Genomic DNA, 72089 nt, shown 5'->3' with positions numbered 1-72089 from the left:
TTTCTTAGATGAAATCTGTGTTTTTATGCTATGCATGCTATTTTCATTTGTGGTTTATACATTCATCTTCTAACTTCCTAAATTTTGTTTCCAGAATAGTAAAGTCATAATGATGTTTTAATCTTCAAAACAAACTTCTTATGTAATTATTTCCAAGGGAAATTTTCTCATTTCCTTATTCTTTTGCAATTTTGGCAATCCTATGTTTTGTTGTTTTCATAATATATGATCATGATGTTATTTATTTAATGAATCGCACTTCCAGAAAGTTTAGGAAACAATCTTAAGAAATGAAGAGGCAAAACAATTTATAAAAACACTTTTAAATACAAATAATTGCCCATTCTTCCATCCCCCACCCAAGAAAACAGACCAAAGCTAAAATATTGAATGATTCTCAGTGTTACATGAATGATTTTAAGTACTTGCATATTGATCATATCATGAGATTATTATGCCAGGAACAGAAAAATAAATGATCTAGCATTACAAAAGAAAGTAAACAGATTAGATGAAGAATTTGGTGTTAGAAGTTGGATTTGATTCGACTTTATCTCTTCTACTAAACCTATCACTGTGGCTTATATGCATAGATTAATTTTAAATGTACCGGAAGAAAGAGAAGTTGCCAGACAAGCAGTCTCCGGGAGGCTAAATAGAGAGGACCATGAATGCAGCACCCACCATGCCCTTGGACTGTGGAGGTGGACTGATTCAGGAATCTAATGTCATGTTCACACATCTTCATTCTTCTCCGCTCTGAGCCAGAGTCATTACATTGGAAGAGATGAGTATGGGGAAATAGGGATAGCAGTTGTGAGGAAGAAGTTCCTAAACCAGTTTGGGGCAGAGCAGGGTTGCCCTCCTTATTTGAGCATGGTTATTTCTCAGGATGGAGCAGTGCCTAAGTTTAGGCTCCTCCAAAATGCAGAGTTTGAGTCATGAGCCTGCCATGCAGGTAATTTATTTGGGGACATGTTACCAATGCAGAGGACTTGAAAGCTGGGAAGAACAAACTAGGAAAAGAGGACATGGGTAACTGGAGTTCAATTCTAGTGGAGACCCTGTGAGAAATGGTGTAGAACTTCCACTCAAAACATGCAAAAGGGGGAAACATTTATCCATTGACCCCAGTTCCTCTTGTGAAAGGGATGTTTCCTGGCAGCAACAGAGAAACACTGGGCCAGAAAGTGAAAGATACCTGATTCAGCTGAGGCCAGGAGTTTCCAGGTGACATCTGCAGGCAGCTAGTGTTGTAGCAGTGACTGGAGAACAGGTGGCCTAGGAGATATAAGCACCGAGATTTGACTGTCTGCCAGTTTTATAAGGTTCCATAATGATTACAGGGCAAATGGAATTTGGCCACCAAAGCTTCCATTTTTAAAGATTCTTCCATTTCTTTAAGAATTGTTGCTTGAATAAGTTTAAACACTGCATAAAATCCTGGCATTCAACTCTTGAAAAGAAAATAGCTTGGAGAAACACTTGTTCTAACAAGACAATTTATTTTTTGTAGTCAACAGCATTATAAGCTTTGGCTTATGAAGATCTCATTGATACAAGCGACATGTTAGGGAAAAACACCACCACCACCACCAACAACAACAAATCCTCTCCTTTATACTTCATTTACAAAAACAAGTGATTCTGATGAGATTTTCCTCAGGAGTCAAGTTCTGCATAACCTGCAAATGTCCACTGCCTCTTGACATGTTTCATTCGCGTTATTCTCTTGGCGCTCTCCTTGTGTTGGGTCTGGAGACCATGATAGCAAACACTTTCTGATTTTCTTCAGTTATAAGAACTAGATGAGAGATCTGGAAAACATAATGCTGAAGGCAAAGTATTTAACGCTATGAAGCATGATGAACTGCCCAAACTGCGGCAACAGATATTTTGAATTTTCATATTTGAGCAAATATGTACTAAATCAAAATTCAATTTCCTGTCTAGAAAGCTAGCAGGTAAAACATGCACATGCCCTGATTTCATTTTGGTGGTATTCTAAATGGATTTAGAAAAATAAACTTAGAAAAAAATGAACTTAATTGGAACAATTTTCAATTTACAAACATTGCAAAGATAATACAGTGTCTGTGTGCCTTTCATCCTGTTTCCCTGAAAGTGAACATTTTACAACACCGTGGAACGTCTGTTAAAGCTAATAAACCACCAATGTCACGTTACTTTTAACTAAACTCCAGACTAAGGTGGGTTTCACCAGTTTTTCCATTAATATCCTCTTTCTGTCCCAGGATCCTATCCAAACTACCACACTGCAATGAGTTGTCACATCTCCAGTTTCCTCTGGACTGTGATGGTTTTTCAGTCTTTTATTGTTTTCATGACCTTGACAGTTTTGAAGAGTACTGATTAGCTTTAAGATTCTTCAGTATGAGTTTGAAGAATGTTTTTTATCATAACTAGATTTGGGTGATGAATTTTTGGAAGTGGTACCAAAGAGGCATCCTGGTTATGCCATTTTTATGACATCATATCAAGCGGGTACATGATATCCATATGACATCACACTGAAGACGTTTGTCTTCATCATTTTTTTAAAGAAGTAGTTTGTCAGCTTTCTCCATGGAAAAGTGCCTATTTTATTCTTCAGAATTGGGCACCTTAAGGAAAGATAATGAGCTACATCAATGCCACAGGAGAGAGTTACACTGTTAGTGAAACAAAACTACAAAGATATATTATCATTTTGATATATTTTCATTTTAAAATATGTAAATTTAAGCTATTCAACTAGGTCAAGAACAAATACATTTTTAAAAATCCTTCCTCCCCTTAAAGTACTAATTATATATCACAGTGCATTTTTACCATAGTTTAATGGTTAAGAGCCATTTTCTCTGGGTTTGATTTCCAGCCTCAAGGATGTATGAAGTTAAGCAAGTGACTTAACCTCTCTGTACCTCAGTTCCTTTGTTTGTAACCGTTAAGTCCCATAAAGATAACAATTAATATCTACTTCACAGTATTGTTTGGAAGATTGAATGAGTCAATATTTGTAAAACGCTTAGAAGAGCATAAAATCAATTCTCTGCCCCTTGTCTCTGGTGCAGAGGTTTATTAACTTGCCCATAGCATGAAGTTATTAAATAAAAAAGCAGCATGTTCCACATTTACCCAGAATCTTGTAAGCTCTTGTCATTTACCTTATGTTTGCTAAAGAAAAACAAGCAAATTTTTAAAGACCCCCCCCCCCATCTATGCGTATCTCCCGGTAAAGTACAGATGTGTCTTCCTTTCTGAAAGACTTCCTAAAGTAAAAACATTTAACTTTTTTATTTTTTATAAATTCCCAATTGAACTTTATTTTTCATTTATAAGTTTATTACAGCTCAAAACTGCAGAAGACATTTGGGACACTATTTTGTCCTCCACTGGGTCAATGTTTTTTCTGTATCTATCCTTTCTTTCAAGGAATTTAAGTAGTCAGGAAGATGTGAGAAAGGAAATCACTGAAAAAGAATGGAGCATATATATTACCTATAGTGTCTATTTTAAAGTAACAGGACATTCTAGCACACCTTTCTATCCATTGTCCAAGATTATTGTAATGACATCACAGATACCTGTGAGCACCAGTAACTACAAGACCATTTTGGAAACTGGGATTGTGGTGTTTATATGAACATTCTTCTTTCTAGGATGTGCTTTGATTTCTTAAGGACTCACACTGCTTTATATCAGTTAGAGACAGGGACAGTTGGGTGGCAGTAAGGGATACAGAAAATTTCAAATGTGAAAAACACTGGGGAGTAAAACTTGCCATTAGATTCTTCTTTTTCCTTTACAGAATTCATAGCAGGCTGAGTTTTTGTTCAGGCAGTGTCGGGAAAGAAATAGCCTTTTAAAAATGGAAATAGTCCACTTTATTTATTTAACAACCATTAATAAGGCACTTAATCCATGTTGTCTCTTACAAATGTTAACTCATTTCTCATAACCACTTTGTGCTAGGCACAGAGAGGCTTAATAACTTGCAAGTGATACTCTGCAACTACATACAGGCAGCACAGTTGCACGCTCTGTGTTTAGTTAGGGGCAAGGACTCTTATCCCTTGAACTGGGCTGTGTAGAGCCCTGTGCTTCAGGCAGATGCCATTCCTTTCTCCTCTCCTCCATCCTACTCCATGTGTCACAGAGGTCTGAGACCAACTTGTAGAATCACACTTAAACCCTCTAAAACCTAATGATGAATCAAAATACATTATCTAAAACTGCAGAAAAAGGGACAAAGGTGTCAGGTTAAAAAACTGAAATTCCAGACGAGAAAAAAAAGTGCCCTGTTAATGTTTCCAGAGAAAGATGCCCCAATGCTGAATACCAGAAAGTTCTATAGTAAATGGAATGTGATTTTATGTGTGATCTGGTGTTTAAATGTCATCAGCAGGCAGCTGTTTGCTCCTTCAGTGGGAATGGTGTTTGCACACCACGTACCTAGTGTCATTCGCAAAGACAGAACCAGAAACATTGAGCACATGAGCCTGCTGGACCCAGCCCCTCCACAGCTTCAGAGTGACAGCCAGTGTCATATTTCTAGATCAAATCTGAATCCCTCCTACAGGGAGAAGATCTCCAGCAGATTTAAGAAGTTCCAACATTTCAGAGGGAGGAAGGAAGTTATGCAGGATACAAAAGAAGAGGTCATGTTATACAGCCCTGGCTTCCATTGACACTAACACTGAATTCAACTTTTGACACTGATAATCTGTTGCCACCAAATGGAAAACGTAAACAAGATATTCTAAGTGTGATTACAGAATATGCAAAACAAAGAGCAAGCAGAACATTCTTCTCTGGAATCCGAGACGATGGCTGTACTTTCACAGAGAGCATGATGTTAGATGTACATGAAATACACTAAACCGAAAATGAGAGAGGCAGAGACTGGGAGGTTAACATAGAGGATAGACTATATAGAGAGAGGATAGCTGAGGGAAAACTCGCCTATCTCCGGGTCCCCAGCAAATCTGATAACTAAGGAGACAAAGCTCTCTTCCGCTAAAGAAGTCTTGCCTTTCCTGTCCTGGTTCTCACGGGTCCCCCCAGCTCTTTCCTCTAACCCTACCCCATACGCGGGGGGTCATCGGGGACCTAAGGTCCCCCCTCACAGGCTGTATCTTCAGCAAGGTGGACTCACCCCCCCTCCAGGAATTTGGGGCAGAAAATGAATATCCCAAAGTCCCAGAGTCCACGGGAATTACTCTGGAGGGCGAGGCGCAGGCGTCACCAGTGGACTCCCCCTACCTGTACCCGACTCCACCCCGGGGGCGGGGCCGTCGCCTTCCTTCGGGACTCGGGATCGAGCTGGAGCTCCGGGAATTTCCCTGGCCCGGCCGCTCCGGGCTTTCCAGTCTCAACCATGCATAAAAAGGGTTCGCCGATCTTGGGGAGCCACACAGCTCGGGTCGCAGGCACCTCCCCGCCAGCTGTCCCGCTTCTCGCACAGCTTCCCGACCCGTCTGCTGAGCCCCATGGCCCACGCCGCGCTCTCCGCAGCCCCCAGCAATCCCCGGATCCTGCGGGTGGCGCTGCTGCTCCTGCTTCTGGTGGCCGCCGGCCGGCGCGCAGCAGGTGGGTCCCGACGCCCTAGGGTCCCCGGGCCGGACGCAACTGGGGTGGGCGCCCCGCGCCGACAGCCTCGCTCAATCAGCGAGTCTCTTCTTCCCTAGGAGCGTCCGTGGTCACTGAACTGCGCTGCCAGTGCTTGCAGACACTGCAGGGAATTCACCTCAAGAACATCCAAAGTGTGAATGTGAAGTCCCCAGGACCCCACTGCGCCCAAACCGAAGTCATGTAAGTCCCGCCCCGCGCTGCCGCTGCCACCGCTGGGGTCCCCGACTCTCCCGCTACCCCAACCCTGTCCCCAGCCCGACCTCCTGCCTCACGGAATTCCCTTCTCGCTGCAGAGCCACACTCAAGAATGGGCAAAAAGCTTGTCTCAACCCCGCATCCCCCATGGTTCAGAAAATCATCGAAAAGATACTGAACAAGTGAGTTGTAATTTCCATATACACAGGCGACTGGAGCTGTTGCTCAGAAATACTGGCATCTGCCCCCTAAAAATAAAATCAGGGAACCCCAAGAGTTAGCTGAAGGACTAGAAATTGTGATTATTATTTTCACAATTGAAGTTGCCATTAAGGTTATTAATCTGATGTGGTGCCAGAGGATATTTCAGTATTTCAATGTCCTCCATTTCCAGGCCTAACCCCTGGGAGGGTAAATGTGCGTTTCTAGAATACTAAGTAGATTTGACTAACAATGCCAAAATGCCCCTTACCTGTTTTGGGACGTTTACCTCAGTCCCTAATGGGCTTCAGACCTGAAAAATGCAATGTCTGGTTTGGGCACTTCGAGTCTGTAAGCCTTCTTGGTGAAGAGCAGAAACTTTGCAGTGACACCTTCAGTGAGTTCAAGGCTAGGATCTCTGTCAACATTATTTAATCTCTTTGAGCTTTAGCAAAATAGGGTAGATAATGGTAGTTATTTCATAGGGTTGTGTGCAGCTTAAGGGAGATCATGAATGGAAATTTCTAACCCAATGTGACAATCAGTGACCAATATGTTTGGGCTTTTTCAAACCGAGAATCTAGTTGAGTTCACAGCCACCTCTTTCTTGAAAAAAAAAAAAATAGCATTCAGGAGTGCAAGTTTTCTGCTATAGAGGGCAGTGGGTACAGACAGACCTTCCCTGAGTGGAGGGCTGGGTGAGAGTCTGCATGGGGACATCCCTTAAAGCAACTTCAGCCACCAGAGTGACAGAAGAGTGGCCTTCCTTAGCACCTGCAGCAGTAACCCTTTTCTCATCACAGGGGGAGCACCAACTGACAGGAGAGAAGTAAGAAGCTTATCAGTGTATCATTGACACTTCCTGCAGAGTGGTCCCTGCCCTCACCAGAGCTGAAAATGAAAAAGAGAACAGCAGCTTTCTAGGGATACCTGGAAAGGACTTAATGTGTTTGACTATTTCTTATGAGGGTTCTACTTATTTATGTATTTATTTATTTTTGAAAGCTTGTATTTTAATATTTTACATGTTGTTATTTAAAGATGTGAGTGTGTTTCATCAAATATAGCTCAGTCCTGCTTATTTAATTGGAATATGATGGGTTTTAAAGGTGTCATTAAACTAATATTTAGTGGGAGACCATAATGTGTCAGCCACCTTGTTAAATGTTAGGGTGGGGAATTGGAGGGTGAGGGGATTGAAATGCAAGCAATTAGTGGATCACTGTTAGAGTAAGGGAATGTATGTACACATCTTTTTTTTATACTTATTTTTTTAAAAAAAGAATGTCAGTTGTTATTTATTGAATTATCTCACATTATGTGTTCAACATTTTTATGCTGAAGTTTCCCTTAGACATTTTATGTCTTGCTTGTAGGGCATAATGTCTTGTTTAATATCCATTCTGCAGTGTTTCTCTTTCCCTTGGAAAAGAGAAGTTACCATTACTGTTACATTTGTACAAATGACATGATAATAAAAATTTTATGAAAAAAAGTGCTTATGTGGTTTTTCAAAAAATTCTTCTTGACCTTTAGTTCTTCCCAGGCGCCCAAGGTGTTATACAGTTAGGCTGCAGGTTCTATCTAAATCTGTGCCTGCTTCTAGCTGGCACTTCCCTTATATTTCTCTTATTCAAAATGGACTATCTGATGCTTTTAGAAAGTACAAACTACTCCCAACCACTTTGATAATTCTAATTTTGTATAACATATAGCTGTTTTTCACACTGACCAATTTGTTATTCAAAATTAGTTCTTTACAAACTTTTGAATGTTATTGATATTTTAACATGGATGTCTGCTAGATCTGCTAGATGCTTTTGGTAAGCGGTTTTTCAAACACTTACTCAATTCTTTCCCATTTAATGAGGTTGGGAGCAAAAGGTAGAAAAGTTGGTTCTGCCTTAGAACTAAAAAAAATTGTGATATTAAAAAACAGTGACCTATTGAGATACTGTAATGTAAATATATGACAAAAATAGCACAAAAGACAGGTTGGGAGATAAATGGGTTTAGACTATAACATAACTCTTCAATTGTTAGAGAAAGTATTAAAAAAATTGCAGCAAGAACAAATATTGTAATTTGTAAGGTAACAACTAAAAGGAAAATGCAAAATTTTGGACTTAATGTGAAAAAGATATAAAATGGTGTAATAGAAAATACCTACCTAATACAAAAGAAGACAGAAATGAAGGAATAAACCAACACATGGGTCAAGGGCAGAAGAGACACATCTTTACAGAAGAATTGCTAATAATATGAGTATAGTCTCTTCCTTCCTGAAAGTGAAGCTTAATTCCCCTCTCCAGGTGCATGTAGCTTAGTGACTGGCTTCCAAAGAAAAGACTAAGAAAAAGGAAAAAAAAATTACGGTGGAGAAATTTGGCAAAAAATCTTAACCAAGTGATCAAGGTTATTGTCACCAATTATGGCATGTGAATATTACGCACCCCCTGATATAATGTGATGGAGGGACACTTCCACTCCATTTATATTCTTCCAGAAAATGCACAACCTTTGTATAATCACAACAAGGACATCATAAAAATCTGAACTGATGGACGTTTTACAAAACTCCTCATAAGTACTCTTCAACGCTGTCAAGGTCATGAAAAACAAGACAAAATCAATAAATTGTCACAGATTAAAGGAGACAAAAGTGATATGGGGACTAAATACAATGTGGTATGTTGAATTGGATACTGAAATAGAAAAAAGGACATTATTGGAAAATTGATGAAATCTGAATAAAGACAAGAGTTTAGTTAACAGCAATGTACCAATGTTAATTTCTTAGTTTTGTCAAATGTACTACTAGTATGTAAGATGTCAACATTAGGGGACACTGAGCTAAAGGTCAGATATAGAAACTCTCTGTGCCCACACAAATTTTTTGAGTCTAAAATTATTCCAAATTTAAAAGTTTATTTTTCAAAAGATAGGACAAATATAATAGCAGATAGTAGACTTAGATACAACTATATTAAGAATTATAGTAAATTTAAACAGAATAAACACTCCAATTAAAAGTCAAAGATTATCAGACTACATAAATATGACATGTTTATGCTTCTTAAAAGTGACACACTTTAAATTATATCTGGATAGGAGGAACAAATTCTAGTGTTTTATACCACTGTAGGATGACTATAGTTAAAAGTAATAAATAGTTTCAAACAGCTAGAAGGATATCAAATGTTCCCACACAAATAAATGATAAATATTTGAAATGATGGATATGCTAATTACCCTGATCTGATCACTATACATTATATATAGAAACATTACTATGTACCCCATCAATATGTACAGTAATTACGTGTCAATTATAAAAATACAATAAAAGTAAAAACAAATTGGGCACCAGGTTGCTTGAAATTAAAAGAATTAATAGTGTTATATCATATACAAATGGGCTGACATGGATATATTAATACATTGAAACCTGACCTGGATATATTAATATATTTATTACTTAATAACTATTAATATGCTATTCATATAAATTATAAGCATATTTATTAAAAATTGATATACTAATGAAGGCCGAATTAATATATTATGCCTTAAGGAAAGAAATAGTCTTGGAGATAAAAAAGACTGTTAAAAATAAAAAGAGGTTAACTCAACAAGAGACAAAACATTCCTAGGCTTTTATGAACTTAGAAACACATTATCAAACTACATAAACTATTTGTGAGGCTGAGGTGGGAGAATCAATGGAGCCCATGAGTTTGAAGCTGCAGTGAGCTATGATCATGCCACCGCACTGCAGCCTGGGTAACAGAGCAAAACCTTGTCTCTAAAAGAAAAAAAAAATTCACACACACACGTAAAGCAAAATGAAGAGATCAAAAAAGAGCAATAGACAGATATGTAATCATAGTTACGGATTCTAACAAACTCTTTCAACACTTAATATGTAAAGCAGCACAAATTTAGTAGCAGTATAGAAGCGTTACGCAACATAATCAACCAACTTGGTTTGACTCACATATATTGGCAATTTACCCAGCAATTGCATAAATCACATTTGTCTTTCCAAAGAGAACATAGATGAGTCATAAAGAATGTATCAATACATTTCAAAATGTTAAAACATTACAGAAGACATTTTCTGATCATCAAAGTTTTTTAGGATAATTTGTAACTGTCCTAGTTGAACTATGTATTCATACACTGTGTGTGATATGTTTGCTGTGGTTTATAACTCATCTCAACTTCCTACATTGTACTTCCATAATACCAGAGTCATCATGATGACCAATATAATCATCTAGTATGATAAAAATGTTTCCATAGAGATGTTTCTTTATTTCCTGTGTTTTTTCTGACATATTCTTTTGTAATTTTGGCATTCCTATATTTCTTGGATTACATGATATGAGCATAATGTAATTTAATTACTCAATACTTTCCACAAAAGTTTAAACAACAATCTTAAGAAAAGGCAAATATAAAGCTTATACTAAAAGCTAATTTTAAAAAGTTTTGGAATGATGTTCACATCTATATATTAGATGGTGCTTGGTGTTATTTCCAATAAACTTAAATAATTATAGTTTGTTGCAATCAACAGGATGTCTTTACTGCAGAATTAGAAGACTAGCAATGTTGCAGAAGGAATTGTGCAAGTTAAGAATCAAAGAAGAATTTCATGTTTGAAGTTTTGGCTTTATCCACTATCTTTTACAAATCTGATCACAATCCCTTTTGTGTTGTATGCAACTAGTAAATGTCTTTTGAATTTAATATCCACCATTCCTCATTTTCTACACATACATCGAACTGTAGGTTACTCTTGCCTTCCCACTCTCCCTATGGTAGATAGTCAATAAAGGAATGTGTCCACAAGGGACATGGAAACACCATGAGACACACGTAAAAGCTGTGCAGTTATGGTAACATCCAAACTGACAGACAAGCAGGATCCTACAGGCACATGGCCTCCCATGTGGAATGCTGATCTCCCCTCCTGCCTCATTTGCTCTCCTCTCCCTGCCCACAGGATGAACTCCATCTTCCTGAGTCACTTGCTGCTTCTAGGACTTCCATGGACTTTCCAATTTTCATGCCTTTGATTACTTGGTTGTCTCCTACTGGAGCGTTTTCCATTCCTCAGTGTTGTCCCATCTACTTGGAAAACTCTCCATCCTTTAAAACTCACATAAGTAACCATTTCTTGTAGGAAAACCTCTGTAACACCTCTCACAAACCCACTCATTAACCCATAAGAGTTGTATGAGATACACATCCTTGCTCCTAATACTTTGTGCATGGTTTGTCATGGTATTTACCAGGCCCTTCTAAAATCTTCTATTTGTGCATTCATCTCCTGTATTGCGTTGAGAGTTAAAAGGTAGCAGATTCTGTATTAATTGTCTTTGTATCTATGCACCTAATTTCATTCCTATGTTACAATGCTGGGAAAATGATCAATAAAAATGCTGAATCAAATGAAGAGAGGAATTAAATTCAAGTTGAAATGCCCTTCTGGTTAGAAAGATAACTCAAGCAGTCAGTACAGACAGTTTAAAAAACCAACTCAAATTGGCTTACTGAAAATGGGAATTATTTCATTTCCTTATGAAATATATTGGTGTTTTGTAAATATTGACACATTCATCATAACAACCCTTTGAAATAGAGAGTAGCATTTACTTTATTTGACTGCTGTGTAGATGAGATAAACCTGGATCCTAGAGTCCAAAAATTCTCTTCAATAACCAGTCTCACTGCAGGTCTAACTGCCTTTCTCTATGCTGGCTTTACTTTATGCAAAGCACTGGCAAAGCTCCAAGCTATAACCCAGCAGGAAGCAAGGGACAATTTTTCCAGCCATTTCCTGCCAAAGTGGTCTCAGGGGATTTTTCTGACTTGGCCAGGCTTATTAGATCACTTGTCCACCTCTGAGTTATCAGGGTGGCTCAGGGTTGAAAGGAATGGCCAATACTACTTTGGGATGTCAGCTCACTTCTGGAGCTTTAGGGTAGAGTCAACCTATATGAACCACCCAGACTGGAAGGAAGGGGAGATGGTTTCCAAAGGAAATCCAGGATTCTGTTATCAGAAGGTAGAAGGGACTCAAATCAGGCAGAGAGGACTAATGTACTAAAGACTGGGCCAAGTGGATGACATTTTCACTTGATGAAATGTTCTGGAATGACCAAGTGGATGCATCCGGAGATTTAATGCCACCTTCAGACATCTGCATTATAGTAGTAGTAATGGCAACAAAATAGAGTTGAGCCCAGCTCCCCAAGGCACAGCTCCCCAAAGCAAGTTCCCCAAGGCACAGTTCCCCAAGGCACAGTTCTAAGGCACAGTTCCCCAAGGCAAGCATGGTTAGAGCAACACTACATTGCCTGCCCGTTCCTGCTGTTTCATTTGTACTTGGGATACAGAAGCAACTCTGGATTTTAAAGGCATATTAGATACTGCCAATCAAAGCTGCAGGATACAGTAAATATGTCAGTTCAAAATGGAATTTAGAAACCAATACTTTTATTTTAGCAATGACTCTACTCATTTAAAACTGTAGTTTCCATAAGTTTAATGTTTGGGCATACAGAGTTGCCATTCAGCTCATAAGATGAGTATTTGGCTGGGGGAGGCACTCATTAAAACAAGAAAGGACTGGATTATGTTGGTAGGACATCACTGCTTTCTTAATGTTCTGAAAAATAAATATAGGGCTATTATAAATTGAATTATGAGAACAGATATATTAAAGGTGGGAAAAATCTTTTTTTATACTTCATTACATAAGCAGCTAATATTTATTATGAAAGTCTTGGGCATAGCTATAGGTCATTCTACAAAGCAGATTCTTGAAACATTTTATCCCTTTGGCTACTACTGTAAATTTTTGGAAGGTCTATTTATCCTAAGTATTTGCTTATGCTGATATTTTGGTTTGATCTGGAAGTCATTATAGCAAATATTTTCTTTTTTTAAGTTATAAGGAGAGTAAAGTCCTGGACAGCTTCCTATTAATGCTAAAGGCAAAGTATTTTATTTATTAAAACATGATAAAGTGTCCAAACTGGGTCAGCAGAAAACTATAATCCTTATCTCAGCAACTAAGAGCCAACTAAGATGCCTATTTCCACTTCTTGCAAGCTCCTAAGGTACAGTATTAATTTCCACTGACATGATTTTGGAGGTGAAATACATTGACTTGGAATAGTGGACGGATAGATAAATAGATGTAGATTTCATTAACTTTAAGTATATCATGTTAGTGGCACAACAATTCTTGCCATTAGTGAAATAAAACACTGGAAACTTGAGCAATTTCCTATTTTTTAGGAAAGATAAAGTTGAGCTATTTAACCATAAGAATAACAAACCTTGAAAAAAATGCTCACCTATCTCAGAAAAATTGTTTTAATTGTGTGGTGGTTAAAGCCATACTGCGTGGAGCTCAAATTCTGAAATATTTACTGTGAAACAGACAAATTGCATAAATTCCCTGCCCGTTCATTTCCTTGTAACTGTAATATGGGGAAAAACCTGGTAACCACTTCCTTGGGTGTTTGAAAGGATTAAATGCATTTTATATATACGTTAAGGACTTTGAACATTGCCTGTTACATCAAAGAGTTATTTATCATAACTATGTTCACTCATCATCTTGTAAATACATAAAATGTGTCAGTTATACGTTGAACAGAATGTTGAAGAAAGAAGCAAATATCTGTTAAAGCTTTTTTCTTGGACTAACCTTAAAAGAACTTAAATAATCTCTTAATCTTTTCTACACTTAGTAATTTTTCTCCATTAAGTAGGCATGCAGGTGTACATCCATAATTAGAAAATTGAAGCCATATTTTTTATGTTAAAGGAATTGCTGTTGTATTTCTGAGCCACTGATTATTTCAAGAAAATAAAGTATTTCCAACTGAGAATCTCAGAAAAAAGAAAGAAGTTCTCAATTACCAATGAGTTAGTAATATATTTTATAAACTTGAGATTGTCTTTCATTTCTTACTTCCTTTTTAAAACAAATTAATTTTCCTTCAAATTTCTGTGTTTTTTTTTTGCCACAAATTTCTGTGTTTTTTTTTTTTTACTGATGATCAATAGGGGAAAAACAAAATGTAAATTCAGAAATTTGGTCATTTATAAATCTTTTGTCATAATCAAGATGAGGCATCTTTTATTCACATTTTGCAGTTAAAATTGCTAAAACTGGAATCAGAAAATAATCCAGTAATTATACTAGACACCAAAAAATTAATTCTGTTTCCTTTTAAGAAAAAAAAAAGCTAAAACAAAAATTTTGTATTACAGGGTTTTGTTTAGCCAAAGTTCATTTTCATGTACAATAATTTTTTCCCCAGGTCAGTCAGCTTAGGTAATACGGAAAAGTAAATTCTATCATATTTATAAAAATTGTGTGTAGTATTTAATATGTATTGGTGTTTTACCTCTTTGGCACCGATAAAAATCAAAGGCAATAACAGATTATACGTCATCTACCAGTAACTAGTGAGATGGAAATTCCCACCCTGGAGCAGAATACAGACAGACTTTTTTGTTGTTGCACTTTACTTAATTGGTTTGTAGATACTGTATTGTTTACAATTGAGGATTTGTGGCAACTCGGTATTGAACAAGTCTATGGGCACCATTTTTACCACAATGTGTGTTCATTTTGTGTCTCTGTGTCACATTTTGGTAACTTGCAACATTTAAAACTTTTTCATTATTATTATATCCGTTATGATAATCTGTGATCAGTAATCCTTGGTGTTACTGTTGTAATTATTTTCGGGCTTCACTAACTGCACCCAAATAAGACAGTTAATTGATAAATGTCATGGCTATTCAAACTGCTGCAATGACTGGCCCTTCACCATCTCTACATCTCCTTTGGCCTCTCTATTCCCTGAGACACAGCAATATTAAAATTGGGCCAATTAATAACCCTGTAAGGGCTTCCAAATTGTTCAAGGAAAAGACAGTGTTGCATATCTCTCACCTGAAACCAAAAGCTAGAAATGATTAAACTTAATGACGAAGGCATATCAAAAACCAGGATAGGCCAAAAGCTAGGCTCCTTGTGCAAGAATCAGGGAAACACAACAGCATCAAAGGAACAAAATAGAAAAACAAGTAATTGGTTCTAAAATATGGAGATCTATAAATTGTCTAACAAAGAATTCAAAATAACCATCTTATGCTAGCTCAATGAGTTCCAATAAAACACAGACAGACAACTAAAAATAATCAGGAAAGCAATATTTGAACAAAATTAGAAGCTCAACAAGGAGAAAGAACCCCCCACAAAGAGCCAAACAGAAACTCTGGAGCTGAAGTATGACTAAAGTGAAAAGTCTCATAGAGAGTTTCAATAGCAGACTGTATAAAGCAGAAGAAAGAATCGATTAACTCAAAAACAGATCATTTGAAATTACCCAGCCAAAAGAACAATAAACAAACAAACAAATATAAATAAATAAGAAGAAAGACTATGGGACTTATGGGCGCTATCCAGCAGACCAGAACATTCTAAAACACACACACACACAGAGTTTTAACAAGTTTAAAAATATTGAAATACTATTAAGTCTATTTTCTGACCATAGTGGAATGAAACTAGAAATCAGTAACGTGAAGAAGATTTACAAAATTCACAAGTATGTAAAAATTAAGCAACAAATCCTTGAGCAACAAATGGGTAAAAGAATGAACAAGAAGGAAAATAAAAATATCTTGAAGTAAATAAAAATGGAAACAGAACATGCCAAAACTTATAATATGCAGCAAAAGCAAATCTAAGATGATAATTTTTAATGCAAACACCTGCATTAAGAGAAAGCAAAGATCTCAAAAAACAATCTAAAGTTACACTTCAAGAAATTAGTAAAAGAAAACAAAGCTAAAATTAGACAAATGAAGTAGCAAAGATTAGAGCAGAAATAAATGAAACGAAGACTAGAAAATAGTCATGTAGTTTTATTAATAGACAAGACCAATAAAACTAAGAGTTGGTGTTTTGAGAAGGTAAACTAAATTGACAAATTTTTAGCTAGACTAAGAAAAATGAGAGAGTACTCAAATAAATAAAATTATAAATAGAGACATTACAACTGATACCACAAAAACATACAGAATCATAAGGGACTGCTATGAACAATTACACACCAAAAATGGAATAACCTAGAAAAAAATGGATGAATTCCAAGAAACATACAAAGACTAAATTATAAAGAAATAGATAATCTGAATAGGCCAATAACAACTAAAAAGTTTGAATCACTAATCATAAATCTCTCAACAAAGAGAAGCCCAGAACCAGATGCCTTCACTGGTGAATTCTACCAACGTTTAAAAAAGAGTAATGCTAATCCTTCCCAAAACTCTGCAAAAAATTGAAGAGGATAAAATAATTCTCAAATTGTTTTATGAGGCCAGCATTACTCGGATACCAAAGCAAAAAAGAACACTATAAGAAAAAAAATTCAGGCCAATATTTCTAATAAACATAAATGCAAAAAATCTCAATAAAATATTAGCAAACTGAACTCATCAACACAGTAAAATAATCATACATTATGATCAAACTGGATTTTTCCCTAAAATGCAAGGATAGTTCTACACATGAAAATCAATAAACGTGATTCTCCACATTAATAGAATGAAAGACAAAAATTATATGATCATCTTAATGGATGCAGAAAAAGAATTTCAGAAAATTCAATATTCTTTCATGACAAAAACTCTCAAATTGGCCAGCCACGATGGCTCACACCTATAATCCCAGCATTTTGGGAGGCCAAGGCAGGCGGATCACAAGGTCAGGAGTTCGGGACCAGCCTGATCAACATGGTGAAACCCTGTCTCTACTAAACAAAAATTAGCTGGGCATGGTGGCATGCACCTGTAATCCCAGCTACTCAGGAGGCTGAGGCAGGAGAATCACTTGAACCCGGGAGGTGGAGGTTGCAGTGAGCCGAGATCACACCATTGCACTCCATCCTAGGTGACAGTGAGACTCTGTCTAAAAAACAAACAAACAAACAAACAAACACTCTCAAATTAGGTGTAGAAGAAATGTTCCACATCATAAAAGCCAGGTATGACAAGCCCACAGGCAACATATTCCCAGCAGTAAAAAGCTGAAAGCTTTTGCTCTAAGATGAGGATGAAAACAAGAATGCCCACTCTTGCTACTACTATTCAACATAGTTACTTAAAACCCAGAGCAAGTAGGCAAGAAAAGGAAATAAAATGCATCTAAAGCAGAAAAGATGTTATTTATCTCTGTTTGCAGATGCTGTGATCTTATATAAAGACACCCCTAAATACTCCACCAAAAAACTGTTAGAACTAATACACGAATTTAATGTAGTTGCAAGTTACAAAATCAATATACAAAAGCAGTTGCATTTCAATACACTAACAACAAAATACGGAAAGAATAGTGTCAAAAATAATAATATACTTAGGAATAAAACCAGGGAGGTGAAAGATCTCTACCATAAATATTATAAAACAGTGATAAAAGAAATTGAAGAAGACATTAATAAATGAAAATCTATCCCCATAGATTAGAAGAATTAATGTTAAAATATCTGTACCACTTAAAATGATCTACAGACTCAATGAAATCTCTACCAAAATTCCAATGGCATTTGTCAAAGAAGTGGGAAAAACAATTCTAAAATTCATGTATCTTAGTCGATTTGAGCTGTTTTAACAAACCATAAGCTGGATGGCTCATAAATAATAGAAGTGTATTTCTCACAGTTCTGGAGTCTGGGAAGTCCATGATCAATGCACTGATAGATTCAATGTCTTTCTGAGGGCCTGCTCTCTGGCTTAGATGGTGTCTTTTCACTGAGTTCTCACACGGTGGATGGGGCAAGGCAGCTTTCTAGGGCCTCTTTTATGAGGACATTAATCCAGCTCATGGGGGCTCCAACACTCATGACCTAATCACATTATAAAGGCCCTATTTCCCAAAACTATGACACTGGTGATTAGGGTTCAATATTTAGGGAGATACAAATATTCAACATATAGCAATATGAAACCACAAAAGACCCCAAATAGCCAAAACAGTCTTGAACAGGAACAACACTGGAGGCATCACACTTCCTGGTTTGAAATTATACTACAAAGTTATAGTAACTAAAGCAATATGGTACTGACATTAAAATAGACACAGAGATTAATGAAACAGAATAAAGAACCCAGAAATAAACTCAAACATATAAAGTTAACTAATTTTTGACAAGGGTGCCATAAACACAAAATAGGGAATGAATAACCTCTTCAGTAGATTGTGTTGGAAAAACTGGATATCCACATGCAAAAGAAGGAAATAAGACACTTCTCTTACACCATATACGAAAATAAACTCAAAATGGATTAAATGCTTAAATGTAAGGCCATAAAACCACAAAACCCCTAAAAGAAACCAGGGACAAAGCTATTTTCATTGGACTTGGCAACAAATTTTTAGATATATCAAAAGACATACAAATGACCAAAAGGTGTATGGAAAGTTGTTCAACATCACAAATCATCAGGGAAATGAAAATCAAAACCACAATGAGATATCACCTCATGCCTGTTAGGACGGCTATAATTTAAAATACGAAAGAAAGTAAGTGTTGGTGAGGATTTGGAGAAAAGAGAACCCTGGCAAATTTTTGAAATGAATGAAAATTGGTACAGCCATTATGGAAAACAGTATGGAATTTCCTCAAAATACTAAAAATTGAACTACCATATGACCCAATAGTTGCACTCTGGGACTTATTCTAAGAAATTTAAAATTGCATCCTGATATATATATATAAAGTGAAATATTATTCAGCCTTTAAAAAGAGGAAATCCTGCTATTTGCAACAATGCAGATAGACATACAGGATATTATAGGAAATGAAGTAAGTCAGACACAGAAAGACAAATATTGTATGGTCACACTTAACATGTGGAACCTAAAATAGTCAAAACCATAGAAGCAGAGAGTAGAATTTTGGTTGCCAGGTCCTTGGAGGAGAGGTAAAGGAGGAGACAATCAAAGCATACAAAGTTTTAAGTTCTGGAGATCTACTATATAACCTAGTGCCTGTTGCTAATAATACTGTATTGTATACTTAAAATTTCTTAAGAGCATAGATCTTTGTTAAGTGTTGTTACTCCCACCCCCCACCCCCCCAAAATGATAACAATAAAAAGGGGGCTGGAGGAAATTTTGGGAGATGATAGTGATGTTTATGGCCCTGGTGGTATGTTGGTTTTACGTGTCTATACTTATTCCCAGACTCACTGAGTTGTACACTTAAATATGTATAGCTGTTCACATGTCAAAATTATCTCAATAAAGTGGTTTAAATAAACAAAAATTGGTCACAAAAGTGATGCAATATAATTTTATTAATAAGAACAATGATACTGATATATCTGAGAATAAGGCTGAAAAATGGTTAAGACACAAGGCAGTGCAATTGAAGTTTCAACACACTCTACACAAGCAGCCTAGGGACCCTCATGGCATAGGCAATGTGAATTTTCTATTAGCAGATTGTTGCAAATTCAGCTCTTTTCCCCCTCAGCTTCCTCATTTAAGGAATGAGGAATCTCATTGGGCTTAAAATTCTTCTGTGGAGATAACTGTCCTTGATTCTCTATTGCACACTTTGATTAAAATGCCAAATACAGTGGCTCTATCACCCAGACAGACATAAAATTTTGCAGTAAGGTATTCATGACTGAGGTTGGGTCTTTTTCTGAGAAAAAATAAAATTTGGTATGAGGAAATGCTAGAAGGGAAATGGACACATTTGGAAAAGTTAGGTAGGTGAAGAGGAAAATTCCCCTCGCTCAGAGATTAATCATGGACCAGCCCTGCCTATTGACTTCTGTGGCCACTGCTCTTGGTTTCACTATAATACCCAGGGTTTCACCCCTAAAAGCACATGGCCAGTTAACTATGACCTATCTAGTATTGGAATAAAAATGATCAGCATTTCAAAGGCAAACAGACTTCACACATTTCTTGGCCTGGGTGGAGCAAGAAATTAGGCAGATAGAATAAACAGGTGTGGCTTTGCATTGTGTTTTATATTAACTGAACCCACAGGAAATAAGTTCCTTAAGGAATAATGCCTTTCTTTATAGTAATTCTCAGAATAGCGTTCTGGAAAATATTACTCTTGGAGAAGTTATTTCATTTTCTCTTTATGAGCTCAAAAGGAGTATACAATTAGTATTTCTAAGAGTTCATCTCTGGTGCTTTTGCCTATTTCACCTCTTTCACACATTCAACTGCCATTAAAACAGATAATTTTGTTTTTATAGGAACATCGAAAGAAGAGGAGATCTGGGGTAATCCCTAGAAAATTTTATGTACTGTTTATTAATCTGTGCTTTTAAAGGGAACACCAAACAGTATATTTTCTTTCAAGTTAATACTGTCTTGTTACATGATTAAGATGGCAAAATGACCATGAGAAACCAAGGTATATAAGGCATGAGACATAATAGGAAAAGATCTTCATGTTCCAGGATGTCAGACTTGCTATAGAAATTCCCATTTTTGTGTGCTCCCTTACTTATTTTTCCCTTTACAATATTGTACTGCTTAAAAACACAGGGTTTAATTTTGTTTTATTTTAAGTTCCAGGATAGATATGCAGAACGTGCAGGCTTGTTACATAGGTATAGGTGTGCCATGGTGGTTTGCTGCACCTATCAACTCATCATCTAGGTTTTAAGCCCCACATGCATTAGTTATTTGTCCTAATGCTCTTCCTCCCCTTTCCCCCAACTCCCCGACAGGCCCCACTGTGTGCTGTTCCCCTCCCAAAACACAGAATTTTTAAACAAAATTAACAAAAATCATGTTTCCACAATTTGAAAGCCAAATTTATTTCTGTGAGGATTATCAATATGATAAACAGAAGAGTCAGCTTTGCATTTACCATATTTTCAAAGAGGCAGTAAATATCTTTCTTAGAATTTCCCTACCCAAAGTCAATTTAATCTAACATCAGATATGGCTGTGGCCCTCATAGATCTTTTAAGCCTTTAAGAATGTATTGTGGCCGGGCACGGTGGCTCACACCTGTAATTACAGCACTTTGGGAGGCCAAGATGGGTGGATCACGAGGTCAAGAAATCAAGACCATCCTGGTCAACATGGTGAAGCCCTGCCTCTACTAAAAAAATACAAAAAAAAAAAAAATTAGTTGAGTGTGGTGGCGTGTGCCTGTAATCCCAGGTACTTGGGAGGCTGAGGCAGGAAAATCGCTTGAACCAGGGAGTCTGAGGTTGCAGTGGGCTGAGATCGTGCCACTGCACTCCAGCCTGGCGACAGAGCGAGACTCCACCTCAAAAAAAAAAAAAATGTATTGTAAGGATGGAGGTATGAAAGTAAATTTTGCAACGGAAATGTGGTGATGGTTATCATAACTGCCACCACAACAATAAAGAGTTGTGTATCTGCTGTTGAATCCATAGAAGTTCTGGGGGAAATTCCCAGCCTCACAAGGAAGTTAGCCAAGGCTTCAACAGGAACGGAAAGCGTAGAAAGTACCAAGACAGGATATGGATACTGCCACACATAGAGTGAGAACATAACTCCTTTTTCAACTAGAAAGAAACAGGTGCCAGTTTCTAAGCTATTAAATTATGACATACAAAGAATAGATTGATGTTATCTGTGGACGCAATAATAGGTGTCCTGGTCATGGAACTTAAAAATTACTGGGACTTCCATCTCTCTCCCTGGCCTTGAATATTTTCTTCCATTCACCTATTATTAGTTAATCACACTTTTATTTTAGAAGCCCCTGGGAAATAGATGACAAAGATGACAAATTAAGGGGTATATGTCATGAATGTAAGCTTAAAGCCTTTGCAAGGCCCCCCCACCCCCCACCCTGGCCCCCAGTAATGGGCCATCTCAATTGGCTAGGCATACACTTTTAGAGTCAATTTCCTAAGAGGACTCTGCTTCCAGTCTTCCAGCAGCTGGCCCATTGCTAAGTTGTATTTTCAATTTGGTTAGGCCAAATACGTGGTCATGGAGAACTGATTACTTCCTCCTCAACTTACCCTGCCCTGTGGCACACAAGTGTCTTCATTCCTGGAATATTTCTGCTGTGCTGAAATAGTCCTTCCTTATCTTCCTCATTTCAACAAGGCATTTGGATGTCATTTGTTAATTTATAGGGTTAAGAAAAAAAAATTCTTAAATTTGGAAATAAGGTACTGCATACTTTATAGAGCCATACTAAAGTATTATCTAACACGCCCACATAAATTAAATCTCTCTCTAGGGGGTATAACTCTGTTTGATTTTCTATTTATTACTGATCATGTCCAGCCTCTGTAAAGTTAGATGTTGTTATAGAGGACTGATCATTACAAATCGTTTTCATCCACTAGTGATTCAAATTACTTCTGTGCCATAGAAAAGATAACTTCAAAGGTTACAATTTTATTATCCTGTAGGATGTGAATCAGTTTTTATCTAGCTTTGCAATTTTGTTCCGGCATTCTTTTATCCACTGATTATTATCTCTATATATCTTATATATACATGCTCACACATACACACAGACACATCTCCTCTCTTCCTTTGAACCAGCTTTCATCATCCCTCTAGTCTCCTCATTAGTGGGTTGATTAAATCTTTGACACTTTCTCACTATATATCAGAATCATGATTTTAACTTTTTTTAAAAAAACAGCATATTTGATAATAACAAGAATCTATAACTTGAGTTACTTATCCTTTCTGGGGATTTAACATCTCTCTCCTCTTACTATTCTTTAGGACTTTCTCTCTACTATCTGAGGCTAAATTCCATCCCTGTTCCCAGAAATATCATTTGATTCCATGTTCAAGGCAACTACATTTTATTTATAATAAAATCTAAAATAATATACAATTCCCAAGAAAACAGGTGTAAGTTAGGAACTGAATGGGAGATCCTATTTTAACACTGAAGAAATCAAGGTCTCATCACAGTTAAAAGTATCACCCAATATATAGCCTAATGCTCACTTACAAAGAAATTACAGTATACTTGGAGTGGCAGGCTACGCACAAAACTTTCAGTAAAATCAGATAATAAAAACACAGTATGGGAAGCAGCATTTACACAGCTATACCAATATCCTAAATGGATGCAGGAACATAATTTAAGAAAGGCATAGCATATGAGAAGGTATTGTTACTATTGTCTTTGATGCACTTTCCTTCTGGTGGCCATACCTTGTTTTCCCTCTAAGGAAAAACCTTGTCTTCCACTCTCAGTCTACGTGCTTTCTGAAAAGTTGAGTTTAGTCCAGGCACGTGACTTGGGTCTAGCCAATCAGACTATCACATTCCCCTGATCACAGTGATTGACTCAGGGATAGATTGGGAGCCTATTGGAAAAAAGAAGCATTTCACCGGTAAATTCACTAGAATGAATTCAAGACAATATGGGGACTGAAGTCACATCCTGCAGCTACGTGGAACCTGAGAATGGAAGCAGCACTAGAGGCAGAGCCAAGAAAACAGGATTTGATGACTGACGATGCTTGGGTCCTAGTTAAATAGCTAATTAGCTTATTAGCTATTTAACTGACAATTACGGTTTTATAATTTGTTCAGCTTTATATGAGAAACTGTAAAACTGCAATAGTCAATTAAATAGCTAATTAATTACCTTTTCTCATTAGACTGGTATTAGGTTAGGGTTCTGACATTTGAAACAGAAAACTAATGACTGATGGAGTAAAAGAGCCTGGAAACTGTGATTAAAAGAGCTTCATAGGGGAGAAAAGTATCCTCAAGGAGAGATAAGGTGCCAATTTGTTAGTTCTGACATAATTTCTAAATTTCCCATACATTTTCAGAAGAAAAAAAAATAAGGCTCTTTCTACCATGGTTCTCAGGAAAGCTTGGACTTCTTTTTTTTTTTTTTTTTTTTTTTTTTTTCTGTGGGCAATAAAATCTCAATTATATATTTTTTTATTTTTTTATTTTATTTTTATTTATTTTTCTTTTCTTTTTATTATTATTATTATACTTTAGGTTTTATGGTACATGTGCGCAATGTGCAGGTAAGTTACATATGTATACATGTGCCATGCTGGTGCACACGTATGTTTATTGCGGCATTATTCACAATAGCAAAGACTTGGAACCAACCCAAATGTCCAACAATGATAGACTGGATTAAGAAAATGTGGCACATATACACCATGGAATACTATGCAGCCATAAAAAATGATGAGTTCACGTCCTTTGTAGGGACATGGATGAAATTGGAAATCATCATTCTCAGCAAACTATCGCAAGAACAAAAAACCAAACACCGCATATTCTCACTCATAGGTGGGAATTGAACAATGAGAACACATGGACACAGGAAGGGGAACATCACACTCTGGGGACTGTTGTGGGGTGGGGGGAGGGGGGAGGGATAGCATTGGGAGATATACCTAATGCTAGATGACGAGTTGGTGGAAAGCTTGGACTTCTAAAGCTCTTTTCAAGAAATAATCCAGTTTAGAATAATATCAGACTTCCTGAGCTTAGCATTTCACTTAAAACTTATAAATAAAAGCATTTGTTTATTTAACAGAATTATTAAAAGTGAATAAACATCATGGAAAACATCACTGTGTTCAAATACAATGTTGGCAAGCCTACAGAATTTTCATGGCAAAGTTAGGTGTGGTCATGCTACAAAATGTGACATTACAAAATTACCTTGCTCCAAATGTCAATTCCCGTACCTGTCTTCTTTCTTTCCTCCTTTCCTCAAAAAAATGCTTTGAGTGCTTAAATGACAGCCAGCAATTTAATCAGAAACAATGAATAAAATGAAAAGCAAGCAGACACACTCCTCTGCCCTCATGGGGCTTCCAGTCTAATGAGAGAGTCAGACAATAACTAATAATCCCTCTCTCTCTCTCTCTCTCTCTGTGTCTCTCAATATTACACTGTAAAAGTATTACAAGTTGGGTATGTTGTCCTACTAGCACACAGAGAAACAAAAGTTTATGAGATAATACTTATCCTTATTAGCTGTAACCCACTCACATTTTCTATTCCATTCTATTTCCCTTTTTAAAAAATTCTGCTCATAACTCTCTAAATCTATTTCATAACCTACTTCCATGGTGGTATTTGACTCACCCAGAAAAGTCAGAGAATACTCCTCTAAAGAAGCGATGATTGAGTTAAGGTAAAAAATGACTGAGAGTTAATTCGATGAAAGAAGGAACAGCTAAACAGAGGATACAGCAAGTGCAAAACTTGGGCACAGGAGGAAGTAGATGTGTAGTTGAGACTGAAGAAAGGCCAGTTTGCGGCAGCAGTGCCTACAGCAAGGAGGAGCCTGGTGCCTGATGAGAATGAGAGACAGGATGGCCAAAGCCAGGCACGGTCTGGCAAGACATGTTAAGAATAGTTGTCTGAAAACAACAAGATAACATTGAAGATTATGTGTGTTAATTGTGCCAAAAAAATAGGTGTAAAAATAGTTGCAGACAGAAAAGTTAGAAGGCTACTGAATTCATCCAGGAAAGGGAAAACTATACCCTGGGTTTCAGTATATGGCTGTGGTTATGAAAAGAACTGCATTCTCAACATTAAAAATTAATTCCTAGTATAACCCAATAGAATGACTTATAATACCAATTACCCAGTACATGTCAGTCTCTACAAAATCAATCACCTAAAGAGGCTGATTTAAATTGATTCCTGGGCCCTGATCTTGAAGATTTTGATACAATGGGTCTGTGGTGGAGCTCTGGTATATGTATGTATTTTAAAGCTCCATGGGGATTCTGACATGCAAAAGGAATAGGAAACTATTAGGAGGATGATTTCCTTTCTTTTTACTATATTCATTTCCCCTAGTGACCTAACCCAATTCTTCTTAAATACTATCCATGTGATAGTGACTCTCATGTTTATATAATGTAAGCCCAAACCTCTCTGCTGAATTACACATTCCTATATCCAACTGTTTATATCTTTAATTGGATAATCTAATAGAAATGTCTAACACTAACATGTCCAAAATAAACTTTAAATTCCCAGCCATTTCTCATCTAATCTTCTTTCCCTTGAGTTTCCCTATCTTAGTGATGGCAAATTCATGCTTCCACTTAGGCTAATCTCAGAGTCATTCTTACTAAAGCATGTATGTTGTGCTTCACACCCAATTCACCAGTAAGTCCTGTCAGCTATACCATTCAAAGACACCCCTAACTGTAAAACTTCTCACCAGCCCTATGGTTTCACTCTAGACTGAGGCAACATCATCTTGCAACTGAATTGTTTTAACAGTCCTCTGCTCTCTCTCTTTTTTTTTTTCTCTTTTTGAGACAGTCTCTGTCACCCAGGCTGGAGTGCAGTGATGCGATCTCGGCCCACTGCAACCTTCGCCACCCAGGTTCAAGTGATTCTCATGCCTCAGCCTCCTGAGTAGCTGGGACTACAGGCATGCGCCACCACACCCGGCTAATTTTTGTATTTTTAGTAGATGTGGGGTTTCGCCATGTTGCTAGGCTGGTGTCGAGCTCCTGACCTCAGGCGATCAGCCCGCCTCAGTCTCCAAAAATGATGGAATTACAGGTGTGCACCACCACACTCGGGCTACTCTGTCCTCTCTTTATCTTTCTCTGCTTTCCTTTATTCTATTTTTTCACACAGCATATGAAAAACTTTCAAAGAGAAAGAAAAATCTTTTTACTCTTTTGTTAAAAATCCCCCAAGTGTCATTTTAAGTCACTTAAAGAAAACCGAAAGTTCTCATCACACCCTGTAAGGCACAAACCCTCCAATATTACAGTCTCTGACTACTTGTTAATACCGCTCAGCCATATTGCTAGTTAAATATACCAAGCGAACTCCTACCTTGGAATATTTGAACCTGTTTTTCTCTATGCCTGGAATTTTTTTCCAGAGCTGCATAATTTTTCCCTTACTTCTTTCAGGGTTTTGCTCAAATATCATTATGTTAGAGTCTTTCTCAGATCACTCTATATAAAATACATATGTAAACATATATACATCCACACACACAATCTTTTTTTTCTTATTCGTCAATTGTCTGCCCTAATAAAATAATTACTCATCGAGAGAAAATCTTTGATTGGCTTATAGCTATATATTCAGTGTCTTTAGTGTTGGTAGGTATTAGTAGAAACTCAAAAAAAATATTGAGTAATGAATGAATGGTATATAAAGAAAGGAGATGGTGGATGAGCTTGGCACAGAGAACTAGATGGGTGGCAGGATGCTGGAAAGTGCACAGTGGCTTCTCTGACATGTCTGCTTGTCATTGGAAAAAGATCAAATTCCCAACCCTCTTCTTGGTAGGTGAAGCTGTGGACATGCAAAGTCGACCTTAGGAGAAGCAATGAAGAAGAGCAGGCAGTGGTTACCTGTATGGGCTCTGCTGTCAGATGGCCTGGTTTTGAATTCCACCTCCATCAATTTCCTGTGTGACTTCAGCCAAGTCACTCAACCTCTCTTAAACTCTATAATCTTATCCAGAAAAATGGGCAAAAATAGTTGTTGGGAGGATTAGGTAAAGGTAATTCAGAAAACACACTTGGAACAAAGTAGTTGTCATGAAATATTAGTCGTTATTATATATGATAAGGTGCAGTGGGCTAGTGTAGAATTATGAAAGAAAAAGAAAAAAAAGAGATTTAGAAAACTCAAGACATTGAGCTTATTCTGCCACAAATGTTTAGATAAGGAAGATCTTTCTTGTCTGTTAAAATACTTATTTAGAGTAAGGGGTAAGTAGAATACCAATAATCATAATCTTTCTAGTGTTGACCTAGCTAGACCTTTATATTTCATGAACAGAGGTAAGATTAATCAGATGAAATGCCAAATGAAAAGAGGAAGACAGTTGAGTAAAACAAAAAGTGTGATTTAGCAGAGGATTTAGTGCGTCAAGTTATACCACATCCTGTTAGTCTTTTATGCCATTATCCAGTGTTGTGTGTCCCAGCAGCATAATAATGGTTAAGAACAAGTTTACTCAACATCAGCAATGATTGCCAGAGGGAAGTAACTCACTTTAGTCAACATGGCCATCAAATGACAAAGAAAGGCACAAGTGAGAAATCTCTTTACAACCCTGGCATTTGGAGACACAACAGATGAATTATAGCATTTTGTAGATATTGAATTATATTTTTACATTCACTCACAATACTTGGAGTGAAGAGATCAAAAATTCTGTTAGAACAAATTGTAATGCATTTTCTCTCTTGTTTCTATTTTTCCCCACCTCTCCAATATACTTACATACTTTTAATAGGTTGGTAAATCTCCTGAATATTAGCTCACATCCAATCATACTATTTAGAGAGCTTCTATGATTCATAAACATGCCTGAATGGATTTGGAGCGAATTCACAATTTCAGTATTTACCAAAATGTTAAATACTATGATTTGTATCCCAGGTATCCACAGAGCTAAAGTAGCCAGATTAGTAAAACTTCTCTGAGAAATGGCTGATCTCCGTCATGGAAATGCATAATTGGGCATTAATATTGTTTTTACTGGAGATCTCATATTTGGCACTTTAACACCTCATACTGCAAATCAACAGGCAGCTCATTCTTACCTCTGTCATTAAGTATCAGGGGTTTTCCATAAGACTCAATGTTAGATGCACTGACCAGTAACAAATGAATCTTTAAGTCAGACACTGAAGCAGATCAGTATCATGGTTAAATATGAAGCAAACATTTCACCGTAAAATTCAAGGTTTACATCATATCTGATATGGGACTCTAGGGAAAGATTTTGCTCAGAAAGAGAAAAGAAGGGTGGAGCGAACACCTTGGAAAGGCTCCCTCTAAGTATGTTCATCCACAGAGAAAAAGGCCTAACCCCACTTCCTGTTATGGATGTCAACTGTGGTGTAAACCAAAGAACTATCAAGCAATCAGCTAGGGCTCTAGCAGGATGAGGTCTCGCCCCAGACTTGCAGCTGAGTGGATTCACTTCCCGGATAGGTCTTTTGGTGATAAAAAGAGGAGAAAGAATGAAATGAATGAGGTTTCTTTGAGAATAAATGAGGAGGACAAGCCTCTGGGGCTGTTTAATCCTAAACACAAGGGAGTGTTGACCTAGACACTGAGGCAAGGAATGGTGATGAAAGGGCAGGATGGAGGCAAGGACGAAACACACTACTGCAGCAGGTGATCTCCAGGTGGTGCAATCCTGGGTTCTGATGAATCAGACATAACTGGGGGAACTTGGTTTCAACCACCTGGAAACTAAGGCATTAGAAAACAGTGAGAATATAAATTGATGTGTCATTTCTAGGAAATAACTGACTTTTTAACTTAATAACATCTCACATACCAAATGTCCACCTAGCTTCTTACAGTCTTTAAAATGTGCTAGGTTTAAGATTTTGTGTATTTTGGGCTCATATGATATATTAGGCACAGAGGAGGAGAGAAGAGCCAAACATATCTCCATCTCAGACATCACTATTCCCAGATAGAATCAGTGGTGGCAATCCTTCCCATGACTGTCAAATGTGAACTAAGGGGTTTTACAAACTAAGAAGACTAAAGGGTCCATATTGGTCCCTCCTGTATCAGCTGGTCTTGACAATACCTCTTAGAGATATGGGACAACTGTTACATCACCTTTCTTCCTGCACAGAGCACTCAGATGAATGCATAATTTTTGAAAGAAAGTAAGGCCTAGAAGATTTTGTGGGAACTGTCCAAGGTGGCAAAGGAGGAAGATACCTTGGAATTAATCTGTAAGACAGCACCTATTGTTACCAATTTTAAAAACAAACCAAAAAGAGGAATTTTATCTAAAAAGCTCTAGCCTTTTCTTAGCATTCCAGGAAGACGTCTCTGAAGGTTGGCCTGTAGCTGTGGAACTGGTGATCGGATAGGTCTCAATGTTCATGATAAAATCCTTGATGTATCAAAAACTAAGCTGTCATTGAAGGACTACATCCTTCTGGGAGGAGGATAAATCATCCTGGAGAAATGGAGCAGAAAGGTTGAAAGAAAAGGAGATTGATGAAAATCTGTTGACAAGATCTTACTAGGTCATTCACTGCTGTGTAAAGCTTTTTATTTGGTCTTGGTTAGCTCTTTCTTCTGTTCCCTCCTGCAATGACTTGAACCTTTCCTAGTCTGATCTCTTCAGGTATTGCCTCTTCCCATCCCTCTCCCTCTCCTTCTCTATCTCCTTTTTTCTCTCTCTTTCTCACTCTCTGGTAGAAACTTTCTCAATTCATGTTTTGCTGTCTTCAGACTCTTCATTTGCACCTGGCTTTCTCTATTTTCATTTTGTTCATTCAAATACATACTCAATTTCTATTTACTGAGAACCTTCATTGTGCTAACTGATCAAGATACATGATGAACAGGGCAGTACAAGAACTCCTCCTGGAAGTCTCCTCATATTTTAGTGAGAGAGGTAAAAATAAAACAAGCAAAGATATAACGTATGTTTCTCCCCTGCCACTTTGGTGGAGACTGTGGTGGATTCTAAGAAAGAGGCAGAGTAACTTCATGACTTGATCAAAACGGAACTTGGCTGGGAATGCTTACCTTAGAACAATGGTCACTGAGAAGGTGACATTGTAAGCTGACACTGGAGGATAAAAACGACACAAGCCTGAAAGAGCCTAGAAAGGTGGGTTCCAGGCAGAACGCACAGGAGGGTAAAAGTCAGAAGCAGGAAAGAGTGTGCTGTGTTTTCATAACTAAGAGTAGCTGCTGATGGCTGAATCTTAGAAAAGAGAAACATGGCACGAGTGAGGTCAGAGAGGTTTGCAGGGACCAGGTCATACAGAAATTTTCGGGCCAACATGAAGCATTTATGTCTTATTTATTTTCAATAGAAAGCCATTTTAATCATTCCCCAAACTCACATCAATTAGCAGTCACTCCCTATTCTCCCCTTGCCAAGGTCCTGGAAAAAGCTAATTTTTCAGTCCCATTGCTTGCCTATTCTGAACATTTTACATAAAGGAAATCATTCAAGACATAGTTTTTTTTTACTTAGCATAATGTCTAATTTCTTTTACTTAGCATAATGTCTAGTTTCTTTTACTTAGCACAATGTTTTCCCTACGCATAATAAAATAAGTAAAGGTTCTTCCATATTGTAGCATAAATCAGTACTTTTTTATGCTAGATAATATTCCATTACATGAATATAACACAGCTTGTTTACCCATTCATCAGTTGATGAACATTTAGGCTGTTTCTACTCTGGGGTTATTGCAAATAATGCTACTATGAGCATTCGTAAGCAAGTTTTTTTGTGGACATATATTTGCAATTCTCTTGGTTATATACCAAAGAGTGAGATTGTGGGATCATATAGAAACTCTATGTTTAACATTTTAAAGGACTGTTAACTGTTTTCCAAAACTGTTGCATTATTTATATTTTCACCAGCAATGTATGAGGGTTCCAATTTCTCCACATCCTTGAAACACTTCATATCATCTGGCCTTCTGATCATAGCCATCCTTGTAGGCATATATTTCATTGTGATTTTGATTTGTATTTGCCTAAGCACAATGAATAATACATTAGTTAATATTGATGTAACAGATTCATAATCCAGGAAGGGAATTTAAAACTAGTATGGGCCCAAGTTTGATTGACTGGTTGATTCATTGATAGGCCCCAAAGAGCAGAAGACAGCAAATGCAGATGTTAGATTGCCCATTGAATACAAAAGGAAAATATTTAATCACATCTTGTAAAATATGTTGTCAACACCGGAATCAAAGTTGATGGATGATTAGAGTCAGCTATTGTAATTTGGGGGCAGACTTATGTAACAGGAATGTAACAGGATAATATTTTGAAATACTACCTAATGTGTTTTCCTCCTCAGTATCCACAGCAGCAGAGTCAGCATGTTCTACTCAACTTGTCACTCCTACAGTGCCACATGGTGCCTAACCTAAAACCTATTAATCATCCCTATTGATTTAAATGAGCACTATGTGTCACCTTTGCTGAGAAATTATATGCTTTCTTCTTATTGCCACCATTAATGCTGAGCAGCATTCAGCATTTTACCCATTGAGTATTGAGAAGTAATTGTGACTACATATTCATCTAAATTTTGTCAGCTTTCTTCCAAAGTATAACCTGTGGACAACATCTTTTTCAAAGCCCCGTGTATATGCAGGCATACCACAAAGACATTGCAGGTTCAGTTCCAGACAACTGCAGTAAAATGATTATTGCAATAAAGGCTGTCATCCAAATGTTTGGGTTTCTGAGTGCGTATAAATGTTACATTTACACTATGCTGTAGTCTCATAAGTGTGTAGTAGCATTCTATGGAAAACAATGTACATACCTTTATTTATTTTTTTAAGAAAGACCAGGTCTCACTGTGTTTCCCATGATGGAGTGCAGTGGCTATTCACAGGCATGATCTCACTACTAATCAGCATGGGAGTTTCAACCTGCTCTGTTTCTGACCTGGGTCAGTTCACCCCTCCTTAGGCAACCTGGTGGTCCCCTACTCCCAGGAGGTGACCATATTGATGCCAAACTTAGTGTGGATGCCCAATTGGCATAGTGCACTACAGCCCAGAACTCCTGGACTCAAGTGATCTTCCTTCCTCAGCCTACTGAGTAGCTGGGACTATGGGAACGTGCTATCAGGCCAAACACATATCTTAATTTAAAAATACTTTATTGCTAAAAAAAAAATGTAAAGGATCATCTGAGATTCTCAGAGTCACAATCTTTTTGCTGGTTAGGGGGTCTTACCTGGGTGTTGATGGTTGCTGATGGAGCAGGGAGGTGGTTTAGGTGGCTGCGGCAATTTCTTGAAATAAGATGATGAAGTGCCACATTTATTGACTTCTTTTCATAAAAATTTTTTCTGTAGCATGTCATACTGTTTGATAGCATTTTACTTACAGTGGAGCTTCTTTCAAAATTGGAGTCAACACTCTCAAACCCTGCCACTGCTTTATCAACTCAGTCATGTAATATTCTAAATCATTTGTTGTCATTTTATCAATTTTCACAGCATCTCCACTAGGGGTAGATTCCACTCAAGAAACCACTTTCTTTACTCGTCTGTGAGAAGCAACTCCTCATTCGTTCAACTTTTATCATGAGATTTCAGGATTAAGTCACATATTCAGGTTCCACTTCTAATTCGAGTTCTCTTGCTGTTTCTACCACATCTGCAGTTACTTCCTCCAGTGAAATCTTGAAACTTTCAAAGTCATCCATGAGGGATGGAATCAACTTCCTTCATACTATTCCTGTTAATGTTGATTTTGACCTCTTCCCATGAATCACAAATGCTCTATGGCATCTAGATTGTGAATCTTCTCCAAACGGATTTTAACTTACTTTGTTCACATCTATCAGAGGATCACCATGGCAGCTATAGCCTTGCAATATGTATTTTTTATGTAAGACTTGAAAGTTGAAATTACTACTTAATCCATGGACTGCAGAATGAATATTGTGTTAGCAGGCATGAAAACAATATTAATCTTCTTGTATATCTCCATCAAAACTCTTCAGTGACTAGTTGCATTGCCACTTAGCAATAATATTTTGAAAGAAAACATGCTTTTTCTGGCAGTAGATCTCAATAGTGGGCTTAAAATATTCAGTAATCTATGCTGTAAACAGATATGCTGTTGCCCAGGCTTCATTATTCCATTTATAGAACACAAGCAGAGTAGATTTAGCATTCTTTTTAAGGTCCTTAGGATTTTCTAACTGGCGAGCATTGGCTTTAGCTTAAAGTCACCAGCTGCATTAGTCCTAATAAAAGAATTAGCCTAGTTTTGAAACTTTGAAGCCAGGCATAGATTCTCTTTAGCTATGAAAGTCCTAGACGACATCTTCTTCCAATAGAAGGCTTTTTTGTCTATATTGAAATGTGTTGTTTAGTGTAACCATGTTTATCAATTATCGTAGATTTTCTTGATAACTTATTGCAGCTTCTACATCAGCACTTGCTGTTTCACCTTGGACTTTTATGTTATGGAGAAGGCTTCTTTCCCTAAACCTCATAAACCATCCTCTACCTTCCAACTTTTCTTCTTTAGCTTCATCTCAGCCTTCACTGAATCAACTCTTCAAAGAGAATTAGTCTGGTTCTGGATTAGGCTTTGGTAAGAGAATACTGTGACTGATTTGATCTATCCAGACCACTAAAACTTTCTCGGTACCAGCCATAAGCCTGTTTTACTTTCTTATCACTTGTGTATTCACTGGAATAGTGCTTCTGGTTGCTTCCAGAACTTTATTTATTTATTTATTATTTTGCATTCACAACTTGGTTAACTCTTTGGTGCAAGAGACATAGCTTCTGACCTCTCTCAGCCTCAAACTTTCAATTTAACATAAGAGACATGTGACCCTTCCTCTCATTCGAACACTTTGAGGCCATTGTAGGGTTATTAATTGGCCTAATTTCAATATTATTATATCTCAGAGAATAGGGAGGCCTAAAGAGAAGGAGGCAGATAAAAGAATGACCAGTCAGTGGAGCATTCAAAACATACACACATTCATCGATTAAGTTCACCCTTGTTTATGAACACAGTTTGTGGCATCTCAAAACATTTACAATGTAACAACAATGACCACTGGTCACAGAGAACCACAACAGAAATAATTGCAATAAAAAATTTTGAAATACTGCAAGATTTACCAAAACGTGACACAGAGACAAAGTGAGCAAATGCTGTTGGAAAAATGTTCTCAATAAACTTGCTCAATGCAGGGTTGCCACAAACCTTCAACATGTACAAAACGCAACGTCTGTGAAGTGCAATAAAGCTAAGCAAAATAAACAAGGTTTGCCTGTACAATTTCCTCAAAATAAAAAGTATAATCTTATGGGGACAATAGTAATTATAAAAGGAAATGCTGAACATGTACTTGGTGGTACTAAATAGAAACTAATGGGAGTTCTCCCTGACCATTTTAAACCACAAGAATGGTAACACTTCATTTCTACAAGCACATATATGCTAACCTATTATACTTGCAATGCCTGTAATAATGCTATAATGCTGTGATTGGCTTGGCTTTGATGCCTGCTTTTTTTTTTTAAGATTTGTTGGAGGGGCTATGGCTGCCTACAAACATATGCTTCAAAATGGAGATCCTAGATGCTCCATTCAATATGATATGATGCTAAAGGAAGGAAGCCATTTTAAAAGCTAAAGATAGAAAGGAAGCATTCAAATTGACCAATGTTACAGCCTTTAGCTGATGCACTATCTGATTTCAAGACTTGCTATAAAGCTAGATTAATAAGGACATTTGGTGTAAGAAGAGACACATAGACCATGAAATCAAATAAAGTCTAGAAATAGATGCACATGTATGCCATCATTGAATTCTGGTAATGGTTCTGAGTAAATTTAATGAGAAAAGTTTTCAAAAATCTTGTTATAATAATTGGATAGTTATATTAAAAAGTGAAACAATGTATCTCAATTACTATTTTGGATCATTCATAAAAATTAATTCAACATGGCCTATATATATGAATATAAAAGGTAAACGAAAACTTTAAGAAAACTTACAAAAGAATATCTTTCAACCTTGGAGGGAGACAATAATTTCTCAGAGAGGACAAACATAAAATAGGATTAATCATTTAAAAAATTGGTAAGTTTGACTTCATCAGAATTCAAACTTTCTCCTCCTCAAAGACATTCTTAAGAAAATAAAAAGTCAAGCTATAGACTAAAAAATCACAAGGGCTGGGGGCGATGGCTCACGCCTGTAATCCCAGCACTTTGGGCAGCCGAGGCAGGCGGATCACGAGGTCAGGAGATCGAGACCATCCTGGCTAACACGGTGAAACCCTGTCTCTACTAAAAATACAAAAAATTAGCCGGGCAGGGTGGCGGATGCCTGTAGTCCCAGCTAATCAGGAGGCTGAGGCAGGAGAATGGCGTGAACCTGGGAGGAGGAGCTTGAAGTGAGCCGAGATTGCGCCACTGCACTCCAGCCTGGGCGACAGAGCTAGACTCCATCTCAAAAAAAAAAAAAAAAAAAAAGCACAATACATTTATCTATCAATCAAAGAACTTGTATCTACAATATACAATTAACTCTTGACAAATATAAAATGGCAAAAACTCAATTTACAACAAAATAGACAAAAGATTTGTAAATAGATTTCACAAAGGAAAATTTACAAATGATAATTAAACACAAGGAAAAGTTTTCAACATTATTAGTAATCATGAAATAAAAATTCAAAACCCAATGGGATAGCATGAATGACTGCCAGTAGCTAAAAATTTAAAAACAGTTATGGTGAGGATATGGAGAAACCAGAGCACTCTTACTTAACTAGTGGGAGTATGAAAAGGTAAAACTACCTCTGGTAATAATTTGGTAATTTTCTATAAAGATTCATATACACATATTATATGGTCCAGCAGTTCTATTCCTAATACTTATCCTGAAGAAGTGAAAATAAATAATTTGATTGTTTCTGTGTAAAAAATTATCTCAAAACTTAGTGGGTTAAAACAATAGCTATTTATTGTCTCAGGATTATCTGGGTTGATAGGGGACTGGACTCATCTCTGTGAAACTTTTGCTCCATGTGGCTGGAGTTGCAGACATCTGAAATTTGACTGGGTTGGAAAGTACAAGACGATTGCTTACATGGTTGCAGGTTGATGCTGGCTGTCAGCTGGGAGCCCAGTGAGGCCCATCAGCTGGGGTGCCTTGGTTCTCTTCCATATGGCCTCTACACATAGCTCAGGCTTCTCAAAGCACAGGGGTTGGGTTCCAAGAGGAATCATTCCAAAAGACCAAGGTGGAAGCTGTAGGTATCCTTGCACAAGTTACACAGCATCAGTTCTGCCAAATTATATTGATCAAAACCAGCCACAGGGCCAGTTCAGATTCACGGGTATGAAACATAGATGCCACATCTCAATAGGAAGAGTGACAATAATTTTATGGCAATCTTTTCCCTATGACGTGCAAAAAGACTTATATAATAATGTTTACAGCCACTTCATAATAGTCAAACTATTGAAAATGACCCAACTGTCCATCCACAGATGAATGAATAAATAAACCTGCATATATTTCTACAATTGAATGCTTAATTTGAATTATTCAATGAATATTTAATTGACTACAAAGAAGTATACTACTAATATTCACAATAACATGTGTGAATCTCACAGACATTAAGTTGAGCAAAAAAAAAAAAAAGCCAGGCATAAAAGAGTACACATTGGATGACTGCATTTTTAAAAAGTTCAAGAGTAGGCAAAACTAAAAATCAGAACAGCAATTTCCTCTGGAGAAAGAATGAATGGAAAAGAGCATGGATTTTCTGAAAAAAAAAAAAAACGAAAATGTTCTCTTGATTAGCTATTTACATTTTCAAAACTCATTGAACTGTACACTTAAAATATGTACATCTCACTGTGTAAATTTTACATCAATGTAAAACATAAAAGAAGAAAAAATATTTTTAAAAGTTTTCACAGCTATCTTTGTTCTTCTGAATAGTTTTATGGAGAAGAAAGCTGATATTAGTATTTTCACTTAAATAAATAGTAAATTGCTTAAGATCATACAGAAAGTTTGTGGCAGAAGAATGACTTAAATTCGGATAAGAGAAGTATTCGTGAGTGGCTGAAGGAACAATTTTTTTCTAAGTATTGCCTCAATTAAAGTAATTATTTTAATTTCAAACCATCGCAGAAAGCTGACTAGATATAGTTCGATATCAAACTTTCACAACTTTCATTTATTACAAAGAACTATCTAGTACATAGCAACACTGTGACGGATACTAGCCTGTGGTCTATTTCTAATATGTGAGCTATTACTATATTTCTCTATTCTATGATGTAATCCCTGGTCATAGCATTCATCAGTCTGGCCTCAAATTTAAATTAGAGAAAAACCACAAAACTCTTTTCAAGGGACATTATGTTCCAAATGAAATGACTCCCAGTCTGATTTACTAATACTGAATGCTTTGGAAACTGAAATGATTCAAAATAAAATATTTTGTTAAAGCAATTTGGTCAGTTTACCCTCCAGAGGAAGTCATGCTTTAAAATCCCAAGTGGCTAGTAAGAAACTCATGGCCGAACATTAGCCAGAATTTCTAGGATTTTGTGACTTTTGGCTTGGCATTGCGACATCTTTTTTTTGCCAGTGTGAGCAATTTCCTAATTCCCAATTCTTGTAAAAAGAACATTTTAAATGTGCATGAAAGCAGTTATTCACTGGGAATTCATAATCAGACTTAATGAAAATTTGATGGGAAAGTATCAACTATAAGACATGCTCTATTCTCAGTTTTTTTAAATCTTTGTTTTGTTGATGTGGTGATGGGGCTTGTAGTGGTGGTGGTGTGCCTGTGTGTTTGTCCTTTAAGTTCATGAATATTGTTTTGCATACTTATCAAATGTTAGGTCTTTGCTAGATTTTCTTTTTTTTTCTTTTCTTTTTTTTTTTTTCTTTTTGCTTATGAATCTGGGTTTATTCATGTGACAGGTGGTAAGATGATGCCATTCTTAACTTTGACTTCACATTCCTGTTGATCAAAGCCTCTCACACCCTTTTTAAACAAAGCTGGCAGTAAAATACAACATATTGCTTAACTAACCAACGTTACATATTGCTCAGAAAACTCTACACTCCCAACAGGAAATTCCAGGAATGAAAGGATTTCTGTTTCATTATCAAAAAGGTGCCTTGTTCTAGTAACCACAATAGGTAAGGTAAGTTAAAAGATTTATTCCTGGATTGTTCATTTCTCTGAAAGTGACTAAGAACAAACTTAAAACTTTTGAGGTAGGTCTGACATAATGAATTCTCTTTTATCTGAGATAATACTTTTAAATGTGCATCAGAAACTCTTCAGAGGTTTTTCAAGGAGCAACAAGGAAGGAAAACAGATGGTTTTGACTGTCTAGGAAGTACATAAATCACACATATACAAATACATTACAATTATTACTATTCAAACAGCAATGATGAGGTTCTACTATATAGTAAATAAGAATTGAATATATTGTGAAGTTATGCAAAAGATAATATTCTGCTAAAACAAATACAAGTTGCGAAGGTAATAGTGATCAGAAATAATATTTCAAATGAGCATTATTAAGCACAGTATTAGAAATCCAGTTTACATAAAGGACTTTTGTAGTATCATAGAAATGCCTTCGCCAAGTTATTTAAAATATCTGACATTAAAACGTGTTTTGCTCACTTAGCCCAGAACAAATTTCTGAAGAAAGCAACGAAGACTTCCTGTTTCTGAGACGCTCAAGGCTTTCAGAAATATTTAAAACGTACATTCTGATCTTTTTTTTCCCCATGTATCAACTCTTTCTGTCAACAAAAACTTTTCTGAGGTTTGCACAGTCATACAATAGATAACTAGCTGCCCCATCCACACAGAAGGTGGGAAAGAAAAGCCTAGCTGTGATTATTTGGAGTTTAGCTCGGTATAGACCCAATCAAGGCTCACTGATTTGCTCCTCCAACAGATATTACCTGAAACGGGCAGCAAGGAAAATTAGATAACTGGCCAAAGGAGAGAAAATATTTCTGACATTTTATAGAAAAAGTGAAGCGACTTTGAAGCAAAGTTATTCCCTGGATGATGCTGCTTCTTCATTGGACTGTCAGCCCAATTTAGAAGGAGACAGACAAACTGCACTTACATTGCAACATAAACCAAAGAGTTACTACCTTTTTTCTTTTCTTTTGCATACAAGTAACTCTATCCTCCACTTAAACTCTTATTGCCTTCCTTATGCTGATGCCCTCGATATGCTTAACCTGATAACAAAGTGCTCACATCCTTAGTTATTGAAATTGTATAGCATTTCCTAAAGGTAATATAAAGAATAGCGGATATTAAAAAGAAAATAGAACCTTAGAAAAACATTTGAAAAGGCCTATGCCAAATAATAAATCACATAATTAAAGGCTCTCTGGTTTGCTGGAAAAGATCAATTTAGAATGACATACCCACACTGTTAACATTCAACACAGTATAACATAATCAGAATTTCCCCTTGTCATTTACATCCTACAATCTCAATGTCATAGAAACTATGTTATTTGGTCAATACTTTAGTTGTACAATTTTATTTCATTTAATATAAAATGTCTTTCTGCATTCTGAACATTCTTCTGAATAGTTTGGATTCCAAAGAATGAAAATATTAATATCATTCTAACTTTCTCTAAGAATAACCAAGAAATAATTTCCCACATAGGAGGTAGCCAATTCAAAATTGTAAAGTTTAGAAAAATAGAGGAGTTAATAACAGTAAACAGCCCCATCCTTTTCTCTTTAAGATCTACTTGTAAGGTAAACAACACTGTAAACTTTTTAAAAAGATACTATCATTATTCATCAGCAAGTATTCACAGACTGCTCACTGCTACAATAAGAAATTATGGGAGGTTTTGTGAGAAATGCAGGACATCATCACTGAGTTTAAGGAGTTTATAGTTGACTTGAGGAAGACAAAGGCAAAATTAAGGAATAATTAAACTCTGCCTCATGAGGTAGTTATTAAAAGTATACTAGATGTTCAAAGAGCAAACGTGGAAAGAATACCCTACAAATGACTTTGTCAGAATAAGTCTTTTCAAAGAAGAAAGGACTTTGAATCTATCTGGAAGAAAGTGAGGGATTTAGAAAGCAGAGGATGATGTGTGGTATTATTTCTGAGGGCTCTGTTCTGTTCCATTGGTCTATATCTCCGTTTTGGTACCAGTAACATGCTGTTTTGGTTACTGTAGCCTTGTAGCATAGTTTGAAGTCAGGTAGCGTGATGCCTCCAGCTTTGTTCTTTTGGCTTAGGATTGACTTGGCAATGTGGGCTCTTTTTTGGTTCCATATGAACTTTAAAGTAGTTTTTTCCAATTCTGTGAAGAAAGTCATTGGTAGCTTGATGGGGATGGCATTGAATTTATAAATTACCTTGGGCAGTATGGCCATTTTCACGATATTGATTCTTCCTGTCCATGAGCATGGAATGTTCTTCCATTTGTTTGTGTCCTTTTTATTTTGTTGAGCACTGGTTTGTGGTTCTTCTCGAAGAAGTCCTTCACATCTCTTATAAGTTGGATTCCTGGGTATTTTATTCTCTTTGAAGCAATTGTGAATGAGAGTTCACTCATGATTTGGCTCTCTGTTTGTCTGTCAGAAATAATACCACACATCTACAACTATCTGATCTTTGACAAACCTGACAAAAACAAGAAATGGGGAAAGGATTCCCTATTTAATAAATGGTGCTGGGAAAACTGGCTAGCCATATGTAGAAAGCTGAAACTGGATCCCTTTCTTACACCTTATACAAAAATTAATTCAAGATGGATTAAAGACTTAAATGTTAGACCTAAAACCATAAAAACCTTAGAAGAAAACCTAGGGCAATACCATTCAGGATATAGGCATGGGCAAGGACTTCATGTCTAAAACACCAAAAGCAATGGCAACAAAAGCCAAAATTGACAAATGGGATCTAATTAAACTAAAGAGCTTCTGCACAGCAAAAGAAACTACCATCAGAGTGAACAGGCAACCTACAGAATGGGAGAAAATTTTTGCAATCTACTCATCTGACAAAGTGGGCGAAGGGTATGAACAGACATTTCTCAAAAGAAGACATTTATGCAACCAAAAGACACAAGAAAAAATGCTCATCATCACTGGCCATCAGAGAAATGCAAATCAAAACAACAATGAGATATCATCTCACACCAGATAGAATGGCAATCATTAAAAAGTCAGGAAACAACGGGTGCTGGAGAGGATGTGGAGAAATAGGAACACTTTTACACAGTTGGTGGGACTGTAAACTAGTTCAATCATTGTGGAAGACAGTGTGGCGATTCCTCAGGGATCTAGAACTAGAAATACCATTTGACCCAGCCATCCCATTACTGGGTATATACCCAAAAGAATATAAATCATGCTGCTATAAAGACACATGCACACGTATGTTTATTGTGGCACTACTCACAATAGCAAAGACTTGGAACCAAGCCAAATGTCCAACAATGATAAACTGGATTAAGAAAATGTGGCACATATACACCATGGAATACTATGCAGCCATAAAAAATGATGAGTTCATGTCCTTTGTAGGGACATAGATGAAGCTGGAAACCATCATTCTCAGCAAACTATCACAAGGACAAAAAAACCAAACACCACATGTTCTCACTCACAGGTGGGAATTGAACAATGAGAACACATGGACACAAGAAGGGGAACATCACACTCTGGGGCCTGTTGTGGGGTGGGGGAAGGGTGGAGAGATAGCATTAGGAGATATACCTAATGTAAATGACGAGTTAATGGGTGCAGCACACCAACATGGCACATGTATACATATGTAACAAACATGTATGTTGTGCACATGTACCCTAGAACTTAAAGTATAATAAAAAAATAAATAAATAAATAAAATAACTAAATAAACAGAAAGCAGAGGACGGTCTCAGGTGGAATGTCTTGGAAGCCTCTAGGACCCTTGATATTACTGCAATCTCAAAGACTGGAGTGGAAGGATTGAGGATATCAATAGCTTAAAATGTGGTTGTCGGGAAACACAGTAAAGTGCTTAGCCAGATTGTGGAGAGCCGTTGGGGGGTGTTTGCCAGCAATTGTGAAGAAAGTGGTTTGTAATCGGGAAACCATTAAAAATTACTGGGGCAGATTCTCTGGTGCTTGACTGCCAGTGCTGGATTTTCTACTACTTAACTCATGCTCTACTTACTTTGCCTAGCTGCAAAATGGGGGAGAAAATCTCTCTTATCTAGGAATCAATGTGATGCTCAAGCAATAATGAACATGAAAGTGTTTTGGAAGGCAAAAATCATTTATACTGTATTAGTTTATATTACATTATACTGTGGTATAATGACTAAAATAGGATTGCTTTAGACAGACAGTTAAGCCTTCAGGCTATCAGGATGCTGATACCATTGGATGAATTGTTCTATTTTAGTTGGGAACAAAAATAACAGAGTTGTTCTCTACCACCTGGATACAGTGCAGGTAAGACAAATGGCTTTTGTTTAAAGAAGCAACTACTGTTAGATGCTGTGTCTTCAGTGGTTCTTGGTGTTGTCATACTCAACCTCAGAGGACTTTTGGACCATCCACGTTTGTACAAAGTCAACATCCAAGATGCCTATATAGGAACCAGACATGGGCAGTGGGCCAGAGTGATTTCCATGGGAAGCCAGTTTAAGTGACATATTGCTTCCTGATTAGGTTGGGCAACCCAACAGCCCACTTCTAGTGGGGACTTTCTATCACCCGCTTGTCAGCTAAAGAAGGAATTTTTTTCTTCTTGCATTCCATAAACAAGCTACAGTGAATTGATTCAGAGCATAAACCAGGTGAGATACATACATTTATAAGACCGTCAGGAGGAACTGGCAATCTTATCTCATGATCCATCTCAGATTTCACCATTTGGTGCCAAAAACAAATTCATATGTTCACTTATGTTTAAAATAGCTTATTTAGAACTAACCTAAACACACACACACACACACACACAGTTTAAAAGTCAATAACCTATGTAATTAAACTTTTTTTAAAAAAACAAAGTCTTATACTATGGTTTATTCCCTGTGGTTAAGTTGAATTTAATTGCCCAAGATTTTTTGAAGTCTTATCGCTTCACCAAGGCTTAACTTTTGTCTTTAGATACATTCTAATCTCTAAAATGTCAACATACTAAATCTGCAGGCTGTTTTCTACAGATTACCACTCCCCAGAAAGATGAAGAATTACATTTTCTGAGTCAGGTATGATGCTGGTGATGTCAGGAAGCTGTGAAGACTTCTCATTTAGTTTCCCACAGAGTAAGGCCCATACAACCAAACCTTACTCAGCCAGTGAATTTCTGAAGTTTCCTTCCAGAATAAAAGTTGTAAAAGTCTATGACACCTCTTTCTTGCTCACCAATGGAAGTGATGGATGGGGGAGTTAATAAAATTCCCGGTATCATAGGAGACAAGGAAAAAGAGTTGTGTTTCATGACTGGTTTCTCATTGCCATCATGTTTACTGATGACCTTTGCTGGTCTGCCGTGAGGGCAAGGGTCTTCAGAACCAGCCAGAAGAGGATCTAGTTAGATTTCTGTGAAAGAAAGCCTATGTGTCATTCCAATACAATAACCCATTCCTGCCATGGAGCAATACAGTGGAAAACCCTTAAACCTTCAGTGCTTTAACTCCTCCACAGATAACAGAAGGAGAGAGGGAGAGGAAGCTGGAAACTACTTCACCCTTCAATTTCAGGCAGCAGTGCAGGGCTCACTGGGGACTAGAGTAGGCCTGTGGAAACAGCGTTGGTCACCAGTAATCATGAAACTCGATGGTTCCAGAAGCCTGTGGGGAGCATTTCTCCCTCCATGAAGTTGTTTGAGGGAAAACAGACTGGGTGCTGCTGTGCTGCCAAATTGATACAACCCCCTACAAGAAGCTTTCACATGAGCCCTTCAAACTCATCAGCCTCCCACAGCATCTCCAAATGGTGTCAAATACACATCTGGGGGTGGGTCCAGAGCTGGGGCAGGCCTGGGATCCCTGGCAAGCTTTAGCCTGTGCTCACCATACTACACTTCACCCCCAAGAAGACCAAAACATCTTCCAATTCAATAGCATAGCAACTGCCAATAGCAAGATATCTTCCATGGCAATTTGCTGGGTGATTTTGGAAGATTGTTGTTTAACTACCTGGACACACATATACTTGCTATACTACAAGTACAGAATTCTCAGTAAGCGGACTTACTCACCAAAGAAGGTGATCTGTAGGGGAGTTAACAAAATTCAGTGGTCCTTTCAGGCCACTGACTTCAAGTGGCAACAGACAAGGGTCTCTTGTTATCATGTTATCTTGGCTTCCAAAGCTGTCTGAAGTCAGAGAATCATTCAAGAAGCCTAGAATGACCTGCCTGCAAGGAAGACAGGAAGGACTTTCAGTTTATAGCAATTCGAACACGAACAACATTTCCTGATTAATAATAATAATAATTAGAAAGGATTGACTTTCAGAAATTTTTCTCAAATCAAGGCTCCTGCTACTTTGGTTCCACCTTTTCTCTCTAGAAGGAGAGGAGGAGCATCTCCCAGAGGGCTGCGTGCCTCAGAAAAGCCGGCATCCCTAGCCCGCTCAGGCCCAGGGCATGAGGCCCTGCTGAATCCTGCTGAATCGCTACTCCCTTCTAGCTGGAGCCACAGCTCCCTCCACCGCGGAGCAGGGCTACAACGTCCCTCTCGGTAGAGGTGCACGCAGCTCCTCCTGGCCACCCTCCCCACCAGTTCCCATTGTCTGGCCCCCCTCCCCCAACCTCTTCTTTCCACACGGCCCCATGAGTTCAGGGAATTTCCCCAGCATCCCAAAGCTTGAGTTTCCTGTCAGTGGGGAGAGATGAGTGTAGATAAAAGGAGTGCAGAAGGCACGAGGAAGCCACAGTGCTCCGGATCCTCGAATCTCCGCTCCTCGAATCTCCGCTCCTCCACCCAGTTCAGGAACCCGCGACCGCTCGCAGCGCTCTCTTGACCACTATGAGCCTCCTGTCCAGCCGCGCGGCCCGTGTCCCCGGTCCTTCGAGCTCCTTGTGCGCGCTGTTGGTGCTGCTGCTGCTGACGCCGCCAGGGCCCATCGCCAGCGGTGAGAGCGCATGGCACGCGGGACGCACTCGCACTCGGGCACAGCAGTGCATCCCAGCCTCTGCGGGGTCGCTGCGTTCCAGGGAACTCTCCCAGCAACCTGCCCTATAAAGGGTGTCTCTTTTTCTTCCCCAGCTGGTCCTGTCGCTGCTGTGTTGAGAGAGCTGCGTTGCGTTTGTTTACAGACCACGCAGGGAGTTCACCCCAAAATGATCAGCAATCTGCAAGTGTTCGCCATAGGCCCGCAGTGCTCCAAGGTGGAAGTGGTGTAAGTTCTGTGCTGCTGTGTCCACTGCGACCTTGGCAAGAGGGAAGTCCCGCAGCCTGGGTCTTCAGCCTTGGTATCTCATGAGTGTATCTTCTTTTTCTTTCCTTCAGAGCCTCCCTGAAGAACGGGAAGGAAATTTGTCTTGATCCAGAAGCCCCTTTTCTAAAGAAAGTCATCCAGAAAATTTTGGACGGGTACTTGTCACTTTGATCTTTGTGGTTTTTAAATCTCATCTAGGGAGACCATAGACTTTACAAGGTCTTTATTCTCTGTACGATTTAAGTAACACTTTTCATGTTTAGAATTAAAAGGTTGTTAAATTGGGAAAGTTTTTCTGGATTGTCCTTCGAAAATCTTTATACCAATCTTACATGTAATTACTTGAGCAGTTACACACAGCTTGTCACTAAGTTATGTTTTTTGTTTACCCATTGCTTTTATTGATTTTTGTGTCCTCCTTTTTTACCAAACATTATAAACGCTGAGTTTTGACAACAGGGTGGAGTAGAAAGGAGTGTGAAAAATGGTTAAACTAATGTAATATTCTTCTCAACAGTGGAAACAAGGAAAACTGATTAAGAGAAATGAGCACGCATGGAAAAGTTTCCCAGTCTTCAGCAGAAAAGTTTTCTGGAGGTCTCTGAACCCAGGGAAGACAAGAAGGGAAGATTTTGTTATTGTTTGTTTATTTGGTTTTCCAGTAGTTAGCTTTCTTCCTGGATTCCTCACTTTGAAGAGTGTGAGGAAAACCTGTTTGCCCCTTAAGCTTTCAGCTCAGCTAATGAAGTGTTTAGCATAGTACCTCTGCTATTTGCTGTTATTTTATCTGCTATGCTATTGAAGTTTTGGCAATTCACTATAGTGTGAGCCAGGAATCACTGGTTGTTAATCTTTCAAAGTGTCTTGAATTGAAGGTGACTATTATATTTCCAAGAAATATTCCTTAAGGTATTAACTGAGAAGGCTGTGGATTTAATATGGAAATGATGTTTCATAAGAATTCTGTTGATGGAGATATACTGTTATCTTCAGTTTTTTAAGAAATAGGAAATATTTTAATGTTTCTTGGGGAATATGTTAGAGAATTTCCTTACTCTTGATCGTGGGATACGTTTAATTATTTCACTTTAGAAAGCTGAGTGTTTCGCACCTTATCTGTGTAGAATATATTTCCTTATTCAGAATTTCTAAAAGTTTAAGTTCTATAAGGGCTAATATCTTCCTATAATTTTAGACATTCTTTATCTTTTTAGTATGGCAAACTGCGATCATTTACTTTTAAACTTTGATTTTACATGCACTTATTAACTATTTTATTAGGAGTACCATAATTCTAGTAACTAAATATATATTTTAGATAGATGAAGAAGCTAGAAAACAGGCAAATTCCTGACTGCTAGTTTATATAGAAATGTATTCTTTTAGTTTTTAAAGTAAAGGCAAACTTAACAATGACTTGTACTCTGAAAGTTTTGGAAACGTATTCAAACAATTTGAATATAAATTTATCATTTAGTTATAAAAATATATAGCGACATCCTCGAGGCCCTAGCATTTCCCCTTGGATAGGGGACCAGAGAGGGCTTGGAATGTTGAAAAAAAAAAAAAACAAGGAGAAGTCATCCAAGGGATGTCAATTTTTTATCCCTCTGTATGGGTTAGATTTTACAAAATCATAATTTGCAGAAGGCCAGCATTTATGGTAGAATATATAATTATATATAAGGTGGCCATGCTGGGGCAAGGTCCCTCCCCACTCCCAGCTTTGGCCCCTTTCACAGAGTAGAACCTGGGTTAGAGGATTGCAGAAGACAAGCTGGAGCGGGGAGGGCAGGGAAGAGGCCTGTCGGGTTTTTCACTGGGATTTTGAAGCATTTCTGTCTGAATGTAAAGCCTGTTCTACTCCTGATGGGACACACTGGGGTTGGGGGTGGGGGAAGATGCGGTAATGAAACCAGTTAGTCAGTGTTGTCTTAATATCCTTGATAATGCTGTAAAGTTTATTTTTATAAATATTTCTGTTTAAGCTATTTCACCTTTGTTTGGAAATCCTTCCCTTTTAAAGAGAAAATGTGACACTTGTGAAAAGGCTTGTAGGAAAGCTCCTCCCTTTTTTTCTTTAAACCTTTAAATGACAAACCTAGGTAATTAATGGTTGTGAATTTCTATTTTTGCTTTGTTTTTAATGAACATTTGTCTTTCAGAATAGGATTGTGTGATAATATTTAAATGGCAAAAACAGAACATAATTTTGTGCAATTAACAAAGCTACTGCAAGAATAATAAAACATTTCTTGGTAAAAACATATGTATTTATATATTATACATTTATATATAATATATATTTATTATATATTTAGCATTGCTAAGCTTTTTAGATGCCTATTGTGTATCTTTTAAAGGTTTTGACCATTTTGTTATGAGTAATTACATATGTATTACATTCATTATATTAAAATTGTACTTTTTTACTATGTGTCTCATTGGTTCATAGTCTTTATTTTGTCCTTTGAATAAACATTAAAAGATTTCTAAACTTCACTCATATTGTTTCTCCTTCATATACTGTTACAATACATTTTACTTATCTTTAATTCTATGTAATTTAAAACACTAACTCTGCTCCTCTCTGACTGGCAGAGAAGGCCCTCATTCCCCAATATCATTGCCTTGGCTCAACCTTTCTCCAAGTTCAGTTCCCTTCTAGTTATTCCTTCACAGCACCAGTGGCTTCTGGGGTCTTTAGAAAACACAAAGATTTCCCTATCTAAATTCTTCCCTACCTAAATTGTTTCCTAAACATAAAATAAAGGTTTCTAAGCATGACAGATGACGTTCTTTCTGTCTCATCCCACTCCTGATCAGCACTTTAACTTCCCTTGCCCCTCAAATTCACTATAGTCAGGTGTTCAGTTCCCTAACTGGGCATGTTCTTTCCTAGGCCCATGACTTTGCATTTGCTAGGGCCACTACCTGCATATAAGAGGAGGCTTATTCATCCTTAAGAACTCAGCTCAAGTAATACCAGCTCCTTGGCAGAGCTCACGGCTTCCGATTTGATGTTCCCATGACATCTCATTATCTGAATTACAACAAAAATACTGCATTGCTCTTATTTGTTTATAGGTTTCTTCATCCTCTCTAGCTATCCCGGAGCATTAACCATATTATATCTACATCTGCATCCCCAGTGTAGCATTAATGCATGAGTTAATGAATTAACAAGTTATACTGATCTTCAGGCTGTCAGATACTGTTCTAAATTCAATAACCTGGCTCATGGTAGATGTCTTTTTTTTTTTTTTTTTTGAGACTGAGTCTTACTCTGTTGCCCAGGCTGGACTCCAATGGCATGACCTCGGCTCACTGCAACCTCTGCCTCCCAGGTTCAAGCGACTTTCCTGCCTCAGCCTCCCGAGTACCTGGGAGTACAGGCACCTACCAGCATGCCCAGCTAGTTTTTGTATTTTTGTAGAGATGGGATTTCACCATGTTGGCCAGGCTGGTCTTGAAATCCTGACCTCAGGTCATCGGCCCGCCTCAGCCTCCAAAGTGCTGGGATTACAGGCATGAGCCACCCTGCTCGGTTTTAATTAAATTATAACTTGTTTACCCTCTTTTCTCCTTGTCTAGCAGTAGTCCAACAAGGGGTTTGGCATGCACAATCCTCTCAATCTATAATACCTCCCCTCACTTTTACCAGGGTAACTACCATCCTTCCTTCTGGAATAGCTTGCCTTTTACTTTCTTAAGGAAACCTCTCCAACCCTTACTCCTACCTTTGAGGAGGACCCTTTTATACCCTCTCATAGCACTCTGTACTTTTCCTTCATAAAGTTTTCTCACCGGAGTTACTGTAGAGTTTATTGAGCCTATGTGTTTATTGTCATCTGTTTAAGGTCTCTCTGTTCTAGCTTCATGTAAGCCTCATGAAGGCAGGAACAATGCTCATCAACTTCATCTCAGTTCCTGGGACAGTGCCTAGCACATACTAGGTATTCAAAAACAAGTGATTTCGGCTAAACAAGTCCCTTTGTCACTCTAAAATTAAAAGAGCAATTTCATTTAAATACATATTCTTAGGTTATACTTAACATTTCCCTATCTAAATGACAAAGGAGGTTCTGTCTCATCCCAATCTTCATTAGTACTTCAACTTCCCTTGTCCCTCAAATTTACTATATAAATACCTAAGAATAGGTATTTATATGAAATTGCTTTTTATGAAACACAAGAAAAGGAAAGAAAGAAGTTTAATCATATTAATATGTATGTACATACATTCACACTCCAGTTGGATTATATTATACATGTTTATATTGGCATGTACTTGTATAAATTAGAATATGCTATGCGTCTTTTTTTTTTTTTTTTTTTTTTGAGACCAAGTCTCACTGTCGCCCAGGCTGGAGTGCAGTGGTATAATCTCAGCTCACTGCAACCTCTGCCTCCCAGGATCAAGCGATTCTCCTGCCTCAGCCTCCAGAGTAGCAGGGACTACAGGCACGCGCCACCACGCCCAGTTAATTTTTTTTGTAGTTTTAGCAGAGACGGGGTTTCCCCATGTTGGCCAGGATGGTCTTGATCTCTTGACCTCATGATCAGCCCGCCTTATCCTCCCAAAGTGCTGGGATTACAGGCGTAAGCCACCAGAGTCTTTTAAAGAAGCTCTGGAAATGATATGCTCTCTGGATATTTTCTGTCAATTACATAGTACCTATCAGAATATATGATATATTTTCCTTTGTATAAGTATTCATCAATCAAATATTAATTTATTGATATTAATCGATAATCCTGTTACATGCCTATTATCTTTGCAGGATCCTTATGATCTGGAAATTATAAAGATGAGGAACTTTCAGTCTAAGTTAAGGTTTTCTGCTGCAAATATACTCAGTTTTCCCACGAACAAAGATTTTCCAGTAAGAAGAGTGGAAGAAAGGGGAGAAGAGGTGAGGGGAAGAACTAGAAAAGAGAAGACTAGAGGAGACAAAGATGAGAGGAGGAGGGTGTTGGAAGGGACTATGACTTGCCTGTTTTTTCCTTTCTATTTTCTTCCTTCTCTCCTTTTCCTTCTTCTTCTCTTCCCTCCCCTTCCCTTGCCTATTCTCCTTCTCTCCCACCATTCCTCATTTCTGCTTATTAGTGAGAAGTTAAATAATTATATTTAAAAGAATAGGAGAGGAACCCAGGTGCCCCAGTAGAAATCACAGCCAGCAGCCAACACCAACCACCTCTCAGGTGACTTAAGCCATTAAAATTTTGTTTTAAATTATTTTATTATTTTTCTTATTTCTTAAAAAAACGTTGTGGGTACATACTAGCTGTATATATGTATGGGGTACATGAGCTGTTTTGATACAGGCATGCAATGTGAAATAAGCACATTGAGAATTAGGTATCTATCCCCTCAAGCATTTATCCTTTGGGTTACGAACAATCCAATTACATTATTTATGAGTTATTTTTAAATGTACAATTAAGTTATTATTGACTATTGTCACCCTATTGTCCCACTCTTTATTTTCAGCCATTTCAGCTGCTCCTGACTGCACTCAAGTGAGCTTAGCAGAATAAACGCTAACATACAGAATTATCAGAAGCAATAAATTAATATTTTAAGCCACTAACAATGAGGTCGGCTTATTACACAACAAAAGAGGATTAATGGTACTTGTTAACAATTTTATGTGTTTGCAGGCTCTAGAACATTATGTTAGAATTTCCTCAATGAATGAGCATATAAGGAAACTAGGTAACTTTCATACATTTGAGATTTAACAAATGATATTAATCAACGTAATTTAAAACACAAATTCTGAGTCCGGCAAAACTTTGAAGTATTGTATATAATAGTGCCCAGAAAGATACTCCCCCCTCAACTCCTTCACCCTCCCCACTGTCCTCCCATTTTCACCCCATGTTTCACTCTGGGCAGTAGACAGTAAAACCTCAATTAACATCTGAACAATTCTTGTCAACTCAGTTATACACTAAGCACACTTGGTTTCAGCACTTACAGAAAAATTTTGATGGCTAGTCTTTTAAATTTATTGATTAAGATACTTTAATGAACAGACTCAACATTGTACTATCCTTAGCATTTTTGGTACTAATTGCTTTTATGATTGATTTGCTTGTGGTAGTCTATTTCCTTCATACTTGAAAGAAGGATTTGGGAAATGTGTGTTAAAAATGTTCTGTGTGAGGCAGAGAAGAAGTAATCTATGCCTTAATTTTATAGATAGTGGTCTTCCAATGTCTCTAGATATTTTCTTTTAAAATAGCTAACATAAAATGTGCTTTGAGTCTTAGATAATTTGCTTGCTTCCTTCATGACTCTGCTATTTATAAGATGACTTAAAGAAAAAAGAGCTAAAATAACTTAGCACCCCCCAACACACACATACACAAACCCACAATGACGATGTAAGATTAATAAAAAGGCTGTCAAGTTATTTTAAAAACAAGGAACAAAATAACTCTTCTCTAATTCTAGCATTTATTTAAACAATAATTTTGTATAACAGTGTGCTTTTAACTGAATAAGTTATTTAAAAACATCTTTTAACCAGTTTTGTACACTCAGTTTATCATCATCTGTACAGTGTTTCTCAACGTGGAAATGGAAGGGAATGATGCAAATGACAGTAACAGCAATTAACAGCAGCAGTTGTCATCATAGCAGCAAGAGTAGAGTATTTTTCATATCCCATTGCTTTACACAAATATTTTAGGCCTGACTTTTAAAAAATAAATAATTAAATGAGCAAGTCACGCAAAGAGAACTTCGTAAAACCTGTTAGGAAGTTCAGGCTTAATCAACTGATGCTTAATCAATATTTTTTGAGTTAATAAAAACTAGCAAAATATTGTTTTATATCAAATGCTGACTGATATCCTTAAGAAATTTTGATGACTCAAGAAATCTGTTACTACTTCCTCACGAATTTTGCTGACGATGTGTCTTTCGTGACAAGCCACATTTGTTGATTAAGACAATGACTCCATGATACTGGAGTCACCTCTTTCCTGGTATTAACCCACTAGTTGGTTTCCTGGTAGGAAATAGCCTGCCTTTTTCCTGGTGTCAACTCACTCAAAAGCATCATTACTTTAGAAAACTTTTCATACAGTTTTCTTAAAAAGATTAGGGAATTTTAGGAAATTTTACTAATGAACGAGGAAAGAAATCTGGATAGTGTTAAGTAGGGGGAAAAAAAAGTGTCCAGTGAAGCCAATAAACATTCTCAGCAATGTATTTTGGGGTTGAACAGAAAACGAAATATACTATGAATAGTGTTAAAAAAAAAAACCCTTTATATCTTGCTCTGGAAATGGCTTTGATCTTATGTTTGAATGAAAATGTATATGACTTGCGAATTCACAATATCTCAATCTCAATAATGACAAAAAGCTATAAAGTCACCCCACAGGAGGAAAGAGAAAGAAGTCTGCTCCCCTCATTTTGTGTCCTGCTGAGCTTATCTCTGCAATTAACTCCACATCTCAACTCTCAGAAGACCCCGAACTCTCAGCTTACACCCTTCCTTTAAGCTTGCTTAAGACTAGAAATTTCTGTGTTGAGACAGGGAGAAAAATCATTTCAATTAAATATGTTCTACTGCTAAACTCTAATTTAAAGAAAACAATAAATGAGGTGGAGAAAAATAAGAAATACATTCATCAACTGAAACTAAGGCTAGTGAGGCAGAAATAATTTTATACATGTTTATTGAAAGCCAGATGGGAAGATAGACCTGGGAAGACACATCCACAAAGTTGGGGGTGTTCTAGAGTCTTTCACAAGTTACAAGGGCTTTATATAGTAGAAAAGCTTAAAATAAGGCAGAAAAAACTCATACTAGAGTTGTCTTCTTTTTCATTGGAGGGTACAATACCGAAGTTAAAATCATTAGCTACAGATTACAGCACACAGGCTAAATGTCTATATACAAAACAATCAATAAAACTTTTTGTTTCAGCTAAACTTAGAAATAAATCATTGTCCTATTTAGTGTCAGTAGGTTCTACATTAATTACTACATCAATCATTTGAGGAACTCATAATAAAATACTTTACTCAGAGATAGAATGTCACCATCAAGTCACGAAACCTTTCCAGGGTGAGTTAATTTGGAAGTCTGCTTACTTCTAAAGTAAACTGTCAAATGTGGTCTGTAGCTTATCGCATTTAAAAACAGGACCTGAGAACTTGAGTAGACATAGTAGATAACTATTATACAATAGGGAAAACTGGCTTGAAAACAAAAACATAATTAAAAAAATTACTATATTCATCCTTTTGATAGACAGTAATTTTGAACATTTAGTATTTTAAGCATTTCTTCTAAAATTTAAAGATATGAAAAATAAGAAAAGAATATGGAAAATTTAAATAATATTCTGTGAGACTTATACATAGTAGTAAAAGGGAGAAAACTTGTTGCCAGTGCCACTTACATCTGCCTCTTCTTTACTGACAATCTTCCAAATCAATTTAAATAGTATAGTTGCTTTGGGTCCTGTCGAGTTTGGCCTGGAATTGTAGGTGATTAGAAAAGATAGAGAAACTTTCATGTGATACGTATTCATTGATTTATTAATTATTTAAGATCTACTTTATATTGAAGTATCCTACATGTTATAGGATACATGAGGCATTCAAACAAACACAGGACATGCCACTCCCTACGAAAGTGCATGGTTCAGTTGAGGAAGGAAGTCTTACAGATGGGACAGAGAACCAGAAAATAACATAAAGCCAACATGTAATGTGTAGGTCCACCTCTCTATCTTTGTAGGGATATAGCATTTCAGACCAAAACCTTTAATTTGGGTCTGAGAATTCAGGAACAAATATTTTTCTTGGTAAGGACATTTCTTGCACAATTTCTAATAGTGCAAAATTGGAAACACCCTGAAGGGCACCAACAAGGCAAGGTTGAGTAACTATTGTTCTTACCATAGGACATCACGTGGTCATTAAGAAGAATGGGGGAAAACTACATTAAGATGGCCTTAAAAGATAAGGAACACATATTTTTTGAAGGATAAAAGTCAGCTGTATAGTGATCCATATACAATACTTCTATGTATATGTGTACCTCTATGTCTTAAACGTGTCTCACTGTATACATACACATGTGTGCATATAAATGCAGATAGAATTGAAAACTAATGCAAAATTGTTACCAGTGTTTACCACTGAAGCGTAGGAATGTGGAGAAATGATGAAGAGAAATTTGTGTTTTATTTCAAATACATCTGCAGCGTATGAATCTTTTGCAATAAATTATATAATTTTTCTGTTGAATTAAAAAGAAAAAGAAAAATATGCTGGGTCGTGCTTTTTAGGTATTCTTAGGTGGTAGAAACAAGTAGCTTCTTTTGTAATACAAAGGAGGATGAGTTTCATTTGTAGTTTCTAGATGAAATTACAAAACATAATATAGATTGAAGGCAGAAAGAATCCAATAAACTAAAATCCAAAGACAACCTTTGATGGTAATTGGCTCTTATTTTACTTACATGCTCAAAACCAATCCCAATATTTATCAACTTCCATGAAAAGAACATTTGCTTTCTTTGGCACTAACAAGGAAAGATAACTTTCTCTTTCAAGGGCCACAAGTTTGTGCCTTCAGGTGCTCCTAAAGTTTCTATTAAGCCTAAAAACTGCATTATAGAAAAGGCAGGGCATATTGTTATAAATCATACAAAGAAAATGCATGTAGCATTTCAGTCTAGTTCTTACCTTCCTGAACGGAGTTCTTACACATGTGTAAGGAAGATAAGTACTGAGAAAGGGAGAGTGGGAATGTGAAGTGATGCGTATTAAGCAACTTAGTAGGAATTTGACCTGTCTGGTCTTTCTCTGGGTTGGGCACAGCTTCAAATGCTTGTGTGTGTATCACCACATACCCTCACTTCCTCCTTCCCTATCTCTTCCTTCTTACTGGCTTTGAGAGAGAGCATATAAATGACATCTTCAGGGCATGAGAAGCCACTTATCTGCAGACTTGTAGGCAGCAACTCACCCTCACTCAGAGGTCTTCTGGCTCTGGAAACAACTCTAGCTCAGCCTTCTCCACCATGAGCCTCAGACTTTATACCACCCCTTCCTGTAACAGTGCGAAACCACTTCATGCCTTGCAGGTGCTGCTGCTTCTGTTGCTGCTGCTGACTACTCTGGCTTCCTCCACCAAAGGACAAACTAAGAGAAACTTGGCGAAAGGCAAAGGTAGAGGCCCTTCTTCCCTGCACCTGTTGCTGCTTCTGCTACACCTATCTTTGGGGTTAAGACTAGCTTGGTGCTTCTGGGGCTGGAGAGTGCCATTATACCAACAACTCCAATTGGAGGAGGCACACAGTGGGGTCACGTCTCACTTCTTGTATGCTGGGCAATCTGCTGGGCACTTTACTAAAGCGTTACAGATCATATTCACAATGGCTTTATGAGAGAGGTACAATTACCCTCAATCTGCAAATAAGATACCTGAGGAAAATATTCATGACCACCAATACGTCACATTTTCTACCCTAGAGGAAAGTCTAGACAGTGACTTGTATGCTGAACTGCGCTGCATGTGTATGAAGACAACCTCTGGAATTCATCCCAAAAACATCCAAAGTTTGGAAGTGATCGGGAAAGGAACCCATTGCAACCAAGTCGAAGTTATGTAAGTTGCTGTTTCTGTGCTATTGCCTTATCAGAGAAACCCTCTACCACCATCTGCATATGCACTCGTTTCCTCCAGTCTCATGGATTTGGATTAGTTCTGATATTCAGGTCAGGACACCCACAGATAACCCTGTTCTCTCTTGCAGAGCCACACTGAAGGATGGGAGGAAAATCTGCCTGGACCCAGATGCTCCCAGAATCAAGAAAATTGTACAGAAAAAATTGGCAGGTGATGAATCTGCTGATTAATTTGTTCTGTTTCTGCCAAACTTCTTTAACTCCCAGGAAGCGTAGAATTTTGAAACCTTGATTGTCTAGAGTTCTCATTTATTCAGGATACCTATTCTTACTGTATTAAAATTTGGATATGTGTTTCATTCTGTCTCAAAAATCACATCTTATTCTGAGAAGGTTGGTTAAAAGATGGCAGAAAGAAGATGAAAATAAATAAGCCTGGTTTCAACCCTCTAATTCTTGGCTAAACATTGGACTGTGCTTTGCATTTTTTTCTTTAAAAATTTCTATTCAAACACAACTTGGTTGATTTGTCCTGGTCTGCTTTATGGTTAGTAGACATACTCATGGGTATTATCAGATTTCATAATGGTCAATGATAATAGGAATCACATGGAGCCCAACAGAGAATATTTGCTCAATACATTTTTGTTAATATATTTAGGAACTTAATAGAGTCTCTCAGTGTCTTAGTCCTAGGATGTCTTATTTAAAATACTCCCTGAAAGTTTATTCTGATGTTTATTTTAGCCATCAAACACTAAAATAATAAACTGGTGAATATGAGTCTTATAAACTATGGTTAGCTAGTTTAAAGTGAATATATTTGCCACTAGTAGAACCAAAATAGATGATGAAAATGAATGAACATATCTACATAGTTATAATTCTATCATTAGAATAAGCCTTATAAATAAGTACAATATAGGACTTCAACCTGACTAGACTCCTAATTCTAAATTCTACTTTTTTCATCAACAGAACTTTCATTCATTTCTTAACCCTAAAATTTATACCCACACTATTCTTACAAAAATATTCACATGAAATAAAATTTGCTGTTGATTTGTTGTCATCTATCATTAATTTTAACAGGATTGTTGGGGAAAAAAGCTTTAATTTTCCTCTTTTTTTGTATACTTGGTATTTCACAGTATGACCAACAAAAGTTACTAAATTGATGATCGGTGTCATTCTTAATGTAGTATGATAATAGTTACAATTTATTAATCATTTTAATATGCCAGAAATACTAAATGTTTTGCATGCATGAACTAAACAATTTTTTTAAAGATAGATATGATCTGGTTAAAAGCACATCCTCTGGAGTTTGAATAATGAGGTAACCTGGCTCTGCCACTTGTTAGCTGTGTATATCAGCTCATGTTGCTTAATTTCTCTGTACCTTAGTTTCTTCATCCTTAAAATGGGGATAATATTGCCTCCCTCATAGAGTTTATGGAAGGATTAAAAGAGTTAATAAATTTAAGGTATTCAAAATAATGTGTGTCACAAATAAGCCATATATAAATGTTAGTAATTATTTCTTATGATTATTGTTATCCTCCCCAGTGTTACAGAAGAGAAAAATCAAGTTTATAGAGTTTAAAATACTTGCCCACTTTCAGATAACTAAGTAGGTAACAGAGTGGGAATTTCAAATTGTGCTCTTAACCACCACACCACAGTGCTTTCCTCAACTCTTCTTTCTCTAATGAAGAGATTACATTGCATATAGCATAGTATTATTCACACACATAATACAACTTGATACATAAATAGCATATTGTATATACCATAATAATTATAGGATATCAGGCATCTCACTCATTATGTCTAGTGGTTTCCCACTGAAACTTGACAAGACCAGCTCCTGAGACATGGCACAGTGTTGACACCATGCTTATACCTCCTGAGATGCAGATGTCTTCTGTTTTTGAGTGCATGTGTTGAGTTACTCTGTTTACATGCAGAGAAAGAGTGATTTAGTTGCCACTCAGTGCCACCTGGGTTCCTTTACACTGCAAACATTAAAATCTGGGTGTAAGATTGTAAAAACACAGCGTGTTGCCCATCCATATGCAAAATCATCCCTCCCCTTCATTCTCTCTGCTGTTAACTCAGAAGGGGCTTCAAGTTTCAGGTTCATAAACACGTATGAATTACAAAATGTTCTGCAACAACCATTGTGTCGGATACAGGATGTTCAAAAATACAGTCATATTTTGCTTAACAATTGGGATACATTCTGAGAAATGCATCATTAGGTGATTTTGTCATTGTGTGAACATCATAGGGTGTGCTTACACAAACCTAAATGGTATAGCCTACTACAAACCTAGGCTATATAGTACAGCCTATTGCTCCTAGGCTATAAACCTGTACAGCATGTTATTGTGCTGAATACCATAGGAAGTTGTAACACAATGGTAAATATTTGAGTATCTAAACATATGTAAATGTAGAAAGATATAGTAAAAATATGGAACAAAAGAGTAAAATGGTACACCTCTATAGGGCTGTTAACACAAATGGAGCTTGTAGGACTGGAAGTTGCTCTGGATGAGTTGGACTGTGAGTGGTGAGTCAATGTGAGTGCCTAGGACATGACTGTACACTTCTTTAGGCTTTGTAAACACTGTACACTTAGGCTGCACTAAATTTATAAAAAAATATTTTTTCTTCAACAATAAATTAACCTTAGATTACTGTAATTTTTTTATTTATAAACTTAATTTTTAAACTTTTTGACTTTTGTAATAACACTTTAAACGCATTATACAACTGCACGAAAATGTTTTTTCTTTATATCGTCATTCTATAAGCTTGTTTTCTTTTTTATCTAGTTATTTATTTATTTATTTATTTTAGAGATGAGGTCTTTCTCTGTCACCCACACTGTAGTGCAGTGACATGATCATAGCTCTCTGCAGCCTCAAACTCTTGGGATCAAGTGATCTTCCTTGATCGTCACTACAGATGTGCACCATCATGCCCAGCCAATTTTTGAAAATTGTTATTGAGAAGGGGACTCATTTGGTACCCAGGATGCTCTCGAACTCCTGGTCTCAAGCGATCCTCCTGCCCCAGCCTCTCAGGCTGGGATTACACCCATGAGCCATAGAGCCTGGCTAATTGTTTTTTGTTTTGTTTGTTTTATTTTTCACACTTTTCTGTTAAAAATTAAGATGCAAAAACACACATCAGCCTAGGCCTACACGGAGTCAGGATCATCAGTATCACTATCTTCCAACTCCTTGTTTTGTCCCACCAGAAGCTCTTCATGGGCAATAATACGCATGGAGCTGCCGTCTCCTATGATAACAGACAGATGATAACAACTCATACTTCCTGAAGGATCTGTCTGAGACTGTTTCACAGTTAATGTTTTTTCTATAACTAGTAGAAGGAGTATATTCTAAAATAATAATAAAAAGTATAGTATAGTAAATACATAAACCAGTAACATAGTTGTTTGTTATTCTTATCAAGTATTGTTTACTATACATAATTTTATGTGCTATACTTTTATAGAACTGGCAGTGAATGGGTTTGTTTACACCAGCATCCCCACAAACATGTCAGTAATACACTGCTTCCTATGACTTTACAACCATGAGGCAATGGGAATCACATCACTAGGCAACAGGAATTTATCAGCCCCATTATAATCTTATGGGACCATTGTCATATATGCAGTCTATTGTTGACCTAAATGTTGTTATGTGCTGCATTACTGTATGTAAGTCACAGAGAATTGCACTTGAAAAGATCACTATGTGGTGGGAGACACAGATAAGTAGGCAAATAATTGCAACTATATATTACACATGTTAATATAGAGGTATGCTTCAATTGCTTGAAGGGGCAGATACATGAACATGTTAAAACTTCATCATCATCATTTTCAACACATCATCTTCGCTAATGTGGCACTTTGAATTGAGTCTCTACTAGTACACTGAAACAGTGATAAATGTTATAATCTCTGATTTCATAGTGTTTTCCAGTTTAGGAAACAAAACCATTTTTAACACTATGAAATACACACATACATACACACACATACGTATCTCTGTGTAATATATATGTGTGTGTGTGTGTGTGTGTGTTACCTGTGAGAAATAGGAAAAACAGAGTTCTGCAAGATAGAAAAGCAAGAGAACACAATTACATATAGTTGTCAGGGAAGGGCCCTCTGAGGAACTGATACTTAAGCTGACTCCAGAAGTATAAATAAGTCTTAGTCAGGTGAAAAGGCAGGTAGTGGGAGAGTAGGAGGAAGAAATTACTCAGCTCAAAAATTAAATTGCATATTTCTATAGAAGTCCAGTCCTACCACATATTAGAATATCAGCTTTTCCATGCAGTGGGCTCCTGACACCCTTTACCACTGTTAATAAGTGTGATAGAGAATCTCTGGCTTTGGGTTGAGGGTGTACCTTGCCCTAATCAAGAGCCAAAGTCATTCTTTCTCAGAGAAGGGAAGACAGTCCATATGGATCTCTTCCCCTTTCCTGTGTGGGATTCTATTTCATCCCCTCCACTCTCACTTCCCATCATTCTCACATTCAACTCCCAGATGCCTTGAATCCTCCTGAAGAGAGCATCACTGCTCCCCACCAACAGTGCAGCCCATCTCACCCTGTCACTGGCACTGGCTGAAGACACAGCAGGCACTGGGAGACATGGCCTGGCAAACTCTTCTTGTCCTCTCTTCTGGACTGTTATTCAGGAGGGAAACAATGAAGAAACAGCCAGGCACTAAACTTTTACAAGAAGAATGCATTCAAATATTACTTCTGCAATTTTTCCAAGAGTACGAGTAATGCAAAAATAGACCTCGCGTCCTACAGCATACTGGGTGATTATTGGTGGAGCCTGGTAAATACCATCCAGAGACTAGGGAAGTTTTCCACATTCAGGTGAAATTCAAAAGAGTCATCGCCTAGAGACCAAATTAAACTTATTAGTAGCAGAAAATAATTGCGAATAACACTCCCTTCGCACACAAAGCCACCAAACTCAGTAGTAATAATTGGTAGTTGCAGCTGGGAGGTTGGAAAGGAAACAGGAACTGTCAGAGTCCTGAAGGCACCTACTGTGTAAGTTGCATGATGACAACAGAGAACTCTACTGTTAATACAACACAAAAAACATTCCTTTTCTGACTCAAGTTCTGTTTCTAACTCTACAAACGTGCTTGTATGTAAGTTGAGGTTGGAGGTCCCAGCTAAGGCAGCTGCCCAGAGCCTTTTCTTTCTTTCTTTTTTTTTTTTTTTTTTTTTTTTTGGTAATCTTGGCTGGCCAGAGCCCAAGTCTTCCCAGTAGTATCTTAGTTTCCGCACCACAGTTCCTCGCTGTCCACTTCAGGCTTCCTGACTGGAAGGATAGCCGGGAATAAAACGCGCCGGTGAGGCTCAGGAGTCACTGGCCACAGAGACCCAGCCCGAGTTTCCCATCGCACTGAGATCCTGCTGGAAACTCTGCCGCAGCATGAGCTCCGCAGCTGGGTTCTGCGCCTCACGCCCCGGGCTGCTGTTCCTGGGGTTGCTGCTCCTGCCACTTGTGGTCGCCTTCGCCAGCGGTGAGAGCAGAAGCCAGGCTGTGAGGGCCGGCAGCTGCGAGGGGGAGTCCGGGAAGCCCTGGGGCTGGGGAGAAATCCTCTAGGATCATGATCACAGCTACACTTAACGGAGCGCCTGCTGAGTGTCTGGGCACAGTGCCAGGGGCTGCACCTGCACCTCCCACCTGGTCAGCACAACTTCTGTCTGAGGGAGGTATGATTTATGGTTAAGGAAAAGAAGGCTGAAAGTAGTGGAAAAAGTCCCTAAAGTACCTCTGGCTACTCATGGAGTCACCACTCCCTCCCCTCCTCCTCTCTTACCCCGTTCCTTTCCCCCTCAGCTGAAGCTGAAGAAGATGGGGACTTGCAGTGCCTGTGTGTGAAGACCACCTCCCAGGTCCGTCCCAGGCACATCACCAGTCTGGAGGTGATCAAGGCCGGACCCCACTGCCGCACTGTCCAACTGATGTGAGTCCTTGCACTGCGTCAGTCAGTGCCCCCGCTCCGTGCCTCCTCTGCCCATCCCTCCCCCTTCTAACGCCATTTGCAAACCCAAGGACTGAAAGGCGCATCTCTTCTCTTTTCCCTGCCAGAGCCACTCTGAAGAATGGGAGGAAAATTTGCTTGGACCTGCAAGCCCCGCTGTACAAGAAAATAATTAAGAAACTTCTGGAGAGTTAGCTACTAGATGCCTACGTGTGTGCATTTGCTATATAGCATACTTTTTTTTTCCAGTTTCAATCTAACTATGGAAGAACTTCTGATATTTGTGTTATTCTTATGATTTTAAATAAACAAAATAAATCAAGTTGTAGTATAGTCAAAATACTTCTTAATAATAGTGCAAAAATTGTGTTGACACATAATAATTTCATGGAAGAAAAAAATTCCAGTATTTTAAGCAAGAAATATTTTGAAGGAAGGTTTGAATACTGGTTATGCTTGGTGTTACATGTTGGCTGATACATATTCATGCATTTACATGATTGCAGTACTTTATAGCTACATATTTACCTTGACCATTATTATTACCTTTGTCAATAAATATCAGTAACACTTATGCATTACTAGATGGCTTTTAAAATAATTAAGTAAATAAATAAGACTGTTTTTATGCCCACAAATTCTGGAAACGAGGAGAGGTACTAGATGATGATGTTTTTATTCACCCCTCAGGAAGGCACTGCTCTACTCTGGGGAGAAAGGAAGTTGTTGCAGTGTTGGTATATTAGTTATCTATGGCTTCTGTAACAAATTAACACAAACTTAGTGGCTTAAACAATATAAATTTATTATCTTGCAATTTGGGGGGGTCACAAGTCCCAAGTGGGTTGAACATGCTAAACTCAAAGTATGATCATAGCTGTGTTTCTTCTGAAGGCTCTAAAAGAGAATCTATTTCCTTTCCTTTCTCAGCTTATAGAGGCATCTACATTCTTTGGCTTATGGACCCTCCATTGATTTTCAAACTGCATCACTCCAACCCCTGCTTCCATTGTCACATCTCCCCTCTCTCCTTTGAACATTCTGCCTCTAACTCTACCTACCTCTCATAAGGAGCCTTGTGAATACATTGGACCTGCTTGGATAATCCAGAAACCATTTCCATCTCTAGATATGAAAGCATCTGTGGAGACTTTTTTGCTATACTAAATGACATATTCATAGGTTCCAGAGAGTACGGCATGGGGATCTCAAGGGTGGGGGGCATTATTCACCCTACCACAATGGGTCAGAAGGCAGAATCTAGCTGAGGAATGAGAAAGCTGCAACCATTGCTCATGAGCTAATGTAATTTTTACCCAAGGTGACAATGTTTATGTAGACATAGGATAAAAATCCTAAGAGAAAATAGAACATGGTGCCATTCAATCTCTTTGGTGGTGGTGGAAAGGGTGGGTTTTTAGGATGACAAACTAATTAAAAAAAACATAATTTATAGATGCTTAGGAAATGCCAGAATATCATCTAAAATTCCCACACCCACATTGCAAGTTAGAGAGTATTATTGCCAATATAGAGATGAGCTGACAGTCTTGGGGAGGACACAGCTTGAGAGAGGCTGAGAAGATAATTCTGACTCTCAACTCCCTCCTCTTGCTTTCACATTGTGCTGCCTTTCACACAGGCAATTGGCATGTTAGCTGATTCTGCAGACAGGAACTGTTCCATGAACTAGCTCTTGAAGGGGGAGTAGGAATTTTCCAGGGGGACAAAGGGAAGACAGGAACTGTCACCAGAAGAATAATATGTAAAAAGACACTAGACAATTCAGTCATTTGCATGTTTGGACAATAGTTCATAGTTCTGCAGGGCTGGAATATCTATGGAGAGAGAGAGTGAAGCATGGTCTCTCAACTAGTTTTCACCCCCTTGGTGTTTTTCACCTATAATACAACTTATGCACTGCTACCCATATTATTTTTCCAAAACACGGATAGAAATATTTCACTCCCCTGCATAAATCATTCAAGATCCAAAGTCCTTAGCATGGCAGTCTACACTGTGTCACACTCACTTTCCCTCTGTGCCTTAGTTTCCTCATCTGTGAAGCAGGGATATTATGAGTGGCTACTTCATGGATGATCATGAGGACCAAAGTCAATTAATGCTGGAATGCTGGTGCCTCATAAATTACTGCTTAAGAATTACCTTGATCTAACTATACTGAGAACACTTTCAAGTTGCCACCTTTACCAGCAAGGGCATGGGAAGAAGGCTTTCCTCCTGGGAAAAGCTCAAGTCACACAGCAACTCCCTGTTGTTGTCTCAACAGTCATGGAGTGATAAAGTTTAAATTTACTTAAACTCCCTGTGAGTTGTAGGCAGTCATCAGAAAATGTCCACAAACTAGACACTTACTGCTTAGTCATGGGCTCTATCAATAAAACCAAACCACCAAAGGATATTTTGTTCTTGGAAGCTGTTCTGCATTTTTGTAATTTTTCATTTTTTTCTTCTAAGGACTGTGGTAAAAATAGCTTCTTCTGTAATGTATAAAACATTGAAGGTTTAGTTGGTTTTAAATATGTATCCCTATTTTCTCTTTATAAAAGACAATTCTTATTTATTACAAAGAGCAGAAAATATAGATGAAATAAAAATATTTTTCATAGCCTATAATTTCACCACTCAATTTTTTTATTTTTGAAAATATTAGTCATTTGATATGCTTACAAGTTGAACTGCTAACTTTTAATAAAGTATTTATTTGTATACACCGTAAAGAAAACACTTAGTAATTTACTTAATTATATTGCTATTAGTTTGGGAGCATTCCTGTCCAAATTTTCAGAGTATGAAAGCATGTCCCAGGGTAATATAAAATGTTTTCCATGGCTGGAGAAGAAACAGCTAACTCATGTGATATTGCATTCACTTATACATATATGGTCCTCTGTATATTTATATTCGCTATGTCTATGTGTGTATGAATGTATGCATGTTTTTCTATACTTTTACATACATATAAACTCACACACACATAAAACGAGTTTACAATACGATACTTATACCTGCTTTGTACTATGCATCCTGATATTTTATTTTCTATCCTATCCTATCCTACCATATTCCACTTTTTAGAAGATGTTGGCCACAACTCTATAAAATGATTTTATAACCCACTGATGGGTCATGATGTGTAGTTTAAAAGCACTAATCTAGTTCATTGATTAAAAAGTTAGGTTCTGATGGTCCATATTGGAGTCCACATTCCAAACAAGATGCATGGGGGAGTCAGTAAGAACAGGATGCTCAGGACCAACTGGATAGTTAAATCTCCTGGTCTGTAGTCTTCCTTCAATTTCAATCTCCATCCCTGACCTAGGGTTGGAGTCTCTGGGAAACCAAGGAAAAATAGCTTCTGTGGTAAAGATGTCACACCAAACAGGATGTTGTCTGGACTGGTGGGATTCTAAGTCCTTTTTAGCTGGGGCTACCATTTATATTCATTACCCATCTACTTCAGTCATGTACATTCTAGTTGGTTCCTAACGCACAACTTAATAGAGGACTGAAAATACATTGATTTCTAGGAAGACTTAGATAAAAAGCAAGCATGTTCACAATTAATGGACTTAAGTAGCTGTTTTATACTTATTTCCTCTTCCCATACGGCTCTTTTCCCTCTTAGTCCTGTAGATGCTGGCATTAGCCCAATGAGCTTTTGAGTAAGTTTGGGTTATATCTCAACTTTGATTCTGTGTGACCCCAAGTCTCCTCAGTTTCCTTATCTGCAAAATAAGGACAATAATGTCCACTTCATAGGGCTCTTGAAAGGAATACATCACACTTATAATAGGACCCAGCATGGATTCTGACTCAGAATTGGAACCTAGTAAGTAAATAGGACTTTTATTCCCTTTCCTTGGAGTTTCACCACCAGAGCATATAACATTTCCAATAGTGACAGCCACAATCTGTGAGCTAGCAAGCAACCTGTTGAGAACACAACCAACAAGAACTTCTCCTGCACAGAACCACAATCAAAAGCAGACAACGAGTTAAGAAGATTTTAACATGATAGACCAAGGTGGTATTTTCCACTTACAGTAACAAATAAAAGAAAATCAAATACCAAAACCACAATGTTGATGGGAGGTTTATCATGGCTGACTAAAACCATTTTATGCCTGCCTCCTCCACTTAGAAAAACCAGAGCAATATATAGAGAGTGACAGTATGAGTACATTATCCAAGCGATGATGTTGGAATTCAACAGAGAAGTAACACGAGAAACTAAAATCTGAGAGGAAGAAGGAGAAGAGGCAGCCTCCTTTCCCAGGATAGGCTGGGAGCTGGGAGTGACTTCCTAACACAAAGAAGCGGCAAGTAATAGACTTCTAGCAGTTCATATCCCCACTGTGAAAGAGTATAATCCAAACCATGAAAGAGCCCTTTGACCCTCCCAAACCCTGAAACTAACATGAAGACCAACCAGGAGACTGTGGGATGGAACTGTTCCAGGGAGGAAGCTCACACTAGGTTCCACATTCTTTCTGAGACCTAAGTGGCTACAGCAACCAGCTTCTGCCAACTTCATGCTATCCTGGGACTGGGGCGTTATGAAAACTTGGGTTGTCACTGCTGGGACAGGAGAGCAAGTAGGGATCACTCTCATTGCCAGGGCTAGGAAATGAGCTAGGCCTTAGAGGCAGCAACTAGTGACAGGAAGTGAGTGATCTGAGGTGGGGTCACGAGGTGAGTGAAAGTTGCTGCTGGGACTTGGTTGCAAGCTGAGTGAGGGCTCTTGAAGCCAGGGTAGGGGAGGCAAATCCCACAAGGACTAGGGTTTGAAGGGGTTGCACATTCCCCATCTGCCAGCACAAGGATGTGACCAGAGGGATGCCTCACCCTCTTCAGTGGCAAGCCCTCAACAAAGCTGCTTCTACCCCTCCCCGATACACTCTGCCTGGGACCTGAGAATTGCTCTGCTCTTGCCCCCCATGGCTAGTGCCCACTGTCACCATCAGGGTGCCTGAGCATAAGCTATCCAACCTAGCCGCACCACTACCTCTTCGACAAAGCACATAGCCTGGGGTCCTGGGGACTGTCCAACCCGATCCACCATCCTGGGAACTTAAGTAACTCTTCCAGGGGCCTGGGGTGTGGTCTAAACTCCTAGCTGCTACCACCTCAGATGGCACCTACCTCTCAAATGGATATGCTGTGGGCCTGGATACCAGTGCACCCAGCACACTGTAGCCACTTCCAACATCAATACACACTGCTAGGGACCCGGAGAATTTTCTTTCCAGTGCTACTTTGAATGCCCATGTCGTGCCAACTGTCCAGAGGCCTGAGAACCTGCCCATCTATTGATCTACCATTGCCACTACTGGCCTCCAAGCATGCTGCCTAGAGGCCCAAGAATTAACATACTAGTAAAAACCAAGACATGTAGCAGTGTACACTTCCCTAGGGCATAAAGATAGGCATACTCAGCCAACTGCTACCACCGCTGTGGCCTAAAGACTGGCCCACAAAACATACTAGTCCACAGCAAAATTTCACCAGTCTCCATTAATGACTGCACCCTAACTCATGAAGGAAATCACAAATACTACTAATGTTTACAGCCAAATAAATCACCCAGAGACTATGCTACTGTGTACCCAGAATCACAGCCAAAGTGCCCTACCCACTGAATACCATAGATACATCTCCAGAAAACAGTCCTCCTCTACTAAAAGTAAATGTCAAAATGGAAGAAGCAACTGTTGTACTACATGTGTGGACATCAATGTAGGCATGCTGGAAACATAAAAAGCAAGAAAATATGACACCTCCAGAGCAACACATTAATTATCCAGCAATAGATCTTTTTTTTTTTTTTCCTGAGTTGGAGTCTGGCTCTGTTGCCCAGGCTGGAATGCAGTGGCACCATCTCAGCTCACTGCAGCTCCGCCTCTTGAGTTCAAGCAATTTGCCTGCCTCAGCCTCCCCAGCAGTTGGGACTACAGGCATGTGCCACTGTGCCTAGCTAATTTTTTTATTTTTAGTAGAGATGGGGGTTTCACCATGTTGGCCAGGTTGGTCTTGAACTCCTGACCTCAGGTGATCTGCATGCCTCAGCCTCCCAAAGTGTTGGGATTACAAGTGTGAGCCACCATGCCTGGCCAATAGATGTTAATCAAAAAGAAAATTTCATTTCCCAATAAAGAATTCAAAATATTGTTTTTTTCAAAATACTGATTTTTTTTTTTTTTGAGACAGGATCTTACTGTGTTGCCCAGGGCTGGAGTACAGAAGTGTGATCTCAGCTTACTGCAACCTCCACCTCCTGGACTCAAGCAATACTTTCACCTCAGCCTCCCAAGTATCTGGGACTACATGCATGTGCCATCATGCTTGGCTAATTTTTTTTTTTTGGTAGAGATAGGGTTTCACCATGTCACCTATGCTGGTCTCAAACTCCTGAGTTTGAGAGATCCACTCACCTCAGCCTCCCAAAGTACTGAGGTGTGAGCCACAATGCCCAGCCAAAAACATTGATTTTAAGGGATCTCAGTGATATTCAAGAGAATTCTGAAAAATAATACAAAAAAAAAACTTAAAAAATTCAGAATATGAATGAGAAATTTACCAAAGCAATAGATATTTCAATAAGAACCAAATAAAAGTTTAGAATTGAAGAAGCCATTAAAGGAAATATAAAATACATTTGAAAGAGTCAACAGTAGACTAGATCAAGCAGAAGAAAGAATCTTAGAACTTGAAGATAGGTCTTTTGAAATAATCCAGTCAGACAAAAGCAAACAAAATATAATAAAAAAGAAAGAGCAAAGCATTTGTGACATTTGGGACAACGTAACATGACAAGATAAACAAATTGTCAGTATTACTAAGGGTGAAGAAACAAAGATTAGAAAACCTATTTAATGAAATAATAGATGAAAATTTCCAAAGTCTAGCAAGAGATTTCAACAGTTAGATACAGGTAATACAATGCAAAAAGGTATTCCCTATGGCTGTCTAAAGTCAAAGTTTTTTTTTTTTTTACTTTTTAATTACAGCCATTCGAACTGGTATGAGATGGTGTCATATTGTTGGTTTGATTTTCATTTCTCTAATGTTTAGTGATGCTGAGCATTTTTTCATACGCTTTTTAGCCAAATATATGTCTTCTTTTGAAAAGTGTCTGTTTACATCATTTACCCACTTTTTAAGGGAGTTGTTTGTTTTTTGCTAGCAAATTTCTTTAAGTTCCTTATAGATTCTGGATATTAGACCTTTGCCAGATGCAGAGATTGCAAATATTTTCTCCTACTCTGTATGATGTCTGTTTACCCTGTTTATAGTTTCTTTGTTGTGCAGAAGCTCTTTAATTAGATTCCATTTGTGAATTTTTGCTTTTATTGCAATTGTTTTTGGTGTCTTTGTCACAAAATCTTTGCCCATTCCTATTTCCTGAATGGTATTGACTTTTATCGTCCAGGGCTTATATAGTTTTAGGTTTTATATTTAAGTCTTTAACCCATCTTGAGTTGATTTTTGTATCTGGTGTAAGGAAGGAGTTCAGTTTTGATCTTCTGCATATGGTTTGCCAATTATCCCAGTACAACTTATTGAATAGGGAGTCATTTCACCATTGCTTGGTTTTATCAGGTTTGTCAATGATCCAATGATTTTAGATGTGCAGCACTATTTCTGGCTCTCTATTCTGCTCCATTGGTCTATATGTTTTGTTTTGTTTTTTAAACCAGTACCAGACTGTCTTGGTTAACATAGACTTGTAGTATAATTTAAAGTCATGCAACAAGATACCTCTAGCTTTATTATTTTTGCTTAGGGCTACCTTGGCTATCCAGGCTCTTTTTAGCTTCTATATAAATTTTAAAATAGTTTTTCCTAGTTCTATGAAGTAAGTCATCTGCAGTTTGATAGAAATAACATTGAATCTGTACATTGCTTTGAGCAGTTTAGCCATTTTAACAATATTGATTCTTCCTAACAATGAGCATGGAAATGTTTTCCATTTGTGCCATCTCTGATTTTTTTGAGCAGAGTTTTGTAATTCTAAGTGTAGAGATCTAATAGTATTCCTAGGTATTTAATTCTTTTGTGGCAATTGTGAATGGGATTGCACTCCTGATTTGGCTCTTAGTTTGACTGTTGTTGATGTACAGGAATGTTAATAATTTTTGCAATTGATTTTGTATACTGAGATAAACAAGCTGAAGTTGTTTATCAGCTGAAGGAGCTTTTGTGCCAAGATGATGAAGTTTTTTAGACATAGACTCATGGCATCTACAAACAGGGATAGTTTAACTTTCTTTCTTGCTATTTGGATGCCTTTTATTCTTTCTGTTGCCTGATTGCTCTGGTCAATACTATGTTAACTACAAGTGGTAAGACAGGGCATCCTTGTGTTTGTTTTAAAGGAGAATACTTCCAGCTTTTGCTCATTCGGTGTGATGCTGACTGTGGGTTTGTCACAGATGGCTATTATTATTTTAAACTATGTTCCTTCAATGTCTATTTTATTGAGGGTTTTTAGCATGAAAAGATATTGAATTTTATCAAAAGCTCTTTCTGCATCTATTGGAATAATCATGTGAGTTTTATCTTTAGTTCTGTTTATGTGATGAATCACATTTATTGATTTTCATATGTTGACCCATCCTTTATCCCAAGGATAAAGCCTACTTGATCATGGTGTATAAGCTTTTTGATGTGTGCTGGATTTGGTTTGCCAGTATTTTGTTGAGGATTTTTGTATCAATGTTCATCAAGGATATTGGCCTGAAGTTTTCTTTTTTTGTTGTGTATCTGTCAGGTTTTGGTATCCAAATGATGCTGGCCTCATAGAATGAGCTAGAGAGGAGCTCCTCCCTCAGTATTTTTGGAATAACTTTGGTAGAAATGGTAACAGCTCTTCTTTATACATATGGTAGAATTCTGCTGTGAGTCTGTTGGGTCCTGACTTTTTTTGATTGGTTGACTTTTTATTACTGATTTGATTTTGAAACTTATTATTGGCCTGTTTAGGGATTAAAATTTTTCCTGGTTTAGTCTTGGGAGGGTGTATGTGTCCAGGAATTTATCCATTTCTTCTAGATTTTTCTAGTTTGTATGCATAGAGATGTTCATAGCAGTGTTTGATTTTTCTTTCTGTATTTCTGCAGGGTCAGTGGTAATGTACCCTTTGTTAATTCTAATTGTGTTTATTTGGTTCTCCTATCTTTTCTTCTTTATTACTCTACCTAGCGGTGTATCTATTTTATTCGTTTTCAAAAAAACAACTTCTAGATTTCTTGATCTATTGCATGGTTTTCTGTGTCTCAATTTCTTTCAGATCAGC

General features: G+C 37.6%; 4 protein-coding genes across 5 annotated transcripts; all 4 read left to right on the top strand.

Annotated features, from left to right (window-relative positions):
- The first annotated feature begins 5349 nt into the window (after positions 1-5349).
- LOC100440799 (C-X-C motif chemokine 3) lies at positions 5350-8354 on the top strand. Its single transcript, XM_002814865.4, has 4 exons — positions 5350-5592; positions 5691-5814; positions 5928-6011; positions 6834-8354. Exons 1-4 carry the CDS (start codon positions 5493-5495, stop codon positions 6847-6849), a joined length of 324 nt encoding a protein of 107 aa, XP_002814911.1. The 5' UTR covers positions 5350-5492; the 3' UTR covers positions 6850-8354.
- A 37134-nt stretch (positions 8355-45488) lies between these two features.
- CXCL5 (C-X-C motif chemokine ligand 5) lies at positions 45489-48557 on the top strand. The gene is made up of 4 exons (XM_002814864.5): positions 45489-45749; positions 45884-46016; positions 46127-46210; positions 46573-48557. The coding sequence occupies exons 1-4, from the start codon at positions 45644-45646 to the stop codon at positions 46589-46591; spliced, it is 342 nt and encodes a 113-aa protein (XP_002814910.1). The 5' UTR covers positions 45489-45643; the 3' UTR covers positions 46592-48557.
- A 7470-nt stretch (positions 48558-56027) lies between these two features.
- Positions 56028-57186, top strand: PPBP (pro-platelet basic protein). Its single transcript, XM_002814863.5, has 3 exons — positions 56028-56262; positions 56566-56701; positions 56850-57186. The coding sequence occupies exons 1-3, from the start codon at positions 56115-56117 to the stop codon at positions 56950-56952; spliced, it is 387 nt and encodes a 128-aa protein (XP_002814909.1). The 5' UTR covers positions 56028-56114; the 3' UTR covers positions 56953-57186.
- A 4885-nt stretch (positions 57187-62071) lies between these two features.
- LOC100439688 (platelet factor 4) lies at positions 62072-63351 on the top strand. 2 transcript variants are annotated; one of them, XM_002814862.4, is made up of 3 exons: positions 62072-62305; positions 62626-62752; positions 62878-63351. In XM_002814862.4, exons 1-3 carry the CDS (start codon positions 62215-62217, stop codon positions 62963-62965), a joined length of 306 nt encoding a protein of 101 aa, XP_002814908.1. In that variant the 5' UTR covers positions 62072-62214; the 3' UTR covers positions 62966-63351. The 2 variants fall into 2 exon arrangements, with proteins under 2 accessions (XP_002814908.1, XP_054410027.1); XM_054554052.2 differs by lacking the exon at positions 62072-62305 and adding an exon at positions 62348-62498.
- Positions 63352-72089: the final 8738 nt, after the last annotated feature.

Source organism: Pongo abelii, chromosome 3 (assembly GCF_028885655.2).
Source record: "Pongo abelii isolate AG06213 chromosome 3, NHGRI_mPonAbe1-v2.0_pri, whole genome shotgun sequence".
Taxonomy (NCBI): domain Eukaryota; kingdom Metazoa; phylum Chordata; class Mammalia; order Primates; family Hominidae; genus Pongo; species Pongo abelii.
This window is presented reverse-complemented; position numbering and strand designations above follow the sequence as displayed.

What these genes read in the sequence shown, in the direction of transcription:
- LOC100440799 (XM_002814865.4), top strand. Translation starts at nt 5,493, where the DNA reads ATGGCCCACGCCGCGCTCTCCGCAGCCCCCAGCAATCCCCGGATCCTG. An exon ending in CGCCGGCCGGCGCGCAGCAG is followed by an intron (nt 5,593 to 5,690) that starts GTGGGTCCCGAC and finishes CTTCTTCCCTAG; the next exon opens with GAGCGTCCGTGGTCACTGAA. An exon ending in TGCGCCCAAACCGAAGTCAT is followed by an intron (nt 5,815 to 5,927) that starts GTAAGTCCCGCC and finishes TTCTCGCTGCAG; the next exon opens with AGCCACACTCAAGAATGGGC.
- CXCL5 (XM_002814864.5), top strand. Translation starts at nt 45,644, where the DNA reads ATGAGCCTCCTGTCCAGCCGCGCGGCCCGTGTCCCCGGTCCTTCGAGC. An exon ending in GCCAGGGCCCATCGCCAGCG is followed by an intron (nt 45,750 to 45,883) that starts GTGAGAGCGCAT and finishes TTTCTTCCCCAG; the next exon opens with CTGGTCCTGTCGCTGCTGTG. An exon ending in TGCTCCAAGGTGGAAGTGGT is followed by an intron (nt 46,017 to 46,126) that starts GTAAGTTCTGTG and finishes TCTTTCCTTCAG; the next exon opens with AGCCTCCCTGAAGAACGGGA.
- PPBP (XM_002814863.5), top strand. Translation starts at nt 56,115, where the DNA reads ATGAGCCTCAGACTTTATACCACCCCTTCCTGTAACAGTGCGAAACCA. An exon ending in AAACTTGGCGAAAGGCAAAG is followed by an intron (nt 56,263 to 56,565) that starts GTAGAGGCCCTT and finishes TTTCTACCCTAG; the next exon opens with AGGAAAGTCTAGACAGTGAC. An exon ending in TGCAACCAAGTCGAAGTTAT is followed by an intron (nt 56,702 to 56,849) that starts GTAAGTTGCTGT and finishes TCTCTCTTGCAG; the next exon opens with AGCCACACTGAAGGATGGGA.
- LOC100439688 (XM_054554052.2), top strand. Translation starts at nt 62,393, where the DNA reads ATGATCACAGCTACACTTAACGGAGCGCCTGCTGAGTGTCTGGGCACA. An exon ending in ACAACTTCTGTCTGAGGGAG is followed by an intron (nt 62,499 to 62,625) that starts GTATGATTTATG and finishes TTTCCCCCTCAG; the next exon opens with CTGAAGCTGAAGAAGATGGG. An exon ending in TGCCGCACTGTCCAACTGAT is followed by an intron (nt 62,753 to 62,877) that starts GTGAGTCCTTGC and finishes TTTCCCTGCCAG; the next exon opens with AGCCACTCTGAAGAATGGGA.